Genomic DNA, 52,086 nt, shown 5'->3' with positions numbered 1-52,086 from the left:
CACACTGCATTTGGAGTTTGGACATTTTAAAGACAATTAAATGCGTTTTTGGACATTTTGTGGACGATTTAAAGGTTTGGACATAATAGAGATTTTTTTCAAACATTTGGCCTTTTTGGGTTATTAGGCCTTAACATTATTATTAGAATTATTTACATATTAAATCCTCATTTTTAGTGTTTGTTGCAATTTAAACATGTTGTTTTAAATGTTGTATCCCAAATTTCAATTTTTTTTTTAGTTTGGTATTGTGATGTTAGATACCGTTTTCCAGTTGTTCAAAATTAATATGGCAAACCAGAAAAAACTCGTCGCAGACAATATGGGTCCCTAGAATTTCTTTAAAAATTATGGTGATGGAGGGGCAGTTTAACTTGAAAGATCAAGTTATATAAATCTACATCATCTTTTTTACAAAATGAAAGATATAGTTTAAAAATGCATAAATTAACACGTTAGAGTAATAATCGAAAAAGAAAAATTAAGTCTAAATCCCACTAATTAGCCATTTTGGATTCCAACACAGAACTAAGATTCGGTACGAGGATCTTAACTTGAAACTTGATCGACTATGCTGAGAAACCGCTTGAACTTTTAAAGTTTTAATTTTTGCAACCATGTTCTTCAATGGGAATCTAAAAGATAGAAGTTCACTAACAAAATAAAACAAAATATTAATGAAAAAACAACAAACAAATAAAATATAATATTGAAGAAGATCTCCAATATTTAAAGGTTCATGGATCATAAAAAAATAAGAAATTTTTGACATGTAAGCCAAAAAGACTTTAAAAATTCATGTTTGAATTACAGATCCTACACATGCAACTTAAAAAATCATGAAACAAGCATAATTTTTTAAGTGTTTTTAAAATTGAACTCACAAAAAAACACAATTTATTCCAACCATGGAGTAATTATTGAAACAAAATAAGATAAAAGAAAAGAGAAAAAAGTAATGAAAGGGGTGGTTTTTCGGCCAAAGTCCTCAAACTAAAAACTTTGAATTGTGTTTAGAGAGAAGGGAGATAATTTTATTTTTTAAAGAGAGAAAGAGAGAGTTGACTAGTTGTCGGACGGTAATTAACTTGTTGATTTACACCTGTCATTTATAAAGAAGGGTGATTTACCTAATTTGACTTCTCAAGTTGAAGTAAATTTTAGAAGATTTTATTTCATCTTTATAATCTTACAAATTGAAAATTAAATGGTTAAATATTTGTAGGGGTCATGCAATTACACTACTTTTACAAAACGGCAATCGGCATTTAATTTATTGCATTACGATAATCAAACATTCATTTTTTAATTATCGGGAGATTATCCGATCAATCCATATCAAATTTTACTTATTTGGAAGTCCATCAACTGACACATCCATAATCTATCAGCCAAAAAAATAATTTAGGCCTCAATTGATAGAATAATCTCCTCTTTTTTGAAAAATGAATGTTGGTTATCAACAATATAACAAATTAAATGTCCGTAACTATAAAAGTAATATAGTTGGATAACCATAAAAATATTTAATCCTTCAGTGAAAACTTAAAGTTGTATAAGAGAAGAAAAATAAAGGATCTATAGATAACGGCAAAACAACGATTTAAGAAGATCACCATGGAGTTAAATGTAAAATTGGTATGATCATTGTTGTTCATTACTAGTAAAAGGGACTAAAGCGGTTCATTTCTCATTGGTGAAGTCTTGAGCTTGTCTACCATCGCTAATTCCTTCATTCTGCAAATCCAAGGAAACAACGTTAATAAAAACATATGAATTGAACAAGAACCAGCAGCCGAATTGTAGATGCTGAAGCTATCAATATTCAACAACTTCCCAAAATATGAATAGTTCATAGAATTATTCAACAGTATGATATAAATTTATAAACCGCTCTTTGCAAAACCTACACCGTCTCATTTTCAGTATTTACTGTCTATAATCCATTAATGATTCAGCTTATCGAAAAAGAACTTTTGAACACATAAAATGGTATAATAGATATAGCATGTTCATCAACAATTATAATATGCTAATTATAGAGAATAAGGATTTGAAATATTATAAGTTACTACCTTTTTAGGTAATCGATGTGGAGCACTAGATTCATAAAATTTGCGCATCAACATTTCTTCTTCTACCTGCAAGTCATAAAAGAACAGCGAAAATTGAACAATTGACAAAATTAAAGAAATGAAGAAAAGGAATACCAGACTGAGTATATTTTATAGAAGATTTTTGATATGATTATCTGAAAAAAAATCCATACATCATCAGCCAATGAAAATAAAGAAATTCAAATAAACCAAAAAGGACCAAGCAAACCTTGAGCTTATGCAATTCATGAGACATTGAATTATATGCTTCCATTAACAACTCATTCTGCTTCTCCAAATGTCTTAAAAAACACAAAAATTAAAGAAATCAATTCATTAGTTAAATTTATGCGATAAAAAGAGAAACAAAAACAAGAGTATGATGTAATTCTCATATCATATCATATGAAAAAACAAAAACGTACTTCACTGCCTCTGCACTGTTTCGAGGATCCATATCAAATCTGCACTGTTGATTATTTGATGAAAGAGTAAATAGTGTGGCGAAAAAGAATTTGCAGCATGTCCTGCTCAGAATTTAAGAGACCGACTGTGTCTTTTCAGTTATGCGTTGTTCAAATATGTTACAGGAAGCAGTAGCTCATTTAATAAATAAATTAATATCATATTATTTGTGATATTTGATATAAAATTATCGACTTAAATAGTGTTATTTTTTAAAAAGGCCCACTCAATCAAATCCAGTTTGATTCCACTCCTATTAAAGTAAATAAACTAGTAGTAACAAAATTCATTCACCAATATTAATTTTGAAGATTTTAAGAGTTGCAACCTATTGCACGGAAACTTTTTAAGTCTTGTGTTTAGGTGTTTTGTTTCCATTTCTGAAAATAATTATGAGACCTGATTTCTATATTAATGATCCATTATTGTGAAAAATACTGTTTTACTATTTCCGTTTCCGTACTACATAGGTTGTAACTGTGCTGGCTGAATCAGTCATGGTGCATCGATATTTAAAACCTAAATAAACAATTACCATTCAAAGAAAATTGCAGGCATTGGTCTATTCCAATTACAAGTAATTTGATTTCAAGTCAGTTTTTAGATATAATAACCTTAAGATTGAGGAACAAACAAAGTACTAATCATTGGGGATTCACAGCTATGATCTGAAGAGTATAAATGCAACAAAATTTCCTTGACACCATATTAAACTACTGCAATTTTGTTAATGCAGAATCAAAGGGTAGGTTAATTTATTTGAATTCACCTGTTTTGTGAATTAATTTTAATAAACTAATTCATGAAATTAAGATCTCAAATTTGGAGGTACTTAATTGAGTAAAACTTCAAATACTAGTTACTAGTACTGAGCACATACGATTGATCAAAAGCACACAAAAATTAACACCAACAGCGAAAAAGAAAACTTACTTATAAATAAAATTCTGAAAGATATCAGCGGATAGTAATAAACTCACCGGAAGTAGTATTGAAATCAACCGCAGTTGCAGCAGTAGATGATCGTTATCCTGATCACAACGCCTCAGTTGTCAACTCAGACTGCCAGCAATTTGGGGGAGCAATTTTACCGGTACTTCTCAATGACCTAAGGAGAAACAACAAAATAAAAATCAAACTGATGAATTTGAAAACCCAACTAAATGAAGAATGAATGTTCCTTTAAAAACATCACGTTAGTCTCAAAATTGATTCTTTTAATATTTTGATCAATGGTCCTTTTTTTGTTACTTAAGTTATAGGTGATGGGTACAATTGGATAAAACCAAGTAGAGGCAGAGAATCACCAGGTTTCACAACTCGGAGCAAACTGAGCAATACGGTGCTTTTAACTGGGCTTGATGGATCGAAGGCGGCAGCGGAGCCAAACATCTTCTTCTCCAAGCACCGATGAATTTGTGATAATGGCGGTTACTGAAATCATAACTGCAGAATAACCGCTTGATGGAAGATTTGAAACTGCACTTTCATTTTTTTAGACATCATGATCATGAGTTAATAAAAGATGGAGGTTTGTACGGTGGATGAAGGGTCGCCATTAACAACTGATAAAGTTGTATTAAGAACTACAAGTCTAATGATCATATTTAATAATACTAATCACATTTTCTAAGGGATGAAACCATCAACGTCGGCTGCAAATCTAAGACAGGGTGATATGGAATTTCTCAAATCATCAAGTGATTAAGTCGCTCACTTTTACTCACCCAGAAGCAGTAGAAGAAGAAATCCCTCTAGGAGAAGAAGAACTCCAAAATCTTAATGTAGAAAGTCATCTTTCGATTTTCTGTAAGTTTATTTCAGAAAAACAATTTCCCCCATCTCTTGTTCAGACAGTGAGTTTGGGGTCTTTCTGATTCTCTTTCCATCCAATCTGGTCCGGGTGGAAGTTTCCAAATCAATTTCAATGATGAATTTGACTTGTTTCGAGTGATAAGGGGTGCACCATGGCGATTCCGAAATCATTTATTCTTGGTTAAAGCGTGGGAACCAAACTATTTCTATAACCCAAGTGATTTTCAGTTTGCGAATTTCTGGGTTCAACTATGGGGCTTAACATACTCTTACTCCACCACTCCGGTTGGTCGCAAAATCGGACAACGTTTCGGTGAAGTACTAGAAACATCGATCTACAACATCTTTTTGCACTAGTGATTGCCTGGCTCAGGACAATCTTTGGAATTCTAACGAAATAAATTTGCCAAATTGTTCCTGGAATCTTTCCTTTTCATTTTTTGTTTTAGAAACAAGTTAAAATAACAGATTTAACTAAAAGGTTTTAAAAATTGACATGCTTGACATATAATCAAAACCAATAGAACAGAGCTTGTTTTCAAACATGGAAAAATTGATTAAAGAAGTGCTCTGAAATTTTATATTAAGAAGTAAAATGTGTACTGTGCAGAGTATTGTAACCACCTCTTTAATCAAATGAGTGGTCATTTAAGGAATAATGGTTAATAAAATTGTCAAAACACCAACGCATACTCTTTAATACTGCCAAAAGAACAACAAACATTCAATTTTTTTGCACAAATTCATTATTTTGGAAAGCTTAACCGGTTCTCCAGTGGGCAAGTGAAGCTTTAAACATTGAAGCAAAGAGTTCCAAGTTCATAGGCTGAGTCACTATAACATACCATTTTTATCTTTAAATGTAATATCTGGCAACACTAATGTTTTTACTAACATAATTTTTTAATTTTTTCATGAAATTTTGTAAGAGGGGCCTCATAAGCGGCCCTCAAATGCTCGCGTTCCGGCGTCATTTGGTGGATCTCCTCAACTATCAGGTAAGCTTAAATTGGATTTTTTATCTATTTTTTGGATAAATTTTGCAGGTGGTCTATATTGGTGAATTTGTTTTCTGAATGATTCCGACAGTTTCAATCATGCGTTCCTACAAAATTAAGGTGATACTTATATTATATCATTTATATGCTAACGGTAAGTTGGTTTTTCTATAAGTAACTTATTTATTTTTGTTTCTACCGTTCGTTTAGCAAATTATGCAAATTTTGCTTTTTAATTTGTTAAACGAATGTGTATTTGGATGACTCAATTAGTAGTCGCGAAGCCCACTTTACTTTTTCTTATTTAAGAATGGTTCATCATCTTCAGGAGGTGGCCATTCTTCTCATATTATTATATATTGTTATCTTTGGCAAAAAAAGTTATAGGTGTGAAAAAACCGAATTGAACCAAAAAAATGAACCGAATCAAAGTGAAATTCTAATATTATTTCGGTTTTTTCTGTTAAAACAGTTTGCTTCGGTTTCTATCAACATAAAAATTTGATATTCAGTTTTTAATTTGGTTTTACTTTTTTGAAAACCGAACCTACCGAAAAAACCGAATAACTGAATAATTTTTTTTAAAAAAGATAAAAATTAATATATTTATTTATATTTTTTTAGTCTTTATTCTTTAAATATACCTAAGGTAGTTAATATATTTCTTATAATAGATATAATGTACTAATAACAAATATAAAAATATTATTAGTAAAAAAAAATTATAATTTTTTTAAAAATTTGATTTTTAACCGAATAGAATAAAAAAATAAAAAAATTGGATGCATTTTGGACTAACTTCTGTTCCTGTTCGATTTTGAATATTTGCCTATTTTCGGTTTTTCGGTTTTTCTGTTCGGTCACTGAAACGTGAAACCGATCAAAATCGACGATGCACACTCTTGCTTGTTTAGGTCCCTGTACTGATTTTAATAAGGTTAATACATTGTTTTATTAATTTTATAATTTTTTTGCTTTTATAATTAATTTAAACTTGATTATATTAGCAATTAGTTATTCTATCTCCAAGGAGTATTAAAAATTTGTTAATTGTTTAATTTTAAAAAAAATACTGAATTATACATTCAAGAGTATGTGATGTGTGATGTATATTTCTTGGTTTATGATGATATTTAGCAATTTATGATTTGAAATTAAATCAACCATGAGAAGATTAAATATGTCTTAATTAAAAAATTAAAATTAATATTAAAAACTTATTAAGGAATGACCTATACAGCAACTGTCGTATGTTAAAATTATGAGGCATTTTAGCATTAATTTGCTTACAGTAAAACAACAAATGTTTCTCTCAAAAAAAAAAAAAACTACAAATGTAACTATTAGTAATAAAAAGTACAAATATTTTATTTAAAATAAATATCATTTATCACTTCGTCCACTACAAATATTAATGTACAAGGATTTAATATCAAAATATAATCATATAGAATCTGAATATGTGTTTGGCTTGAACATAGAATAGATATTAAAAGAACTACAAATATTAATGTACAAGGATTTAATATCAAAATATAATCATATAGAATCTGAATATGTGTTTGGCTTGAACATAGAATAGATATTAAAAGAACTTGAGTATGCGTTGGCTTGAACTTAAAATTAAAATTAAAAAAAGAATTGGATGTCGTTTCATGCCAAAAAATGTGCATTTGCACGTCGTTTTATCCCAAAAAAAAGAAAAAACATTATCAGAGCCAGGTTTCGATCCTGGGACCTGTGGGTTATGGGCCCACCACGCTTCCGCTGCGCCACTCTGATCTCTATGTTATAAATTGTTTTCTACTCTATTTATATAATATTTATTTCTTTGGACACTTTCAGTTGTAAACCATTTAATTTTGTTTAATAAATCAAATAATTTAAAGTTTCATATTAATGAAGATCATAGACTACTAATTTACTCCTATAAATTTGATTCAGATATTTAATACGGAGAGGACACAGTTATGGCACCGCCTTGAAGTATCTGGAAGCATCCATCTTTCATAGGGATTAAGGTATTCAATATTCCCTTCCTGTAAGCGATCCAACTAATCTCCCCACAATTTCTCCGCCATGAAACGCTCAATCGAAGACCCACTGCCCGTCGCCAACACTTCCCTCAAAAAACCCGTGTTTTTAACCAAAGAACAGCGCCAACAATTAGCCCTCGACCGCCGCCAAGAAGAAGGCCAACAACAAAAGCTCCGTCAGCAGCAGCTCATCTCCCAGCTCCGCTCCTCCAACACCAACACCAACGACCCTGACCACAATTACAACACCACCCAGAAATCCTCCGACCGTGATGCCCACCGTGACCGGGACAGGGATCGTGACAGAGAACGCGACAGAGACCGTGACCGTGACAGGGAGCGTGACCGTGACCGAGACCGTGACCGGGACCGCTCCTCACGCCGTGACCGGGAGCGAGAAGAGGAGGTGAAGCTGAGAGATCGTGCCCGCGTGGAGAAATTAGAGGAGAGAGAGCGTGAGAAGGAGTTGGATTCAATTAAAGAGCAGTATTTAGGGTCTAAAAAACCTAAGAAGAGGGTCATTAAACCCAGTGAGAAATTTCGATTTTCCTTTGATTGGGAGAACACTGAGGATACTTCTCGTGATATGAATGCTTTATACCAAAACCCTCACGAGGCCCAGTTGCTGTTCGGCCGAGGGTTTCGAGCCGGTATGGATAGAAGAGAGCAGAAAAAACTTGCTGCCAAGAATGAGAAGGAGATGATGGAAGAGATCAGGAAAAAAGAGGGGGTCGAAGAGAAGCCCGAGGAAGCCGCAGCTCGAAAGCTCAAGGAGGAAGCGGCGGATTTGTACGATACTTTCGATATGCGAATTGATAGGCATTGGTCTGAGAAGAAGCTTGAGGAGATGACTGAGAGAGATTGGAGGATTTTCAGAGAAGATTTCAATATTTCTTATAAGGGTTCCAGGATTCCTCGACCAATGCGAAGCTGGGCTGAGAGTAAATTGACTACTGAGCTTTTGAAGGCTGTTGATAGAGCTGGGTATAAGAAGCCGTCTCCTATTCAAATGGCTGCAATTCCGTTGGGATTGCAGCAGCGCGATGTCATTGGGATTGCTGAGACTGGTTCTGGTAAGACTGCTGCTTTTGTTTTGCCTATGTTGACTTATATTTCCAGGTTGCCTCCTATGAGTGAGGACAATGAAGCTGAGGGTCCTTATGCTGTTGTTATGGCGCCTACTCGTGAATTGGCGCAGCAGATTGAGGACGAGACTGTTAAGTTTGCTCATTATTTGGGGATTAAAGTGGTGTCTATTGTTGGTGGGCAGTCTATTGAGGAACAAGGTTTTAAAATTAGGCAAGGGTGTGAGGTTGTTATTGCTACTCCTGGTCGTTTGATTGATTGCTTGGAGAGGCGGTATGCTGTTTTAAATCAGTGTAACTATGTTGTTCTTGATGAGGCTGATAGAATGATTGATATGGGTTTTGAACCGCAAGTTGTGGGTGTATTGGATGCAATGCCTTCGAGCAATTTAAAGCCAGAAAATGAAGATGAAGAGCTTGATGAGAAAAAGATTTACCGTACTACTTATATGTTCAGCGCTACTATGCCATCTGCTGTGGAGCGCCTTGCTAGGAAGTATTTAAGAAACCCTGTTGTAGTCAACATTGGTACTGCTGGAAAGACCACAGATTTAATATCACAGCATGTAATCATGGTGAAGGAATCAGAGAAATTTTACAAGTTACAAAGACTGCTTGATGAAGTTGGAGATAAGACGGCTATGGTGTTTGTTAACACTAAAAAGAACGCAGATAATGTTGCCAAGAATTTGGATAAGGCGGGATACCGTGTGACAACTCTACATGGTGGGAAGTCCCAGGAGCAAAGAGAAATTAGCCTTGAAGGATTTAGGACCAAGCGATATAATGTACTAGTTGCGACGGATGTTGCTGGTCGTGGTATAGACATACCTGATGTTGCCCATGTCATTAATTATGATATGCCTGGGAATATTGAAATGTACACTCACCGTATTGGACGAACAGGGCGTGCTGGAAAATCAGGCATGGCTACGACATTCTTAACTCTCCACGACACTGAGGTATTTTATGATCTTAAGCAGATGCTAATTCAGAGCAATAGTCATGTGCCTCCTGAGTTGGCCAAACATGAGGCTTCAAAGTTTAAGCCAGGAGGTATTCCTGATAGACCTCCTAGGCGAAATGACACTGTTTTTGTTCACTGAGAATTTGAACATCTGGAAGACTACTAAACAGCAGGTGCAGTGGTTGGTTTATTGGTAGCTGAAATGTTGTTGATTGAGGCTGCACTCGGAAAATGTCTGTTTATCTTGGAAACAACTATTTAGACTTTATTTGTGGAAGTGACATCCTGTAAGTCGTAACTGATATCATAATTTATTTATGTTCCTGCACAATTTATACTCTCTGGATTGCTTAGTAAAGGATTTCGTGATCATTTTAGTTGAGATGTCTTATTCAACTTCTTGCTTTGTTTTGTTGACTTGTATAATTTATTTCAAGGGCTAATACTCTTTTACTTGACCTCTTTTCTATCATATGCTCTAGTATCATATGTGACATTCCAGTTTGCTGCATGTATTTGATGGCTTTTTGTGTTCAATATAATTTGGTTTGTGTCAGCTCTTTCTCACTTGATATTGTTATAGGACAAATAGAAAATCCGAGAAAGTTTCATTTTTTTCCATTAGAATGACAGGATTTTTTTTAGGTAGATCGTCATACATTTAGGCGTTATAAGTCATTCATGGAACACTCTATTTAAAATCAGTAACCTCATGGCTCAATTATTATGTATTAACAGGGTATAATGAAACTAGTAACAGAAGTTTTGTTAGTTTAGTGGTGCTATCAAACATTTTTTTTAAGGCCAAGTAATACACAGTATGCCAGTGCTCACTTTGGAAAATATCTTGATAATATTTCATTCCAAGGACATTATTTGAATTACTACTTGTTCGACTGTGAGTTAAAGAAAGATGATTTCTTTAACCCCCGTGGAAGAAAATTAGGATGGAAAATCATGTTGATGTGGTTCACACTAATATAAAAGAATAGTTCCTGCAGAAAAGCTCCTTCTATATTATATGCTTATTTGGTGGAGCATGCAGAGATATATTATGCGAACGTCAAAATTGTATTTGCCTTTTTGATTAGAAACTCTTGTGAATACAGAATACAGAATTAGATTTCAATTTTTTAATTTTTTGATTTTGTTTATTTTCTTCAATTAGTTCTCTGCCTCCCCCACTCATCTTGTGTCTTCCTCCTATCTTTTCTTACTGAAGAGTGTGCATTTTTTATGTGGAGATGTACAATTTCAATTCTATCTATATTTGTTTATCTTGTAGCAAAAATTCATTTCGAGACAGTGGGATTACAGAAAAAGAGATTCATTCATGATCGAAATGGATTTACGGCTTAGAGATTTTCATGGTAGCTATTGACCATTGGTGATGTGAGGCATTCTACAGAAGGTTTGAGACCTCATATTTTGCTCTTATTTGTGGTAGAATTGAAATTTGAACATGAATATCCTGGTCATGTATTGATGCTTTTGCATTTCTTTCTTGTATCTTTATGAACTAAAATAATCATGCTGACTGTGAAGGTGCAAATATTATATTCTTTCTTCTATCTGCTTCAGCTTCTGATCCTTTGCGCTTACCTTGTGATATTTCTACAGAGCTCTTTAGACTGCATCTAAGTTGATTTTGCTATTGCACTTGAATTATGTATACGTGATGTCCACTTCAACGGACATGGTAAAACTTTGCAACTTTCTTCCAGTTTTATTGTTCTTTTATCGATCCTTGCTTATCTAATTGAGATTGACTGATCCATACGCTCTGGTCCGACCTGGTGTTTATGGTTTCTAATGAACAGTCATAAATCTATTTGATATGAGAATCTTGTCATGTTGCAGTCATGACTGAATTGGGTTTGAAGAAATTAATGACATTTTGTACTACTTTGTTAATTTGAACGAGGCATGCCAATTGCAGTTCAGGTTTTATTATTTCATGTTTTAATCTCAGATTAATTAGAGCATTAAATGCACGTGTTGGAAACTCAATTAAACTGATGAAATGAAAAATAGATCTGATAATAAGATTATTTCTCAGTTGAAATTGATGTAATAGTTTCAATAGTTCAAACAGCTCGGAACAATATTAGCAATTCCTCAATCAAATTTGTCGATTGTTTTCGGACCTAAAAATATTATATTTGTTATTGAGCTTCGGGTTTTGTTAAAAAGAATTAAAATTTTAATGATGTTTTTACACCTTAATGCAGCATCTGAGCTACTTCTCCATCCACATCACAGTAATATATCTCTTCTATGATTGTAAAGTCAAAATAGAAGTAAATAATGGGCAATTTCATCATACTCTTAGGATGACCGAGATAACTATGCTTCATTGGTTTATGTTTCAGAATTTATACTGAGTAAATATTTCTCGGTTTTCATGTTAAGAAGTCATTTAAGAATCTCCAATACTAGTTCACAAAAATAAGTCATTTAAGAATCTTCAATACTAGTAAAATGTCAAGTAGTTACAAGTATCAAAATTTATTTACCTCTTTGTTTACTTATTGTTTTCCTTAATGCATTGTGAACTTTTTAGACATTTCTTGATTGTTTAAATAAAAAATGGATGCCAAAGAAGTGTTAAATTCAGTACTTTCTTTAAATGACTATTTGTTTTGTTAATCAATTGAAATTATAAAAAAAAATGTCAACAATCATATTGGCTGCTGCTCTTATTTAATTCAATTTTAGTTTTGAAATTTATCCACTGATAAAGTGGTACAATTTTACCCAGTTTTTTTTTTCCCAAAGATAAATCTATTGATGAAGATAACAATACAAGAGTGAAAGTCATATGACAATAATTTTTTTTTTATATGATCTTTCAAGATTAAGCAACCAATAAAAGGCAACAAACGTGATATAAGCAAAATTAAAAAGAAGTCTAATCATGGATTCCGCAAACTTAACACAACGATAAACCGTCGGACGGGGAGTTCGATCTTCTTCTTCCGATGAGACGGAAAATCCGCTTGAACCGTTGAAGCGTAGTATTTTTGCCAACCAACCATCTTCATCATCTAGATCTATAAAGTTAAAAGTCACAAATCTCCCAATTTTTAGATCTACAAAAACTTGACTTTGAAGAACGATCAAACACTAAAAATTCTTTGTAGATCTAAAAAATCAAAGCAAAAGAGGTGGTAAAGACCTTAAATTTATTCCAACATGATAAAATCAAAAAAACCCAACTCAAAATTAAAATTTTAACAAAAATTTATTGAAATAAAGAGTAAATCTATACTACTTAGTAATATGGGCGGAGAGAAGATGATTTTCCGGCTAGCCGGAAATATCATCTTCTCCCACCCTCAAAAAGATAGTTAACTTGAATATGAAATCCTTTTCTTTAACTTTCTTTAAGTGTAGTATCAATTAGCTTTTGTGCTGGCTATGTGCAGTGTCAACTTGCTTTCAAAAATACATATCAATCAAGCTGCTCACCAAATAAACTTTTAGACTAATTTTCAAGGAGAACATATTCACAATGAGCAGCAACTATATGAAAGCCAAAAGGAGTACATATGTTAGCCTAATCTGTAAGGAAATAACTCGGAATTACGTTGACTTTCTCATAATCCTTTGCAACAAAAATCATTCCGTTAGCATCGCTCAAAAATCCTATAAAGCTTCTCCAATGAAGCTACCTGTGATTGCAAGGATAATGAATCAGTTGTGAATTCTGGAGACATCGGTAAACATTATTTAGATATTGGCTTGCATCTAAAACATTAAATGCATCTAAGCCTGTATATACTTGGTTCTGGACCACTAGATTTTGTCATTCTCTATATGAGAAACTAACAGGCCTATTAGCCATGCATTCATTGTCTTAAATCTATATATGCTTACTAGTCAAAAAGTCGTCATGATAAAGAAAGTAACGTGAAGTACTATTGTTAATAACTTGAAATGTCAAATTTTAGAAAAAGTTTCTGAAAGTTTGCAGCATTACCAAATCAAACCAAAATAAATAAATAAAAGAAAGAAAAATGGACGACACCACTGATTGAGGTATATCAACTGCGATTACGATACCCTTACCTGAACAAATGTTCCATTTGCAGCCATTGAAGTTTGCGGCTTGAAGAAAAGTCTCAAGGAAGGAAACAAGACATGCTGAATTGACCATTCACGTTGAGCCCAAGCCGTCTCTGCCTCAGCAAGCAGTTCATGCTCAATTTCATCCTCAACTGAAACATCACCTGCCGACACAGAGAACGGAATATATGGATTAGATGTATTGCTAAAACGAAGAAAGCAATAGTAAGAGTTATCTACTAAACTACAATATAGAGGTAGCTAATACATGATTAATTCCTCAAGTACTAGATCAATGTATCAAATGCTTAACTGCAGACACACCTATAGTTGTGACGGCTTCTTCATCTCCGAGATTGTTTAAGGATTTTTTCTTTTTGTAGAATTGCAGATCATCACCTGATGGATTGGGCAATAGAGGGGGATGCATAGCATACAAATTTCCAAGAGCAGCTGCAATTACTTGAAAGCAGTTCTTTTCATCATCCCAATCAACCTAATATTCAAGAGATCAAACATCAAATAAGTTACCTGTTCATGCATCAAAATTGTACCAGTGTTGTTTCAGACACTGCCATACATACTGCCTATGGGAGAGAGTACTATTTGCTGTATGAAAAAAGAAAGACACTGGACCAATAGGAGTTGTATAACTATAACAGAGTTTCCATCAGAAAATAGCAAATAATAAACAAACTTTATATATATCCAATAGTTCTTTCCAACAGAAATATGAAACTGGCAACATAAACTATGATGCTTACTGTACAGTATAAACAAAATATTCAACAAAGATAAATAAAAGTAAATAGAAAATAAGAACTGTACAATTTTGTTTTCAACTGACAATGTCTTTCAAAACCTTTTAAATCCAAGATGACAATAAAGAAAGATCAAGAACATCAAACCAGCATAAAGCAGGATATCACTAAAAAAACTGGAACTTACATCATTTCCCAAACAAAGTACAAATTCAGGAATTCTATCCATGTCGGGAACGTATTGGTCAAGTATTACAGGAAGCCTAGATAAATTTCCTTGAGAGTCAATACAGATGCCAAAATATTCCTCCAGCATTTCATTCTTTTCCTTGAGCAATTCAGCATTCATCTGAAGAAAATCAGCAGGAAAGAAAGAGAGAATAAAGGAGCATAAACTTTTATTGGATTGCAATTACACAAATTCAATACCTTCTACCATGCTAAATATCAAATTTTGATCAGAAATCAGCAAAGAAAGGCAGCCAAAAGCAGTTTAATGTAAAAATAACATTAACAAAAGGGATATTCACTAGTTAAGAACCCCACACATTCCATGTAAATATGATAAAATTGCATGGCAATCAATGCTGTCAAAAATGAAAACCTGCAAGGATGGATTGATGTGCACAAAACATCTAGAGTATAGGCACAACACGGTATAAGTGAGCGCCTTTGGGATGTGTTGCACACATATTCATGAAGAAGAGTACTAAAAGTTACTTCATGTTTTTAAATTAAAAGTAGTAATAATTGAAAGAAACATCCAAGAATTGATTATAAATATACATTAATCATTTGCATACCAGGTAATGGAATTAGATATCATGTTAGAGCACACAATACATTCCTAACCCTAGTACCACTGTCAAGCTACATGTTGCATCAATACTACAACGTTTAGTAACATATGTTCCACAAAAGTCAATTTCATCCGGAAAGTGCAAATATAAGCTGCCAGTATTAATAATAGCCCAAGACAATAGAAAAGACAGAGAAGCCAATCCTGAAATTTTACTCTCCAATCTATTCATAGAAACTAAAAACTTGCAGCAATCCTCTAAATGTATGCATCAAAGTTAAAGCTCCTCAATTTCTGCTTTATCTCCATTTATTCCTCTGAAATTACTTCAATTATAACTATGGTAACAGCTTTGATTTTTCGAGCTAGCAATGTCTGCATTAAAGTTAAGGCCATCAATTTCTGCTTCATCTCCATAATTTCTGTAAATTACTTCAATTATAACCATGGTCCAATTTGGATAACCGAGTCAGCCTAGAGAGGTATGCCTTTTTATGTGTTCGAGTTAAATTGATTTTGACCATGATTTGTAATGGAACCACAATTTAAATCCGAGACTAATAAAATCCTTGTCAAAAATATCAAGCTCAGCCTCATAAAGTTATTTTGGTCCAAACCCACAAGTGAAAATAAGCTACCATTGAGTTAGAATATTTTAGGTTCAGGGATTTATTAATAGAAAGAGAGAGTAATCAAATAAAAAAGATCAGTATCGAGAATGGAAGGTACTTCTGCAATCTTCTCTTTTAAGTCGTCATTTCCATTTGATTCTGGATCCAAGTCATCCTCTTTTAAGGCCAACATAATGAGCTCTTGCAAGGGAGCTGGTTCACTTAGTTGTATTGCATTAAAATGTGCAAATCGGCGTAATGCTTGTTGATACATAAGTTCTTTGCTGTGATACATAGAAACAGATGTACGAGTCAACAGATGACAGCAAGAAATTGATAGATTACTTTGGCCACATCTCACAGGAACAGTATTGCTAGACCCTAAGGTCCCTTACTGCAATTCCTGAGACATGGGCCTCCGGTGATCTAAAAGGAAGGAATAATAAAAGATGCATTAAACTAGAGTACATATGAATACATAAGCAATACAACACAAAATAGCGGTTACTGTCAGTTCCTCAAAATCAAATCATAAGAACTATACCTGGGGAATTTGGAACTATAGGAAACAAGTATGCTTATATGTAACTGTATACAAATTTATTCAACACAAATCATTTATTTCTCCCTATAGCATTTGGAATTATTGATAAGCCTGTGCACAAAACTATACATTGATACAGCATAAAAATTTAATGTTACCTTAAATTTACTACATTTGCCAGATATAGATGAGTATTATGCTGAAGCAATGCCAACCTATCATCTGCCATTCCAATATAAGTGCACTGTCGTACAATGTCCAGTAGACCTATGTAATCAGAATTTGACATGTCAGTTTTTTTGGGGGGTGGGGAGAGGGTTCAAAAAAATTTGTTAACCACTGAGATGTATTTGGTCAGATATTACCAGAATGACAGTTGCGATCAATGTCATCCATAAGCTGCTGTACGCTTGTTAGATCAGCAGTTTCCTTCGGGTTCCTCCTTTGCCTAACCAAGGACCTATAGTTCACAAGTTATACAAAATAGTCGTTAAGTATACGCATAAATCATTCCTCTTCCAAGATTTTTTTTAAAATAAAATCGATATATATATATTATCACTTTTTAACTTCAGTTGAAAGTCTAGGGATATATGACGCAATAATTATTTACCATCATGGGCAGTGGAAAGGTGAATCCCAGCCTTACAAGTTACCAGATATTAAATTCCAATGACCCTCTCCCACTACAGACTCTCTTTTGAAAATTGTGTAGCCAATAGCACAATCTAGAATCTTTATTTTTCATCTCTAAATGGCATTTTAGCTTGAAAATTGTTAAGGACAAAGTTGCATATCTTATGGAATGGTGGTAATAATTTTTTCTTTTTTCTTTTTCAAATTTCCAGTCGTAGAAAAGAAATTCCATTATTGAGTAAAATGCAACAAATAGGAAAGCAATACTCCAATCCAAACCAAACAAACAGAAAATTATAATTAAAAAAAGGCTTATCCTCTTAAAACCCCCTCACCTTTTACCCCCAATTCGTTTGCACCCTCACATTGCAAAACCACCAAATATACCCAAATTACGACCTTTCACTTTCAATTGCACCCTCAAGCATTAAATTGATCTCTTTTCACTTGAAAAAATAGGTTTATTTTTATTTTAAATAAAATATTAAGTCCTATTTTAAAATATATGCTAAAATTTAAAGTATTAATTTGAACATTTTTCAAGTAAAAAGAGGTCAATTTAATGCTTGAGGGTGCAATTGAAAGTGAAAGGTCGTAATTTGGGTATATTTGGTGGTTTTACAACGTGAGGGTGCAAACGAATTGGGGGTAAAAGGTGGGGGGATTTTAAGAGGATAAGCCTTAAAAAAAACATGAAAGAAAAATTAAGAAACTAGCTGTCCATTCAGAGTTCAGACTAACTAGAACTGGGAAATCCTCAAGGATGAAGCTGATAGAAAATGTAGGACCATCACCTCATCCACTCCTCCTTGTTCCTCAACACATTTAAGGAAAAAGGCTTGCCTTTAAAATATGAGCATTTTGCTTTAGTCAAGATGCCCTTAGTCTAAAAGCAAGACGGACAACTCTAAAGCATGCCAGCAGTCAGTTCAGTTAAAGAGATAAAGTAATTCGATTTTGGTTAAATTGCTCGGTTAACCGATTGCTCACCCCTAGTAATGCAGCAAATAAATGATTAAATGCTAAATTTTTAGTTCCATATTGTTTTGACATTGCCAGTCTATGTCTTACTTCAAGAGTTCTCTTTATCAACGACAAAGCTAAATACTTATACAAGAAAGGCATTTGAAAGTGCCCCAGCCAAACTATTCATGTATAAAACTACATATACATACTAATTAGCAATCATACCTCACAGCATTCAGGGAAGAATTCTTTTCAAGGTGGTGAGGAGGCTTGGCCTCAAAATAGGCATGCAACCTTCCTGCTGGCTCTAGCACATCAGTTCTAACCATTTTATTCACACGAACTTTTTGCGATTTCGACCCTAAAATTGAAAAGGAAAAAAAGAACATGTGATGGTTCTAGAGACCACCCAAAATAAAGAATAATTAGACGTTTTAAGACTACAAAGCCAACCCGCATATTAATTTCATACCGCTGGGTGAGGGATCAACATTTTTATCCTTGCTTGTGTCCACCGGGCAACTTGGAGAAAGATCCATTTTCTAAAGCATCCATGAGAAGAAGAAAAATTCAAATTGCAAAATTCAATTGGCATTAAAACTTAATGATAGCACTATTCACTCACCATGAAGTGATAACTCGAGTTTAATTTAAAAAAAAAAAAAAATTTGCATCAGAATACTTTGATTTTTGAGTGCTTTAAGTTCTAATTGCCCAAAATATACCAATTTTTTTTCTCTCAGATCAAGTCTGCTTCTGTTTTCATATTCTTTGTTCAGTTCCTTTTCTGAAAATTCCATAACTTATGGAAAGAGATTATGGCATCTGTTACAGAAGTTCTGCCTTAAAAATCTTGTTTCGCTAGAGATTTTAATTCACAAGAAAATGATAGAAGACATAAAGTCCAATGCATTATGCAATAATATTTGAAATCACTAATTTGAGTTCCTATGAATCTAGATTTTCTGCACCATATTTCAATCAGAAAGAGTCATAATGCGAAAAAGACTCCAAAGTAAAGACAAACTCGACACTTCTAAAATTAGAACAGCCCCTGCTGATTTGAATGATAAAAAGTTACTGATGATAATTAAATATCCCATAAAGAATAAATGATGTTATTGATGATAATGATAAAAGAGCAGCAATATGATAATTAATTAACAGATAAAAGAATCCTAATTTTTTATGGAATATGGTATAGTTTCTAAATTTATGGATACTTTGATGTTCTTTGAATTCAGGTTAAGCCAGTCACGACTCACTATAGCACAAAAAAAAAGACATCTACTCTTCTATTGAAATTGAACCTCTGGATGTAGGAGAGGAGAAGAAATGACTATTCATATAAGGGAATTAGGGAAAGCAGAGATTATCTCAAGGAAATGGTAGACAGCACCATGCATTGAGCTTCACCACCCAGTTCTCAATATACCTGTTCCTGAAATGTCTTTGCGTCATTTGAACTCCTCAATTTTGTTTCTACAGCCAACTGTATCTTCTCCACAATTATTTCTTGATTCAGAAGGCTTACCTGCATATAAGTACATGAATTCTTTATTGTAAATAAACAGATAAATATACTTCTGGGGAGACACAATAACCATTTCGTACCAGGTTCATTCCTGTGTAAGCTTAATTAGCAATATTCAGAACATCACAACTCACACCTACCAAATCCAGCATGCATATTTCTTTGGGAAACCATACATATCCAAAGTTATCATTTCATTTACCTTAACAGATTTAAGACTATCATTTCCTTCAATATTTAGATTTACCAAATTCAAAGAGACCAGGAAGAGCGGGAAATAGTAGTTGGTCCTAGAAAAACATACCTCTCTCTTGGTTGGATGCACATTCACATCAACATGCTCATGTGGCAACACAATTGACATATATACAAAAGGTTTTGAAGCTTTAGGTAAAGTAGCAGCATAAACAATTTCAAGAGCTCTCTTCAAAGCAGTGCAATCTACCAATCTATCTGAAATGAAGAAAAAAAGAAAAAAATGAAGGGAAGAAAAAGTGGAGCATTTGTCAATTAAGCTCAGGTGTCTGCTAGTATACCCCTCATTTTGCTAGGTATTCATTAAAAAGCAACACTTTTAATTAATTAAGGAAAATAAGCTCTTTCCTAAACAAAAGATAGTAAAATAGTTAAGACATTAGTGTTTTTTTTTAAGAGTTCTGATACATAAACGGAAGATAAAGAAAGTTTTGGCTAAACTTATAAGTTATAACTGTCGATCCGACAATAGTTAAGCGTCTTCAGACTTGCCGAGAAACAATTGTTAAGTCATTTTATTTTCAAAAGGCATAAAATAGCAGCTATGCTACTAGTTATCAAGTATCTTAACAACCAAAATATGATTAACAGGAATGAGTTCTTCTATTTTTTTACTTTCTTTATTTTCTTTTGGTGAGTTCTTTGTAACTTTCAAACTCACAACAACAGCAAAGATTGTTCCTAGGTACACCAGTTAGCCCATGGATATATTTCCAGCATAATATATGAGGTGATATACAATGAAGAATTCCTACATTGATTCATCGAGAATCACACCTCTACATCTGATTGACCTCAAACACATTCTAACTTGCACTATTCAACTGTCTTTCACAAGTAGTCTTACTTTTCCAAAAGATCCAATAAATCAAAAGTGTGGAAATGAAAATCTCTTATAAATAGCATGTCCATTTTCCCTTTTCAAATATATTGAGTAAATACATACCGTTGATAAAGAGAACCATTGTTGTTTTCTTTGCTACGTAGTTAGAATTTGAGATGAATCCATTCATTTTGAAAAATGAATCACTGTCTGAGGCTTCTACCTTCAGTAGATTGCGAGCAACTGACGCCCCATAAACAGTTCTAATAGAATCTAACCTTGATGCTGCAGCTACTGAGTGGACATCTGCTCTTGCAGCTCCATGCTGATTCCATTAGCATCACAGATTAACTAAATAAATAATGGAAAAGGAAGTCCACAGCCTCATACTCTAAGAACATCTTTACTTACGAAGGAGACCAACCTTTCTGCATGAAAAGCTCACATTTGTGTGATGAATGGAAAACCGACTTATCAAGTCCACAATTTTCGAATAATCATCAGCAGAATTCTGTAGTGTTTTCCTTCGAGCAACCATGTTATAGAATAAGTTCTCTACCTGATAAAATAAGTGAACAGAAGGATTTAAACTGCATAGAAAAACCTCAGTTTAATTTTCACTCGAAACTTTTATAACGCTGGGCTTAACACCTAATACTCTAATAACTTATAAGTCCTCTAGCCGTGACTTATGCCCAATTGTTTTTCCGCTTGTTTGGAGAGTCTAAAATTGAAAGTCATGTCAAACAAAAAAATTGAAAAGAATTTAATTTGAGTTCGTTCCATTCAGCCCATTCTGGTATTAGAAAAACTCAAAAGTCGCTTAATTCAATTCCCTCTCAACTTAATCAAAACGGACATGATTAAACAAGAATTGAATTCAACCGAGCTCCTACACATGTTTTACTCCGAACAAGGCCATTCTAGTTAAACTATTCTAGCTTTCCAAACCCCAAAATCAAGGTCTAAAGAATTAAGCACAAACCATAATCTGAGTCCCTTTGACAGCAGCACAAGCTTTAGGATCATGCTCCATAACACCATCTCTATAAGTCACCCTAAAAAAATTAGAAACTAAAATCAACACCAAACAAACAAATAGCTTACAGAGAGGCATTTCATCAAACAAGTAGAACACAACCCACTAGCACCCACCTATAGCCATGCAACTGACCTTCAGTAATGGTAGTAACCGTAACATGAGCCACATAAGTCATACTAGCAAGCGCCTCTCCTCTAAAACCCATCGATTTTATAGTCTGCAAATCCTCATACGTCGACAGCTTCGAAGTAGTATGCCTCTCGCACAGTATAGGCAAATCCTCGCGCTATAATAAACAAAAGTGGAGTTAAATTGAAATAAATTGATAGCCGTAAAAAGTATTCTTGTTTTTTAAGACTTACGCGAATGCCGTGGCCGTCGTCGGAGACTTGAATGAGCTTAAGGCCGCCATCTTTAACCACAATGTTAATGGAAGTAGAGCGAGCGTCGAGACTGTTCTCTACTAGCTCTTTGACGGCGGAGACTGGGCGTTGAATAACCTCTCCGGCTGCGATTCTATTAACCACGGATTCGTCTAGACGGTGGATCTTTGGTAGCTCTTTTGGAAGATTAGTCGGAAGTGATGAAATAAATGATTCTTCCTCCGTTTCGATTTCCATTTCCATTTGATTTGTTTTTCTCAGAATTTTTGTTGTTTTGTTTTAGTTCTATCTGGAATGTGTGCGAGGGCGGGAGACAGATTTTGTGTCCAGCCCAGCTAAAATAGAAAGAAGATACTGAGGAATAACTAAGCTCCTAATAAATTTTCGATCACAATTAACCGCTTAATATTTTAAAGTCAGCTCACATGTCTCTAACAAAATCAATAAAATTTATGTTAATTATACCCATCTTTTTCAAATAATTTTAAATTTTTCCGCATGTCAGCCATGCCAAGACTTGCTCAAAATACTCTAGTTATGAATGACCTACGGCTCTCAATTTGAAAATAAATATGACCAACTTTTAGGTGATTAATAGTTTAATTTAATTTTTAGATAATATATCAGCATTTGTGATTTCAAGCATGTTGGCTTGGCTGTTACATTACATAGCTGATATATGCTAAAATAATTTTAAATGGCTATAATTAAATAATAAATACAAGATCGGATTAAATAAGCCAATTTTAGATTTAACATATTACTAAAGTCTAAAATATGTTTTACTATAAAAATAAAATTATTTTTTGCGTAAATTTTGATCTGCGCGATATATTTATTAATGACAGTTCGTACCGTGTTAACTCATTGGATAAATGTAGTATAGGTTTGAAAGTTGAAGTTTGAAAACTATATAATTCACATGTTGGATATGTATTATATTTAAATAGATACATAATTCATTTACGATACAATAACACGAATAAGGATTTTTAATTTTAAGCATTAATCGATCACAAGAAAAGGTTTAAATTTTTTATATTCTTTAACTAATAGTGATTCAGTTCAACCAAAAAAAAAGGGGATTTAAGTGATGCAAATACTAAAATTTATGTATTCATTTGCAAGTTTTTCAAAAGAAAAAAATACATTATAGACGAACGAAATACCTGGAGCCGTTAAATTAAATTAATTGCCCGACAAAGAGTTCAAGCTAGTTTGGTTCCTGTTAGTACTGATATTTCTGTCTGCAATTCGTTCTTCATTGCAACTGATTTAAGTTTCAGAAAATCAAATTAGCTGAAAGATCTGTGTTTTTTTACAGTATACATTATAAATTCAATCAATAGAGTGGAAATGGGAGAAGATGAGAGAATTTCAAGAAGAGCAGTGGTGTTAAATTTTCCAGCAAACGATGACGAAACGACATCGTCTTCTTCTCTTTCCCCTCCGTTAAAGGCGCCTCCACGAAGATTGCGACGGCATCTTCTACTTGCCGAGGCTAAAACCCCTCTCTCAGCCCAACATATTGAGGCTAAGCTCAAAGAGGCGGATCTCCGTCGCCAGGTATATATCTATCTCCATTTAGCTGGCTTTGCGTCCTCTTTAAATAGTATGTTTGATACAGGATATTAGATTTTGGAATTTGTAGGTGTTTTACAGTTAATTTATATTATTGAGTTATAGATTTCTTTTGGTTACTTAGTTTTCGACCTTTAGAACACAGGAATTATCTGAAATATAACAAGGATCTCTTGGAATTTTCATTTGATTTACCAGCTAGCTCTATAATGTAATATAAATGTTAAATTTCTCGCTTGTTGAACTCTCTGGTTTAACTTAAAGAAATTAGGTACTTAGAAGGAGTTTCGAATGAAATGGAATACTGCGTCAATTGATATGATTTTTTATGGAATGGATGTAATTGAATTCATGTAGATGATTCCGAGCAGGGTATTTGGGAATAAGTCGACTTGTTTCAGTTTCTGCTTTGCTGCCCTTATTTTCAAAGTCTGCTGAAAAAAACCGTTATGCTTGATGTGCAATGTCTTTTTCACAATTCTGGTCTTTTATTGTGAGATTTTGATATGATTATGTGGAGGCTAAGAGAGAAAAGGAAGAGGATTTCAGACAGAGAAGAAGCGAGGTCAGCCACCTCCATGTTGATTCAAAATTGATTAATGAGCAACCGCGGCTTTCCAGAATGTTACCACGGCAAGTGCTATTTTCTGATTCATTCGTTTGGCCAACATGCTGTTCTTGTGTTTTCTTCAGTTCTTTTCTTGTGATTACAAATTTCATGATTTATCGGTTTAGGGAACAATGATGTTTCTGCAGCATCTAAGCTAGATAATGGATTTATGAACTAACAAAAGCTGCAATGGTTATCCCTTAGTTGCATTTTTTTATCAATTGGATCTGCACTTGTTGTATTAGGCTTAGAGATCTATTTAATAAACAGAAAAAACAATCATGCATTATACAAGAAAATTATTCTGTGATTTTTTTATTTCTGGCAACACATGTAATATAATCGTCTTTTTGTGTGAGAATCTAACAGGTACGGGAGGCGCTTTGTGGAAATGAAGAAAACTACCATCTCTTTGGCAAGAGCTTACTTATCTTTAGAGATCAATGAAGAATCTGTTAAATCAATGTCATTTGAGCAGCTTGCTACATGTATAGAGTCCTCAATGACCGTCAAGACTGTGGGAGCTTTGGTCAAACGTCTGGAATCTTGCCTCAGACTATCAGAAACAATTGGGGGTAGTCAATACATTCCACAGAACATTGATCACCTTCTTAGGAATACTATTGAAAGAGGAGCAAGAACAGTGAAGCCTATTGAAGAGGAAGCACAAACATCTGTAAATATTTCAAGGTATCCCGTCAAAGTATTATTATGTGCTTATATGATATTAGGACACCCAAATGTAGTTCTTAATGGACAGAGTAGGCACGAGAATACTCTTACTGAATCTGCAGGTAATATGGTCCGAGAGTTTGAGCTTTTGGTCAAAACTGTAACCCATGGCCCCATTAAAACTTCAGAAGAGGCAATAACTTCTTCGTTTCAAAACCAAAAGACTTTCAGATCTCAGCTGGAAGCTTATGATAAAGCATGGTGCCCTTACCTGCATCAGTTTGTAGTGTGGAAGTTAAAGGATGCTAAACTGTTAGAGGATGATTTGATAAGAGCTTCCTGCCAGCTTGAACTCTCTATGATGAAAACTTGCAAGCTGACTTTAGGGGATGATGGAGGTCGTTTTCATTATAAGGAGGCTATCAAGAAGCAGGTATGGCACCTGGCGAACCAATGACTTAAAAAAACTGTCAAATGAATTTTTCCTAGGCTAATATGTTCCTCGATCATTTTGATCATGATTAGGGTCTCGATGAGCAAAATCTTCTGAGGGAAAATGTGCAGCATATTAGTGGTAGTGCTGGTCTTGAACATCTAGAACATGCACTTGCTGAAGTTCGGTCTAAATTTATTGAAGGCAAGGAATCTGGGAGTCCATCAGAATATTCTACAAATTCTTCTGCTTCTGGTCTAACTGGTCCATTGAAGGGACCAGCAATTCCCATATCCATGGAACCAATTATTGTAACTGAAGGCTGCCAAGCTTCTGGTAGCACCATAAACTCATCTGATCATTCTTTGTCAAGCAGAGAAAATGGTCCTTCTCCGAGAAGTATCACCAATAGCAATCAGAGCTCTGATTCGACTTTGCGTATTGAGAATGAATTACTGGTAAACGAAATTATCCATGAACATCATCACCGAGTCACAGATAATCTTAATGCTGTGGATAGAGATCAGAACACTGTTAAGGTTTGTTTGTATACCATTCTAAATCAGTTCCATTTGCTATGAGATCACCAGGTTGTCTATTAGTAAAAAGGAATAGATATGTAGAAATCGTCATAATTTGCTTTTTTTTTTTTCTAATTTAGAATTTTTCTTTGGTTAATCATTCAATAGTAATAGGCTGTAGGATGGCAGGAAACCTCGTAACATTTTGCTTGTTTCATTAAAATCTGTTTCTGTCAGATTTTTAATTTAGTCAATGGCTTGCTATTTTTTCTTCTTCAATAGACGGCAACTACAATCTTCATAAGTTCTTGCATGAACCTCTCTGCAGGAAAAAGTCAGAGAGACAATGGAAAATGCATTTTGGAATGGTGTTATGGAATCCATTAAACAAGACAAGCCTGATTTTAGCTGGATTCTTAAACTCATGAAGGAAGTTAGGGATGACTTATGTGAGATGTCTCCTCAGAGTTGGAGACAGGAGATTGTTGAGACTGTTGATGTAGATGGGCTTTCACAGGTATTTAAAATTGTACGGTTCATATTTATTCAAGCCTATATGGTATTAAATTCAGATGGTTCGTATCATGTGCTGACCATTTTCCTTCCTTAAAGGTGTTGAAATCAGGCATTATAAATATGGATTATCTTAGAAAGAGTTTAGAGTTTGCATTGGTCACTATAGAAAAACTCTCTGCTCCAGCAAATGATGAGGAGATAAAAAGCTCCCATAATAAATTACTAAGAGAACTAGAAGAGACATCTGAAGCTGGAGATAAATCAAGCTCCTCATTTTCCCTTTTAATGATTAAAGGTTTACGCAATGTCCTACGGGAGATTCAGGTATGCCTCAAGTCTCAGTGTTTTTCGTTTACACTTAAAAAGTTACAGTTTTGCTTAGTGCCCTAGCTATTGGCTCCCTAGTAGAGTTGGAATAAATGATATATAGGCCATAAACTCGGATAATTTTTTTTATTTCTTCTGGATTATTTTTCAGTAGAATATCCTAAATTATTGTGCCTAAATCTATTTTTACAGTTACATTCTGACCTAACTTGCATCCCATTTTCACTTTTACCTTTAACATTGTACTAATTAGTTTGTCTCTTTCTAATTTCACTACAACAAAATGTAACTATTGGGGCGGTATATTCATTTTCTTGTGGCAACTTAAACTGTCCCTAGAAGTGTTAGTTGTTCTCGAAAATACCATAAAACGTTGTTGATTACGGCGCCATGATATTGTAGGAACAATTTTAGTAACTGCCGAGAGGGAACTATTTGTAGGGATGATCTATTGTAGTGGCAGTTTTAACTGTGGTGAAATTTAAATTTAGAGTAGTTAAAACCATCTCTACCTTTCTTAAATATAAAATTATATATTGCTTTAGAGGTAGTTTAAACGATCGCAAAAGTTGAATATTTTTTATATAAAATGTGAAAGCAGAATAATAACTCATACAACCTCAACATAGACTCCACCAATTATATTTTATGGTCTGTTATTGTTAGAATTGATGATATTGCAGCTAAGGGTATGTTGAGCTTTGTTATATTTGGTGTAGTGTGGTGATTGTGATGCAGTCATAGATTAATTAGGAGAGGTGAAATTCGGTTTAATAGGATTGTAAATTGTTGGTAGTAGAAAGAGGCTATATTGAGTTTGTATCAGGGATTATTCTGCTTTTACATTTAATTAAAGAGAATTTCAATTTTTGGGGCGGTTTAGTTAGCAATATCATATTATATTTAAAGAAGGTAGAGAAGCTTTTTACTGTCCCAAATTTATTTTTTTAGCGACGGCTAAAAATAGCCCCTAAAATAGTTATGTTTCGATATTACTAAAATCGCATCTAGATTATTAAAGTGGTGCTATAATGAACAATGTTTTAGGGACTGTTCAGATATACTGCCTCAAAGATACATTTCGTTGTGGTGTAACTGGTGTTATAGTTTGCCACATCTTGGAATCTTAATGTTTATTATGCCAAAACTGACATGAAGATCATGTGTTTACATAAACCAGACAGAAAGGTGCCACGGCCTCGCAATGAAATTAAAATATTTATCTTAAACAAAGTGCATCATAACTCATAAGTGGTGTCTTTATGTCTGAAACATAGGTGATACCGTAATTATAAAAGCCCAGTTTACCTCAAAAAATATACACTTACTTTGACCTGTAGATTATCCAAAATATCCAAACCCTGACTGTAAACTCAAAATATTCAAGGGTTTCTAAGGCAGTTCACATGTTATTAACTTTCCCGTTTTACTCTCCGTTTAAGTTGATGGATTATGAGCAAAATAAAATGCAAACTTTTTTTGCAGTAGGTATCATTAATTAAAATAAATTACAACGTGACTTTTACTCCAATCCAGAGAAAATGCTTTTTCTATCTCTTGTTCCCACCACATTCCATCCTTATTAATTTCCAATAATGTACCATACTTCTCTCCATTGCATCTTACATTGCATTGGTTGTGTATTGACAGGATCTTAAGAAAGAAATCAGTAAAGCTCATTTGAAATTTGTGGAGCCAATTATCAAGGGATCTGCTGGTCTGGAATATCTAAAAAGAGCTTTCTGCGATAGATACGGGCCACCTGCTGATGCTTCACCTTCTCTAATATTAACGAAGCAATTGCTTTCCGCAATTCTTCCGACTGCAGAGCAGGAGTGGAATGAGTACAAGGATTCTCTATTGGGTCTTGCAAGTGACACTGGGTCTACCCAAGTGATACCAAAAACGCTTCGAACCGGTGGCACCATTACAGTAGCATTAAAAGCTGTATCTTCAGATACAGGTTTATTTCAGTTAACAACTCTTAGTGTAAATTTTACATTGTTTTGAAGTCACTATAGAAAATTGAACTTACTCTTGTTATGTTTAAAAATACTTTGTTAGGTTGTGATCAACCAGAATGCAAGGGAGAAAGGATGGATATGTTTGTGAGGCTCATCCTGTTAAAACTCGTGAGTGGGATGCAAGGGCTGACTTCGGAAGCTCTGCCTGAAACAGTTAAACTCAATCTTTCCAAGCTCAGAGTTGTCCAATCACAATTTCAGAAAATTATAGTTATCTCTACCAGGTTGGTTATGATTGGAATGTTAGTTATAACCTACATTGCACAGAAACATGTTGAATCCGACGTCTCGACGTTTCATTTCCATTTCCGAAATGCTTTTAGAACTACAAAACTGTATTGTATATCTATAACCAACTCTTGTAAAAATGGCGTTATGCTGTTTTCCATTTTAGGATTTTCATTTCAGCATCTGTTTCCGTGTAATACTGATTATAACCTATATAGATGTTTGTGCTGAAACAACTGCGATCCCCTATTTGTTTTCAGCATGTTGATCCTCCGACAGATGTTTGTGACTGAGAAGTTAGTGACCAACTTTCTGGACGTGGAAAAAACTATATCCGAGTGCACCAAGCAACTATCTGAGCTGTTGGACCATGTCAATGATGCAGGAATATCAGAAATAGTTACCGTAGTAAGTGGGGCATTAAAAGGTGGTAGTTCTATGATTGATACTGATAATCACCAAGCGAAGCAAAAGATTATCAAAAGCATGTTACAGAAGAGCTTGCAGGCTGAGGATGCAATATTTGCACACGTGTCCCATTGTGCTTATCTAGCTCTGAGATGCGCGGTTCTCGGAGGGAGTGGGTATAAAGGAAGGCAGCTGGTGGTGACAGCTCTTCAGCGGATCGGAGCAGCAGTTGTTGCAGATAGTGTAATGGAAGCTGCTGAAATTCTAATTGTGATGGCAACTGTTTCATGCAGTGTTCATGGAGCATGGTACGAAGAACTGCTCAAGTCTATGTAATTTGTTGAGACTGTAAATTTCTGTAACATATGTATTTGAAATTCTTTGAGTCACGGGTAATATCACAGAGCAGTTTGATTGAAATTAAAGAGTGTTGTAATTTTTATTTTTATTTTGAATCATGTTGTAAATTTATTTTGTTGAATGAATATTAATATGTTTTTGGTTGCGCGTACAGAACAATTTTCTGCTTATGTATATGTGGAATTCAAATATTTACCAATATTATGTATTAGTTATTTTCTTTCAAATCATTTATACAAAATAATATTCTTGCTTATGGATTTTGTATAATCAGACCATTTGATTGGCTCATCCATTTGCTTTCTAATTTTGCTTGCTTAAATAAAAAATTATTTATGTTTAATAAATAAGTATAAATCCCTGAACCAACCCATAACAGTGGGTGATTAGGTTGGAAAAACCAAGTCCTTAGATTTTTTTTTTTAAATTGTGAGACTTAATATTTGAAAGAAAAGAAAAGATAAACATATCCTTCGAAAAACAAATTCAATTGTAAAACAGATTAAATAGCTTTAAAACTTACGTGAGAAAAAAGATGTACATTTTTCAATTGTAAACAAGCTTATAGGAACTTGTACACTACCAACAATAGATTTATAATACTACTATTTAATGGTAATAATAATAAAAAAAATAGGAATAGCGACAGTCGTGGCTTTGATCAATTTAATTTCTGCATCACATGCTCACTCACGCCTAATTAAAAAATGTCACACATCCATATAAAATTATGATACTTCAACATAGTAAATGGCCAGTATAAATTTCATTCATAAATTCGTCCAATTTCTCCCCAAAAGTGTATATCTCAAAAAACAACTTTAAATGCACCCACTATTTGATTGCCATGTCAGGTGGGTTAAGTAAGGTGGGTTAAAAAGGAGGGTTATATAGCATTAATCTAAATTTAGTTACATGACAACTAATGCAAAGATTACAGCAAAGGAACCAGAAATCAACTCATGAACCTCCATGTCTGAAGTGTAATACTGATCGATAAATGGCAGCAACGTGAAGGAAGCAAATAAGTCCTATAAGGAAATCATCCAAAAGGCCAACTATACCCAAAATACCTACACAAAAGATCCCATTATTAGTAAATTTTACTAAAAAAACACACATTAAACTGAGAGAGATTAGAGAAGACACCTTCTGGAATGATGTCTACAGGACTAAGAATGTAAATGCCACTTAGTATCGTCTGCAGACAACACGAAATAGAGTAAGAATATCTCTACGTAAGTACGTATTTCTACCCTCAAATTATGTTAGAACAATCAGATACGAATGGATGAATAATGATTTGGTGAAAAAAGACTTGGACAGCTGGTTTTCTGCATATATTCTTCACCGGTCATAAATAGAACTAGACAAGACACAGAGGTTATAAGAAGAGTCTAACCTCAAATAGATAATAGATGTTCTCTGAAATAGGAGGGCAAAAATCGAACCAAACCGAATAGCTGAATTGAATTGAAAAAATCAATTCGGTTCAGGTTGAAATAATAAAGAATTTTGGTTTTTGGTTTGGTTCAAAATATTGATATTTTTAAATCGATTTGATTCAATTTTTACTAATAAATTTTTTAGTATGGTTTGGTTCGATTTTTTATAAAATGAATTTTTATACATTGCAATTTTAGCCATTTGTTTTTCAATCAATTTAATTTTTTCAATCTTTCACCTCAATACAATAACTATTACCAGTATTTGGTTTTTCTTGTCATTTTTAGCATCAAACTCATTTGTTTTTTTTGCTTTAACCACCGAAAAATTAGAGAATTTAGAATTAGATTGTAACGTTATTTTTGATATTTTTCATACTAGAAGTTAAATTTTGAAATTCTGAAAAATGAGGTTTGCTAATTACGAAGTTAATTTATAAATTCAACTAAAAATTGAATTGATTAGAAAAAATTTGGCTAAAATTGCAACGAAATGATGAAATCGGGACATTATTACAAAAATTAAAAGTTTTGGTTAAATTGCAACAGCCCGCAAAGGTTTGGGTTTATATTGATATATGCGCTAATAAGTAATAACAACAGAAAGTGATCTTTGAGGTTCACTTCCTCAAAATCTAGTAGAGATAGTTAATGGAGCTTCTTACCTATCTTCTATGCAGAGACTATTAGTCTCACTTTACATCCTAGTTTGAAAGGTTCAGTCTCCAAGTTTATCAATCAACTCAATCATAGGACACGACTAAACTAGAAATCGTAAAACTGTTGGATTGACTGAATCCTTCTTTTACATTTTTCACAGCCATACCTTCTATTTCTCTCTTCTTTTTAAAAGATGATTAAAAGATTTAACTCCCACCCCAATAGTGACTCGAAGTAAAGACCTATTGATCTTAGGTGGGACGCTCTTACCACTTGAGCTAACCCATCCCGTCTACGGCCATACGGCCCATACCTTCGATGCGCTTTTCATCTTTGAGTTAATGCACACGACTAAAAAAGATTTAAATTTGTTCAACAACATAAGTTCCTAAGAGCTCGTAGAACTTATAAAAACATATTCAAGAATAAAAAATTTGAAAATTAAAAAATAAAGTCAAAAGTTTTCTTGTGTTAATGATGAGAGCTACAAAACTGCAAGCAAAGAACACAAAGGTGCTTACAGCATAGTTGATAACTTAATTAAATGTTATGAATCCAAAAGAGATGAAAAGAAAATATACTTAACTGCAATATAGATGCGTGCCCTGATGACAAGAGGAAGTGATCTTTGAGGATCCGTCAGTTCCCGTAACAATCTACGTAGCAGAAATGGAAGGTCTTGCATTCTCTGTATTTAAGAGGATACATGTTGTGGAAGTGATATCAGCATTCTATATGCAAATTAATTGTTATTTGCATGTAGATAATGAACCCATAGTTAACTTGTCTAGCTAATTATCTAACAAAACCAATAAAAAAACTCTTTTTTTTCTTCTTCACTTATTTTTCATTTTCATTCATTCATTCATGAAATAAGCTACTTGTTAGCTTAATGAAGATGAAAAGGCAGGCTTCAATCTATAATTTGAAATACTTATGAAAATTATATATATAAATAGAGATCTAACTATAGATGAGTGAAAGAGAAAAAAAATTAACAAATGATATAGGGAAAAACAAGTACAGCATAGAAGCAACTCATTAGAACATGCTTACACAAGAAAAATGGATTCTAAAAGACAACCTATAGATTAAAATGTTGTCATGTCCATATTTTTGACATCTCAAACCATTTGTGAAACTCTAACATGACCCTCTAGGATACGAGGCATTGCTACAAATACATAACAATATCTTCACTACCAAAAAATCATTAGCACCACAAAGTAATTATTAAAAGCAAAAGAAAAGATGGGAAAGCATGTACACAGACACACCTGAATGAGGCTATTAGAACGTCCACCAAAAAGACGATTATACGTTTGAATCTTTTGCAGAATCTCAGCAACATCAGGGTTGTGACGCTCCCTTTGAGCAGCTTCACCAGGAACCAACAATGTAATTTGGCGACGACAAAGCGGGCATTTACAAGGTTGAATTGCAGATCCATGATGCCATACAAGCATAATACAATCACCTTATTGCAATGAACAAAAAGATGCATTATACAAATTTCAGTACAATGACAATTGGATAAAAGGAACTTGTACGTATATTGATAGTTTAATCTTGTTATGATGGAACTAGTAAAATAATTCATTGTTCTACAACACTGCAAGGAAATGCTACTTATTTAACATGCTTGCATTGATCTTATTATAGAATTCACAACATACGATTGCTCCATAAACCAATTTTGAAAGCTTTTCTGCATAAGATTCTAATTTGTGAATACCAAATTGTTAGGTTAAAATTTCAGTCAATCATCTATCAATAAATGTAACAGGAACCAGAGCTATTTTAATTTAACAAATTGCGCTAAAATTTGAAGTGTTACCATTTACATCGTAAAAAATTGGAAAAAGAAATAGAGAGAAAAGAAAGTACCGCAAAACCAGTGAGAGCAATTGGCTTGGCAAGGGACCTTGAATCTGCCATGGCATACCGAGCATAGATCATCCACAGGAGGTCCGTCCATTTCAGGTTCTTCTGAGGAATCCAACTAAATTCAACCTATCCACAACACTGCAGGCTTAAGATTTTGTAGAATTTCCGACACTTGCGAAATTTTCAATGCGGAAGGAAAATAAAATAGTAGTACTAATACTAAATAAGGAGCTTATTTCGGAGCAACATTTCCTGGGAAAACAGAGGCTAATTTCTCTAATGGTCCATAAACTTTCTTCTCTTCTCTAATTATTCTTAAACTTTAATCAATTATCCCAACTGTCTTCAAATTTCCATTTAATATCTCAATATTTCCTACGCTCTGTATTATACTAACTTCGTCAATTTTGATTCCGTAACATCTGACTTCACAGTCCATTCGATGATGTATATGACTATATAATTTGGAGCGCGTGTACAAGAAATTAACTTCTACCAATTTTTGTCTATTGCACTGCTAGGTAGCACGGAAAAACGGAAACGGGAAACGGAAACGATACGGACACGGAGAAACGAAATTTTTTCAAAATGAAGGACACGAAACGTGGGGGAAACGTGTAAATAACAAAAATATAGGGATATTTATAAAAATATTATCTAAATATTTATCATAATTAACAAAATAATTCATTTTAATATACTAAATATTTAAAATTTTATAAATATATAAAAAAATATAATATAATTCAACACAAATAAGTATATTTGATGTATTGTGGGCAATACGAATGTAAAATTTATGGGTAACTAGTTAGATTTTTTTATTTGTGGGTAATAATTTTAAATTTTTTACAAATTTTTAATTTTTATTATTTACGGAAACGGCCCGAAACGTTTCGTACGGGTGTCCAAGAGTTTCCGATTTCCAAAACGTTTCCGAAACGGGAAACGCAACTTTGTCGAAGTTTCCGTGCTTCTTAATTGCACTGCACCACTGCCTATCAACAAATGATACATTTATAGTAGCAAGACATTTCTGCAACTCAAGTTGGAAGAAAATTTTGTCCCACAATATACATAGTTTATTATCCAATACTTATATCATTTGAATTATAACTTGTCAATAATCTATTTTTTTCTTTTCAATTTAAGTTATAACATGTCATTAAGTAGTATATCTATACTATATATAAAAATACGGATGGGGGAAACAGGCAAATTTACTGAATAATCTTTTCAGTTTACTACTAAATAAAGGTTTTATAGTCATTAACTAATTAGTTATTTAATTAATATTATTGTAATTAAAGTCCTAATTAGAATAGGTAGCTAAATTATCTCCAATTTATTTTTTAGTATGTAAAAAATAACTAAATTGTCTCCAAATTAGTAGGAATGTCTATCTTTTAGTTTGATTGAATTATAAAATTAAAAATAATGTATTTGGTCAATATAGTATTATTTAAATTTCTATCTTATTATTTTTAAAGATATCATTAATTATTTAATTATGATTATTATAAAACCAAAAAAATAATAAATTCAGTATGAAAAAAAATTTAATAACCGAATATATTATATTTATTTTTATAAAAATTCTTAACTAATTTAATATTAATTATAAATAAAAAATTAATATAATTATAATAATTTACTAATATGTTCATTGACGAATTACGTTACGAGCCACGAGCGTAGCACGTAATGCGAAACTAGTATAATAAATAATACCCAATAATATTTCAACATATATAGTGATATTACTTTACATATTAATATAAAAAATATAATATTATCTCTCATCTTTCCTCTTTATTTCTCACCAAATAAATCATACTAATATTTTCTTTCATTTTTCTTCTTTCTTTCTCGCCAAATAATAATGCTTCTCTCTTATTTATTTTTTCTATCGCATACTCTAATCATAAAAAGTTTTAATTTAATTCCTTAAAAAACCTCTACCTTGTATTTTTTTTTTCGTTTATACCCTGACCTTGTAAAAACACCATTTGTACCCAATTTTGAGTTTTTATGTTTCATCTCTACCCAAAGCATTAAATTGTACTCTTTTCATTTGAAAAAAAGTTTAAAACAATCCTTCATTTTTAACTTATATACTAATTAGATATTAATATTATTAATAATATAAAAATACCATCTTTTTCAAAAAATAATAAAATAATAATAATTTTTTTAAATTTTTTTAAAAAATATTTCGAATTTTTTTTAAAATTTTTTAATTTTTTTTTAAAAATATTTCCGACAAAAAATTAAAAATAATAATAATTTTTTTAATTTTTTATTATTTTATCAAATTAAAAATAATTAATTAATTATTTGGATATATTTGATTATTTTTTAAATTTAAGGATTTATTTGTATATTTTAAAATAGAAAAAAGTATGTTTTAAACTCTTTTCCAAATGAAAAAAGTACAATTTAATATTTTTGGGTGGAGATGAAACATAAAAACCCAAAATTGGGTACAAATGGTGTTTTTACAAGGTCAGGGTATAAACGAAGAAAAAGTGTAAGGTGAGGATTTTTTAAGAAATTAAGTCTTATTTTTTCTATCGCATACTCTAATCATAAAAAGTTTTAATTGTCGTCGCCTCTGCACCAATTTTGTATCACCTTTGCACCCATTGTTCTCGTCGCTTCAACAGCTGACATCTCCTCCAATAATAGCACTATCGTAATATTACTATTCAAAAATGTAAATAAGTAATAAATAAAATTACGATAGTACCACTATTTTAATGACGTGTCATAATGTGATAGGCTAGTACACGGATGACGTGGTAGACTTAGTCTACTTAAAAATCTCTCTTATCTATGTACTATTAATTTGATATGTGCAATATGTGGACATCCATTTAATTAAGTATTAATTTAAATCATACTTTTAATTTCTTTTTTATGAATCATACTTTTAAATTAAGAACTATTTAAGAATATAAGCCTTTGTAAAATAAAAACAATAAGTAATAAATTGATAATTTGATGGGAACTAAATTAAATAAAAATGAACATTATGGTTTGTGGCTTTAACAGTCCCCTTACTTTTAAGGGGTTCCCATAAAAATATAAAAATTTACAGATAATCAAGAAATACAAAAAAATTTATCATTTGCATTGTGCAATTACCAACAATGATTTTTCATTTGCCGAACATGGATCACCTCCAAAGTATTTACTGGACACAGGAACCTTACACCTCCTCTGCCCCAGGCATGCCTGATAAGTTTTGCAACAAATCACAATCAAAACTCACTAATAAAAAGAGTTTATAAAGTTTGCAAAACGTTTCGAGAAATACTTAGTTTGAACTTATTTCACCATGTAAAATATAGAATTTGTTTTTTGATGAATAAAATATAGAACTTTTTATTAACACCATGATACAAAATGTAATTGAGCAAAAATAATCAATTACTAAATAATACATTAATTAAATATTAACTAAATTTAGTTATCAATGAATTATTAGTGAAGGTCAATCCGGTTTCAGAATTTGTAATTTAGAGTCAAATAATTCACTTTCAGCTATTTTGATCAATTAAGGACAAATACTCTCGATTGTTTTATCAATTAAGGATAATATTTTATATTTTTAGATTAATTAAATACAAATTAAAGGACATTTACTCTAAATTTATATGATTTGGTAGAATTTTTTATATTATGTAAGTAATGATGTGGGAAAGCATAATTACCTTTTGAAGAATGGATTTTGAAGAAGAAGAGTGACACATTCCAACACCAAAACTATCTCCACCACAGGTACCAAGTGGAGTGCCATAGCTTGCAAATAAAATGTTAGAAATTTTGGAATTTGAAGGGCAATTCAATTCAGCTGAAGCCTTCCTTCTATGCTGCAATTTCTTGTATGTATTGCTGCTTTTGTTCCATGAACTTAGCACAGGTGGCAGATGAGAGGCGCTGACGTGGCTGCATAGCTGTGAAATTGATGCGCTGTCCACTGATATTTCAAGAGGGTTCCCACCCAATTCTTCTAATACGACTAATAGATTGTCTTTGGGTTTCAGGAAAGATCCTGGCACATTGTACCTACGATCAACCAAAGTTTTTTAGATTTATTTATTTATTTCTTCTTCATATAAATTAAAATAAAAAAATCCTTAGTTAAATCAAATATATAATGAATTATATTACACACACATAAAAATTCTAAAATTCTAAAAAGATAAATGTTGAAATAAAAAGTGAAATGGTATTTTCTTTACAAAAATAAATTATAAATAGGATTAAATATAAATTAAATTACAAAATTTTAGCGTGATTTACAAATAAAATATAAAATTTACAATTTTATAAAAGTAATCATTAACTTTTATAATTTAGTATCCGGGCTATTTTTTATTTAAAAATAATGGTATATATATATCAAAATATATATTATTCTGACAGCCGGAGAAAATATATAGATCATGATTTTCCTTCTCTACAATTATTCTTTATAGTTATAGTTTCAAAAGTTTAAAATATTTTCAAAATTTTAAAAGAAAGACAATCATATGTGTATTTTATAAGTGATGTATGAAACTATTGACATATTCACTTTATTTTAACTAGAAAAATTGAATAATAAACTAATCCCTCTAGAGACTATAAAAATTTAAAAATGGACATCCAACCTATAAAATTTGGCCTCACTTGATTGGAGTAAGCTCATTAAGAAACTCTAATTTTCCGGAAAATTGCTTTTTTTTTATTTGGTTCATTTTTGTTAATTCACTTTTCAGAAAGTTGAGGGGTTGACTTCCCTTTAATTAGAGAAATGACTTTTCTAATAAAACGTAGGTAAGTTCTACTTTTTTAGTTAAATTAATTAAAATACAATTATATTTCTACATTTAATATTGATTTTATCTATATTAATTTTTTCAATAATTAATTTTTTAAAAATATACTTTTTTAAAATTATACATTTTTGAACCAAGTGAGCACATATTTTGTTGGAAAGGATTGGCAAATGAGAAAAGGAGAAAGAACTATTGATGTTGTAAGATTTTAACAAATTTATGAGCAATATAGATGGTCGATTACTTTCACATCAGTGAATTTTATAATTAAAAAGAGGTAATATTTTTGTGAAACAAAATAAAATTTTCTAATTGAGCAGTCATGTCATACCATAACTGTGAAGATCCATCTGGTGAACGATACGAAGGCCAATATCTTCCAATGCTTTGGCCATTAACCCAAGCTTCACCCTTTCCCATGGAACCAAGGTTTAAAGCCACTGGTGCATCTCCTACTGGACCGTCAAATAGTGTCTGTCACCCATGCATGATCAGTTAAACCCAATCACAACTTCCCTAATAGTAATTTAAATTTACTAATAATAATTCAAAATAATTAAATTGAATAGTACCTTATACCATATGAGTGGACTGTGAGAATTATTAGAAAGATTAGCCCACTGAATTTGAGTTGAACCTTGCTCTGAGAATATTTGTAACTTCTCTCCAATTAAACCCACCTGGATCAAAGTGTAGCGAGTATTAATATAAAGAGTTAATTGCCAAAAAAAATAAAATTATTTGAATATTTTATAATTACAATACGAACTTTAAAAGTTTGCAAAATCAATCGTAATATTTTTAGTAAATCAAAACACCGATATATTTTCCATTAAAATAAAGTTATGTGGCTCCGAAAAAGTTCATATTTTAATGTTCACATCGTTAATTTCAATGGAAAATAACTTGATGTTCAGATTTGTCAAAATATAAAAATTTGACAACCGAATGTATCAAATTTTTGATTTCATATATTATATAAACTCGCACTAAAATTCGTAATTTAATTTACAATTAAGCCGAATATAAAATTTAACTCAATAGCATCATTAAAATGATATGATTAGAATCTTGAAGAATACCTGATATCCCCATGAATAGTTGGTGAAATCCTTGTTACCCTGTTTTTCTTCAATCATCACCTTCCTTAATCCGGCTACCTTTTTTTCCATATATGCTCCTGAATCCTTTTAACAAATGTATTTTTTATTATTATCATCATCATCATCCAACGATGAAGGTCAGAAAAAAGAACTGCCAAAACAGAAAAATGAACCAAATAATATTTTTTTGAGTAAAGGGAACGGAACAACGAAACATAGAATTTGAGAAGTTTTGGTAATATATATTATGTGAATATTGTAAATGTAATCTTGATCGAGATAATACCGGCATTCCGACCATCACGCTAAGCAAGGAGACATTGTTAACTCCTTCATTCAAAAAAATTGTACTCTGGAGATTAAATTGTGGATTGCTGTGACTTCCCTGAGCATAACCTATAACAGAACAAAATAAGTTTTTCAACTTAATTTATAACCGGACACAATATACTAGAAACTCTTTTGGATTAGATACTTGAATGCTACCTATATTCTATCACATATTTCAAATTGATATCTAATTTTTAATTTAGATATCTTTAAGTACTTGAATTTAGACGACTGATGTGACATCATATTCTAAAAATATATTTCAATTATTATCATATCGGCTTAATTTAGTCGGAAAACATCATTATATTTTCACTTGAAATTAAAATATAGTGCCAAAACATAAAATTAATCCAAATATTTCACTTTCAAGAAGCATAATGTAGTGAACTATCAGAACACACCTACTTGTTGACTATTGACAAAGGCATGAAGAACATGGCCGAGAGACCTCACTTTTAGCTCTGCTTGGTTATCAGATGATTCTTGCGGAAATCTATAATTCAACATCACATGTTACATTTCAAAGAATACTTGAGAAACTCATTAGAATAATGAGATAAAGGTCATTCCAATTCCTAATTTACACTGCGTGATTAAATAGATTCAATTTGATCAATTAAGGTCAAATAGACTGAAAACTTTCTAAAATTGGATTAAATAAATTTAAATCAAAATGGAATAATAAAAAAAGTTTGGATCAATTTGATTTGAAATTATAAACTTATGGATCTATTTGATCTTAAAAGTTAGAATTGATTAAAATTTAGAATGTACAATTGAATAGTAAGCAGGAGCGTGTAAGAATTGACCGAAATCAAAAAACCGAACCACCAAATTTGGTTTTGTTTGATACTGTAACAAAAAATTAAATGTTTGGTTTGGTTTTGTTTTAACTATAAACATTTCCAGTTAGGTTTAATATAAACGGAAGAAAATATATCCGAACCAAACCGACCTAAAAATTTGACCGGTTAGGCTCAATTCAGTTTGAAAATTTACACTTTTTAAAAATTCAGTTCGGTTTGAAAAAAGTGAGAATTTTGGTTCGGTTTAAACTGAATGCACAAACTGTATGGGTATTGCAAATTTACCTGAAAGTATACCAGAGGTAATCTGAAGCATCTTTTGTAGTACTCATTTGCTCCAATATAGTTTCTGATCTTATGGTAGTGTCGTCAAAGTTAGGAATCGGTTCTTCGTATTGCTGCCACGATTCTGCTGCATCTAGCACCTTCTTTCTCACCATACGTCTTGTAGTGTATTGAGTACTTACCTGTTTCATTGCAAAAGTTTCAAGAATATTACCTTTATAAGTCATGACGGATTACAATTTCTTCCGGTTACTCAATTACAGAACTTTTATATAACGGCTACTGATATATACAATTTAACAATATGTTACATTTTAATAGCCTAACTTTTAGTTTTTAAACCGGAAAGTTACTATAGGAATTTAGACAAATCATCGCTTATGTCGCGAGGAAAAACTATGTGGTTATCCAACTTTGCCAAGTTGATCACGTTGCTACATGAGCAATTATTAGTCTTAATTCCTTGTTAATCTTTCGTTATTGTAAAAATGAAGGTTTAGTTATCAAAATGTAGCAAATACAAATTAAATGTCCGTAATTGATCTATGAAGGAAAGAAGGCGAGAGAGGAGAAAAGCGGCTAATAACTAGAAAAAGAAGGCAAAATAAAATAATTAAAAGGAAAAATATGGTAATGGAACGAATGATGACGGATGGTTAAGGGATAAGCCTCCTCTTGGTTCTGTCGCTAATATAAAATACGAGTTATATAAATGTATGAAAAGAAAATATTAATTACGAAAATTAAATAAAAGAAGTGAGGATTGCCTTTGCAGTATTGAAGGCAACGTTGATGCAATCAGGTAAAATGCTAATTGATTTTGCAGGCAAATCATATGAACTATTTCGAAATTGAACCGATGCTGAATTTGCAGTGTCATTGTTGACAAGAAAAGCAGAACATTCTCCTGATGCTGTATTAAACACATAGGCCTGCATAATCAATTATAAGTCAAATCATAATCTATATTCATAAACATTTAATTAAATTTTATTATTAATTTACTATTTTTGTTCTTACTTGTTGCTGTTGGCCTAATGAAATGGTAACTTGGCCTCCTGATAGTAAAGGAGTTGAACAGAGCTTAATTGCAGCGTGCATCTCCTTTAAATGACCATATTTAGGTTGGTTGATTAATCCTGAATTCAGAAGTAAAAAATCAATGATTAACAATATACTATTAATGGTCCAACAAATTCATAACCTTTTGCATTTCTGCAACTCCAATCAATATTTTTAATTTTTGGCATTTTAGCCTAATTTAAAATTTTAACATCAACTTTAGTCTAGTTTTACTAATTATTCAATTTGTAATGTGTCATTTGTATTTTCAAGACAATATGATCCTACAGAGCCACATCTTTGACCAAAATAATTAATAGTATATTTTTAAAATAAATTTATCGCAATTGATCTGTCAATTTTATGATTTGTGACAAATATATATAGTTTCAACTTAAACTTATTTCCAGGCACATAATTCTCATTTTAAATCCACATAACTCTTCATAAACTGTAATAAAAGTCAATTGTACAAAATAATCATTATATAAAATGAAAAATAAATCATCAACTATATATATATATATATATATATATATAAATCATGAAAATAAGTTTAAATTAAGAATCTTATAATATTCGTCACAAGTCACAAAATTGACGGATCAAATTGTCATAATTATTTTCTTAGGAAATGTTTATTATTCAAGACAAATATATAGATATTTAAAATTATTTTGCCTATTTCAGTGATGAATCAAATAAAGTTATATATTTATTTTTTTAAATTTTACTTTATGTTTATAATTTTTACACATACGACCTCTAAAAATTATATATTCAATACGAGTGACATGCAAATTGAGCAATTTCTAAAATCATACAAAAATTAATGTCAATCTTAAAACTAAGCTAAAATTTTAAGTTATATAAATTTGAAATTTTTCGGATTATTTTTATCCATTACTCCTAAAATTAAGTAATACGTACCATACTCATCCAGAGGTGCTTCATCGTAGTAACTTGTGGGAGTAAATGCAGAAGCCACTCTTCCAAAATTTGTTCCTCCATGATACTGCAAATTTTACACCATGGTTTTGCATTTTCATGAAAAAATGTAATGTGAAATTGATGAAGGAAATGTACAATACCATGTAATAATTTACAAAGCTTCCATTTCTTGCAGCTACAAATAGTGTAGCTTGAAATGCAATGTCCTCCGCTGATCTTGACCGTGGATTCTCCCCATTTATTACATATCTATCGCATAATGTACGTTATCTCAATTATGATCAACTAGCCAAATAGCTCAAAGAAAAAATATACAAAGAAAATCAAATGATTGACAAGTCAGCCTATCAAAAAAATTTATGTTTTAAAAATTATTTACCAAACAACTAACTAAGTTTATCAATTAGAAACCACTTAAAAAAGAGCTAACACATAATTTGATCTTATCTTTTTATATATATATATATAAAGAGATAAATAAATAATACATATACTGTTTTATATTACCATCTAATATGAAATGACGAATCGGCCTATGTCCTAATATGTAAACTACATAAAATTTACATTATATTATTGCAATTTAATATAAATTATATTGACAATTGATATGATATTTTATGTAAAGAACAGAGATATATACTTATATCCATATAGATTCTATCAACAATGTAATATGTGTATATAGCTAATTCTAGCTGCCGATTTATTATTTTTGGTAAATTTCCCCAGATGATATGGTAGATAAATAATGCAAAAACATTATCAGACAATTAAATGGAATAATAAATGTAGTAATATCTTTTTTTTTCATATATGTATTTACAGATATTACCGGGTAGTCCAATTCTCAGTCCAAATTGCAGGCTTATCTGGAGAGTTCGGCCCAACAAATGTTTCTCCACATCTCATCCCATTGCATGAATTTATCTGAAAAATACTTCTCGTTTTTGTTTCAGTTAGGCCCCAACTTACATCTTTGTTCATATCATCCAAAATAACGTGAACATTTGTTATAAAGATTAGATTGAATTGATGTGGATTCATTTCGAAATTATGTGAAATTTAACTAAAATAAAAGTCTAAATCTTCTCGTAAGGACAAGTCTATAGTGGATTCAGATTCTTATTAGACATAATAGTAAATTAAATGTTAAACTCAATGCAAAATAGACGAATATGAATGAATCAAATCAGTACTCGACCTATTGAACATGTCCAAATGTGAGGCATAATAACTAGACATGTTCCATGCCCGTCTGCCTTGGATAGGCCCGCACAAATTCGGTTTGACCCGTATAAATAGTATGTTCGGGCAAGGCTAGGATAATAAATTTAAAACCCAAACTGGAACTTGCATTTAAAAAGGTCGAGCCCGTCCAATCCCGGCCTGATCCTGTCCAAACCCAACCCACGAACAGTTCTAGGCATAACCAATACATTGATATAGAAGTGGATTTGATAGAGAGAGAAAAAGAAACTAACCACAGGATCAGGAGCATCATCTTGCTTGCACATAACCCATGGCACGCCTGTGTTAAGTCCAACTGCCATTTGTGCAGCCCATTTCACATAAATTGGTCCTTTTTCATGATATGCTTCTTCCACAGTTCCATACTCATTCTCAATCTACTCATATTCATGTGCATATATTTATTTATATCGGAATTCGGAACCATTTTTGGATAAAATACATAATGACTTATTGATTGACAAATATATACAGTTAAGTCCAAATCGGAACCTGTGATAGTATGATTGGACCTCCTTGTGAAGCATATAAGCTCTCTGATTGCATCATTGTTACTATCTTTGTAGTAAATTTTTGCATCTCAACCTATAATTATTTAACCATGATTTTGAAATATTATTACAGCATTAATAATCAAGTCCACAACTTTTTTTTTTTTTTTGTAGATGATTTTCAATTTTACATTCGGAAATTGCTGTTATTTAGACCATGATTTTATGGACTACATTCAGTAGAATACCTTGAAAGGTTCATTGTCCGATCGATAAACCATGCCTGGGATATCATGCAGCCAGAATGGCAGCCCTCTGTACAAGAAAAAAAAACTCAAAATAAATGTACGATAATATTTGAATTCCTTTTCTCTTGAAATGAATTTTGTTATCTTATATACACATTTGTGATTAACGAGACATATGGCCATGATTGTGGGAGAAATTTAACCCATGACCTTAACGCAATACTACTTATCGCTTATATTATTTAAGTTATAACCCATATCAAATAGGTCGTTGGTATGAAAATTCTTTATTTAAATTAGGGACTAATTTATAAAAATACACGCAAAATATTATTTTATATCAACAGTCTTGACTATTTTATCAAATGTATTTTTAAAAATTACTTTGTCCGTCAATTTTGCAAATTGGGTCGATTTAAACATATTTTTGAGGACATAGCCCTCACTTTAAATTGTAATGATTTGAAGATGGCAAAATTTCCTAAAAAAAAGAAAAGATGACAATGGTGGAAATTGATTTACCCGTAGGACCATTCACCCTGAACAAAAGGTCCAATTCGAAGGCAGACATAGAGGCCTTGTGCTTCAACTTCCTTAACAAATCTTATTATATCACGTCTTCCACTGAAATCATACTGCAATTTTTATTTCATTTAATTTCCCATAACGGATGAAAGTTTGAGATAAAAATAGAAAATATGTAATGAATCACCTGTCCAGGTTGTGGCTCATGGAGGTTCCAGAACACGTAAGTCTCTATCACATCTACCCCTCCATTCTTAGCTTTGGCTATCAGAGACTGCCACATCTGTCCATTTTTTTCATTCATTTATTAACAAAGGGACATTTAAAATAAAATAAAATAAAATAAAAGAGCGCTTGTGAGAAGAATCGAACCCACGATTTAGTACTTAGCTGTCCAATTTTATATCATTTGAGTTGTAGTTCATTGATAACGAAAAAACATCTATATAAAGTGTAATATATTTTAAGTTATAATTGTATAAATTGGCGGGGTTAGAATTCGAATTTAGGAGCGAGAAAGTAATACAATAGAATATATAGTACATTTAGTAAAGACACCAAATTCAAGTTAATACAATTATTATATAGTTATATAAATAAAATAATTATTATAAAAAGTTCCTACTCAGATGATGTTTGATTTTGGTAGAGAAAATGAACAAAAAAAAAGAAGAACTAACGACCAGAGACTAATTGAAGAATTTAGAAAATAAAGGAATAAAGAGTTGAGATTTAAAAATTCAGGGATTTAAGTGTTTTTACAGTTCGAGAATTACAAGCTTGAAAGAAAACGGGTCTCTTGTATGTTTACTCAACAATAGGGGTGAGTTTTTGGTCGGTTCGGTCAAAAACAAATTGGCGATCCCCAAGTCAAATTAATCGATCGATCGACCGAATAGTTTAAACCAAATCGATCGAAAATTTTAATTAAAACCGAACCGATTTAATAGAGAAAGGAAAAAAAGTTGAGAGTTGAACCGATCAAATAGATTGGTAATTCGGGTTCTGGTCCAGTTAAAAACGGTAAAAACACAAGAATTTTTTTAAAGAAATTCATTTTTTTGGTTTATTCAGTCGATTTGATTAATTTGGATAATCTAAATTTCAAACTGATAATTAAAAATTAATTTTTTATATCAAAACCAAGCCTAACTGACTGAAAGTCATCGGCTCGATCATCTGGTTTTCACCCCACCCCTACTCAAAAATCCCATATTCTTCTGTTTTAAGCAACAAAATATACCCAAAACTTTTTGACCCAGGCATATGGATTTTTTTACAAAATATAGGGACTGGATGACATATTGTTGTTTGCTCCCTATAACTTTTTAGGTGTAATGGTGACATCTTTTTGACTTTTTTAAAAAATATATTCAAATCTTTTAAAAGTTGTAAATCTATTCAAATTTGACAATTTCATTATAAATCTATCCATTTTACCAAAACTGATTTCATTATGCCTCAAATAGCAATTGAATATGTAAAATTTTTTCAAAATAAAAAAAAATTGTCAATTGAGATCTCACATGATCCGGATAAATTAATTTAAAAAGATATCATATTGGCTTATTGAATAGATTTTCAAAAAATTAGTCAAATTGGAATAAATTTATAATTTTTAAAAGATTTTAATATATTTTTTAAAAATTTAAAAAGTCAATATTATTAACCCAATTTTTTTAATAAAAACTTTGTTTCATTAAAACAAAGTTTTGGCTGCTGCTGCACACAACAACAGAGCAGGGGGGCTTGCTTGGGGCGGCCTAGCCACTTGGCTACCCCCTAGAGACTTGATTGTCGGAGGGGTAGGGTGTGGCCTCCTGGGCTCAACCCCCTGACTTTACCCCCTGTGTATAAAGACATGTAAAATAAAAAGTTTAATGTTAGCAAAACAATTTTATTCAGATAGACAAAATTTTAATATTAAATTGATGGAGTATAAATGATTTTTGTTTGAGTAATGCTATATAATCCTCCTTTTTAACCCACCTTCTTTAACCCACCTGACGTGGCAACGAACTAGTGGATGCATTAAAAGTTATTTTTTGAGATATACATTTTTGGAGGGGAATTGGACGAATTAAATGCTGCCACGTAAGGAGGGATAAAGAAGGAGGTACAAAATGGTGGATTAAATAACATTTTCCTTTTTGTTTAACATAACAAGTCTGCAGATTGATGGAGTTGCATGGGAGTGAGCAAGAAATATAACACATGATCCGATGTAGGAAGAAGAAGTTCAATTTTTGTTTACTTATTTCTGAAGCAAGAATAGTCAATTAATTGACAAGTTGATCATTAATTGAGCATCTCTAATTTTTTACTACTCCGATGAATTAAGGAGCATAACTTTTTAAGAGAAATTTTACTATACAACTTAAACATTTAAATTTGAATATTTGAGGTTTGAATTTTTATCGTTGTAATCACTGATATGAATATTTAACATTTGATAGTATTTTTTTTTTCCAAGTATGTTGAAAGTAGAGTGTGTATTCGATTCAAAGTGAACTAAAATTTTCTTTTTTTTTCTAATTGAATCGAATTTAAGTTTGTGAGAAAGGATTTGTTTTTGAATTTCACCAAATCAAACTAGTTGGTTCTCTATTGGTTTTAGCTTAGTTTGGTTTATATTAAACCCAAATTAATTTTTATTTGGTCAAAACCAAACCGAACATCCGAATTGTTATGACAATATCAAACCAAAACATTTTTTTACAAGATTTAATTTGTATAATTAGTTTATAAATAATTAAGGTTTTTTATTTTTAAATTTTATAGAATTATATATATTTTATGGTAAATAACTTATAGTCTAGATTTATTTGTAAACAAATTAAAAATCCAAAATATTATTGATCAAATGTAAATGTTTTTTTTTCAAACTTTGAAGTTGCATACATATGTATATATATACATATAGGTGAGACGACCAACAAATTATTTTCATTAGTTTCTAATTAATTTGTGCAAATTACTCATTTAGCTTTTATTTTTAATTTTTTATTATAAAATTATTATCAATAAAACTATATTCTCACGATTTTCCAATTTATATGGGTTTATAATTATTATAAATTCTGATGAGTTACATCATTATCATAAATTTATAAACTTTTATAAGTTATTAATTAATTTATTTAATTAATAAGAGTTATGATAAATGAAGAATTCTCTTAAATTGTCAATTAAATAAAAGATTAATTATTATTACCTTCGGTTTATATCCAATCTACAATTTCCCTTCTCAGTTTTTAAAAAAATTACTATCATCCCTTTTACTTTTATATTTTACATAATTGAAATCTCTTTATAAAAGGAGGTTGTAGTTGAACAAAACTATAACGTGAAGAGTGAAATAGTAAATTTTTAAAAATGTCAAAAGGAAGGAGTTTGAATCTAAACTCACGAGATAATAGTAATTAATCCTTAAATAAGCTATTTATATATTTTCTTATAATGTTTGAGCTAGTATTTTTTAGAACTATTAATCATTCTCACGAGTCTTTAATTTGTACTATAAACAAAGGAGTGTTTATACATGCATTAACAAGCCAATGAGAATTTGCGATAGTGATTTTTTTATCTATTATTTAATTTTTTTATTATTAATTTTTTTACATGACTAACGCATCATTAGTTTGTTGCACGAATGATATGGCACAACAGTAATTTATACTATAAACAAAGGAGTGTTTATCCATGCATTAACAAGTCAATGGGAATTTGCGATAGTGATTTTTTTATCTATTACTTAATTTTTTTATTATTAATTTTTTTACATAATTAACGCATCATTAGTTTGTTGCACGAATAAAATGGCACAACGGTAATTTGTACTATAAACAAAGGAGTGTTTATCCATGCATTAACAAGCCAATGGGAATTTGCGATAGTGATTTTTTTATCTATTATTTAATTTTTTTATTATTAATTTTTTTACATGACTAACGCATCATTAGTTTGTTGCACGAATGACATGGCACAACGGTTGCGTGTAATAATTTTTCATAAACAAAGTAAGAACATAAAATTTGTAGTTAACTGTTAACAGTTGGATTCACATTGTCTATGAACTTCGTTCGACAAAGATGTATATAGCGTAATAACATTGTTATTGCCAATAAATACAAGAAGAAAGTTAAAGAAATATGTAAGTTTAATTTGTGAAAATGTCGAGGAGTATAAATTAATAAGTATATTTGGGAGCTAACTGTAAAAGAAATTATATTAAAGTATGCTTTGGATTTATTAATCTCTTGTTGAGATCCCAAAAGCAGTTGGTAACATCAAAAAACATATACTCCCTCCGTCCCGTTTAAGAAGAGACATATCTCAATTTTTTTTGTCCCACTTAAAAAGGTCAATTCATGATTTTTGTGTTATTTTATAAGGAATTCTCTCTTATACCCTCATTTTCTCTTTCTATAATTAAAGCTAATACTCTACACACAAATTATAAGACAATAATTAATAGGGGTAAAATAAGAAAAGTCAAAAGTAATTTTTTTTTTTAATATATGTGCATAAGGGCTATGTCCCTTCTTAAGTGGGACGGAGGGAGTAGTAGTAATATAAATTCAGCTGTATTATAATGAGTGATCCATTTTAGACAATGCTTCAAACTTATACATGTCAAAAATAAAATAAAATTATTTTAAGTTTATTTTTTTTTATTATTCGTTACTACTAATATACGAACTCAACTGCTTGTCCTATAAAATCATTAATTAAATTAAAACTTAAGAAACCTGTGAAAAATACTAATAATTTTTTTAAGTTGAATTTTCCTATGAGTCGGAAAATACAAAAAAAATAACGCTAGATGAAACATCCTATGAGTCGGAAAATTTTAAAAAAAATGAATAGAATTTTTAATCTTATCTAGATCGGATCTATTTATTATTTGATTCTGACCCAACTGGTTAAATATTAAACAAATTTACTTATCTTTTTCTAAATGATTGGTTTCATGAATACATAAGGACCTCATGCAAAAACTTTCCGGAATTAACTCGACTCATTCAATAACACATAAATATTAAATTTTAGTCATCACTCAATTAATTAAAAACTATTATTTCAATAAAATGTGCATTCATACAAATGGATTTTCATTCCAAATTATAATATTGATTTGAAAAAACAGTAACAGATAGTATATTTTTTCCTTACTTTTGACCTAAAACATGCATTTTAATTTTCTTTCATAGCCATCGCTATAAAATTATGATGTTTAATTGTACAGTTGATTTTTACGTGAAATGCATAATATTACCAATACGCAATGTCCTATAAATGCAATAAGAATGAATAATAATAATACCTCAGGAGTGCTTCTTGGATAGTGAATAGAACCAGAAAACAGAAGCTTTCGCTGTCCGTCGATAATCAAAGATCGTCCGTCGTACGTTACATCTCCACCGTCCACCGCAACTATCACCACCACCACCACCAAAAACATGAACTTTATCACCATGCTTATAAGCTATATAAAAATCTCTCTCTCTCTCTCTCTATGCCCTAATCAGAGACTGATCATGAAATGTATGCTTTCTCTCTCAAGCCACTAAATACAAAATGGTATCAGTATAAAAATGGAAATTGGGGAGTTAATTAGATTTGAATACCAAGTAGGAGATTCTGTACATTTTATATTGGTGGATACTTTATTTGATATGCTGACACTGTAAATCAAATTTAATTACCAAATATTTTAGATAGCTGTAATAAGATCGAGTAAGATAAGAGTGAGAAGTGGAGTAAGAGCCGGCAGAGAAAAGGGTCTACTGTGTTGCACCGCTCATTATATATTTGCATAGAATTTAACGTACACAAATGGATATATAAAATTTAATTTAACTGAATTTATTGAACAAACCGGAAAGAAATATTGTTGTTTGCTATATTCGGTTTTAGATATTTTTAAATAGAATGAAAAAAATAGGATATTAAACTCCCTGGGTCACTAGACTTACCTCGAATTACATAATGATCACTAAACTTCATTTTGTTACAAAATGGTCACTGAACTATACCTTTTATTACAAAGGGGTGTCACTCATATAAAACGCAACGTTTTTGCTTACATGGCAAGCTATAATTATAAAAATGTACATAGTTCAGTGACCTTTTTGCAATAAAAAGTATAACTCAATGACTTTTTTGTAATTCATGAAAATTTTAGTATTCTTTTCGTAACAACTTAAGCATGAAAACGATGCGTTTTATATGGGTGACACCCCTTTGTAATAAAAGGTATAGTTCAGTGACCATTTTGTAACAAAATGAAGTTTAGTGATCATTATGTAATTTGAGGTAACCCTAGTGACCCAGGGAGTTTAATATCCGAAAAAAATAAGTAGAAACTATATTATTAAAGGCTTAATTCCTTAAAGAATCCTCACCTTACACTTTTTTTTCGTTTATACCCCGACTTTGTAAAAATACCATTTGTACCCAATTTTGAGTTTTTATGTTTCATCTCTACCCAAAAACATTAAATTGTACTTTTTTTATTTGGAAAAGAGTTTAAAACATATTTTTTTCTATTTTAAAAAATACAAATAGATCCTTAAACTTAAAAAATAATCAAATACATCCAAATAATTAATTAATTTTTTAATTTTATAAAATAATAAAAAATTAA

The 52,086-nt window shown here is 31.6% G+C and overlaps 5 protein-coding genes and 1 non-coding gene across 10 annotated transcripts; 2 read left to right on the top strand and 4 right to left on the bottom strand.

Annotated features, from left to right (window-relative positions):
* Positions 1-7,084: 7,084 nt before the first annotated feature.
* TRNAM-CAU (transfer RNA methionine (anticodon CAU)) lies at positions 7,085-7,156 on the bottom strand. The gene has a single exon. It is a non-coding gene; the product is annotated as a tRNA-Met (tRNA).
* A 146-nt stretch (positions 7,157-7,302) lies between these two features.
* LOC126655093 (DEAD-box ATP-dependent RNA helicase 21) lies at positions 7,303-11,033 on the top strand. Its single transcript, XM_050349096.2, has 2 exons — positions 7,303-9,749; positions 10,748-11,033. The coding sequence occupies exon 1, from the start codon at positions 7,454-7,456 to the stop codon at positions 9,599-9,601; it is 2,148 nt and encodes a 715-aa protein (XP_050205053.1). The 5' UTR covers positions 7,303-7,453; the 3' UTR covers positions 9,602-9,749; positions 10,748-11,033.
* A 1,779-nt stretch (positions 11,034-12,812) lies between these two features.
* Positions 12,813-22,235, bottom strand: LOC126664619 (DNA mismatch repair protein MLH1). 2 transcript variants are annotated; one of them, XM_050357113.2, is made up of 16 exons: positions 21,864-22,235; positions 21,615-21,787; positions 21,445-21,517; positions 20,884-21,018; positions 20,583-20,784; positions 19,686-19,834; positions 19,283-19,381; positions 18,320-18,389; positions 18,073-18,208; positions 16,611-16,705; positions 16,404-16,512; positions 15,820-15,985; positions 14,479-14,640; positions 13,855-14,026; positions 13,534-13,694; positions 12,813-13,136 (listed from the first exon to the last, which is right to left on the bottom strand). In XM_050357113.2, exons 1-16 carry the CDS (start codon positions 22,125-22,127, stop codon positions 13,092-13,094), a joined length of 2,211 nt encoding a protein of 736 aa, XP_050213070.1. In that variant the 5' UTR covers positions 22,128-22,235; the 3' UTR covers positions 12,813-13,091. The 2 variants fall into 2 exon arrangements, with proteins under 2 accessions (XP_050213070.1, XP_050213071.1); XM_050357114.2 differs by lacking the exon at positions 21,864-22,235 and having other exon boundaries at positions 21,634-21,763.
* Positions 22,236-23,002: 767 nt separating this feature from the next.
* On the top strand, positions 23,003-29,723 carry LOC126659468 (uncharacterized). 4 transcript variants are annotated; one of them, XM_050352766.2, is made up of 10 exons: positions 23,003-23,111; positions 23,209-23,450; positions 23,992-24,098; positions 24,445-25,180; positions 25,273-25,719; positions 26,030-26,218; positions 26,314-26,541; positions 28,195-28,507; positions 28,609-28,792; positions 29,057-29,723. In XM_050352766.2, the coding sequence occupies exons 2-10, from the start codon at positions 23,241-23,243 to the stop codon at positions 29,538-29,540; spliced, it is 2,898 nt and encodes a 965-aa protein (XP_050208723.1). In that variant the 5' UTR covers positions 23,003-23,111; positions 23,209-23,240; the 3' UTR covers positions 29,541-29,723. The 4 variants fall into 4 exon arrangements, with proteins under 4 accessions (XP_050208723.1, XP_050208716.1, XP_050208728.1 ...); XM_050352759.2 differs by having other exon boundaries at positions 23,986-24,098; XM_050352771.2 differs by lacking the exon at positions 23,003-23,111 and having other exon boundaries at positions 23,360-23,450; positions 23,837-24,098.
* Positions 29,724-30,308: 585 nt separating this feature from the next.
* Positions 30,309-33,788, bottom strand: LOC126665925 (uncharacterized). The gene is made up of 5 exons (XM_050358853.2): positions 33,557-33,788; positions 32,947-33,146; positions 32,256-32,357; positions 30,714-30,765; positions 30,309-30,637 (listed from the first exon to the last, which is right to left on the bottom strand). The coding sequence occupies exons 1-5, from the start codon at positions 33,645-33,647 to the stop codon at positions 30,525-30,527; spliced, it is 558 nt and encodes a 185-aa protein (XP_050214810.1). The 5' UTR covers positions 33,648-33,788; the 3' UTR covers positions 30,309-30,524.
* A 2,756-nt stretch (positions 33,789-36,544) lies between these two features.
* On the bottom strand, positions 36,545-51,186 carry LOC126676871 (beta-galactosidase 16-like). The gene is made up of 19 exons (XM_050371195.2): positions 50,764-51,186; positions 45,625-45,720; positions 45,435-45,547; positions 44,913-44,979; positions 44,666-44,758; positions 44,407-44,550; positions 43,758-43,852; positions 43,063-43,171; positions 42,902-42,986; positions 41,930-42,048; positions 41,677-41,841; positions 40,910-41,091; positions 40,220-40,311; positions 39,772-39,881; positions 39,465-39,569; positions 38,955-39,062; positions 38,714-38,856; positions 37,273-37,627; positions 36,545-36,793 (listed from the first exon to the last, which is right to left on the bottom strand). Exons 1-19 carry the CDS (start codon positions 50,914-50,916, stop codon positions 36,683-36,685), a joined length of 2,445 nt encoding a protein of 814 aa, XP_050227152.1. The 5' UTR covers positions 50,917-51,186; the 3' UTR covers positions 36,545-36,682.
* Between the last annotated feature and the right edge of the window lie 900 nt (positions 51,187-52,086).

The sequence above is a fragment of the Mercurialis annua genome, linkage group LG1-X, assembly GCF_937616625.2.
Source record: "Mercurialis annua linkage group LG1-X, ddMerAnnu1.2, whole genome shotgun sequence".
Classification (NCBI taxonomy): Eukaryota; Viridiplantae; Streptophyta; class Magnoliopsida; order Malpighiales; family Euphorbiaceae; genus Mercurialis; species Mercurialis annua.
This window is presented reverse-complemented; position numbering and strand designations above follow the sequence as displayed.

Excerpts from the sequence above, each read along its gene's own strand:
- LOC126655093 (XM_050349096.2), top strand. The coding sequence starts at position 7,454 with ATGAAACGCTCAATCGAAGACCCACTGCCCGTCGCCAACACTTCCCTC.
- LOC126676871 (XM_050371195.2), bottom strand. The coding sequence starts at position 50,916 with ATGGTGATAAAGTTCATGTTTTTGGTGGTGGTGGTGGTGATAGTTGCG. Across the intron at positions 45,721-50,763 it reads ATCCAAGAAGCACTCCTGAG|ATGTGGCAGTCTCTGATAGC; the intron begins GTATTATTATTA and ends AAAAATGGACAG. Across the intron at positions 37,628-38,713 it reads GATGGATCTTCACAGTTATG|GTACAATGTGCCAGGATCTT; the intron begins GTATGACATGAC and ends GGTTGATCGTAG.
- LOC126665925 (XM_050358853.2), bottom strand. The coding sequence starts at position 33,647 with ATGGACGGACCTCCTGTGGATGATCTATGCTCGGTATGCCATGGCAGA. Across the intron at positions 32,358-32,946 it reads GTTCTAATAGCCTCATTCAG|AGAATGCAAGACCTTCCATT; the intron begins GTGTGTCTGTGT and ends TCTTAAATACAG. Across the intron at positions 30,638-30,713 it reads TGTAGACATCATTCCAGAAG|GTATTTTGGGTATAGTTGGC; the intron begins GTGTCTTCTCTA and ends TCTTTTGTGTAG.
- LOC126659468 (XM_050352759.2), top strand. The coding sequence starts at position 23,241 with ATGGGAGAAGATGAGAGAATTTCAAGAAGAGCAGTGGTGTTAAATTTT. Across the intron at positions 25,720-26,029 it reads GAGATCAGAACACTGTTAAG|GAAAAAGTCAGAGAGACAAT; the intron begins GTTTGTTTGTAT and ends ACCTCTCTGCAG. Across the intron at positions 26,542-28,194 it reads ATGTCCTACGGGAGATTCAG|GATCTTAAGAAAGAAATCAG; the intron begins GTATGCCTCAAG and ends GTGTATTGACAG.
- LOC126664619 (XM_050357113.2), bottom strand. The coding sequence starts at position 22,127 with ATGGAAATGGAAATCGAAACGGAGGAAGAATCATTTATTTCATCACTT. Across the intron at positions 21,019-21,444 it reads TCAAAGGGACTCAGATTATG|GTAGAGAACTTATTCTATAA; the intron begins GTTTGTGCTTAA and ends TTATTTTATCAG. Across the intron at positions 16,706-18,072 it reads TCTTCCCTGAATGCTGTGAG|GTCCTTGGTTAGGCAAAGGA; the intron begins GTATGATTGCTA and ends TGTGAACTATAG.